Below are 53769 nucleotides of genomic sequence, written 5' to 3'. Positions count from 1 at the left end.
AAAAAACAGTTTCAGTAGCTCTGTGTGTTTGTGTGTGGATTTTTGGTGTTTAGCTGTGTCAGCCCCCCATGTAGTCCAGTCAATTAACTCCTTTGAAAGCCTTTAATTTCATAACTGAGCCTGTTGTGCTTGGCTATCCGTATTCAAGGCCTAGCTTGGGTCACAAGATTCCTTTCCGGCATGCAATTAAAGAGGTTGCCAGTGACAAACAGAGCCGAGAGCCTAAGCGTCGGTCCACTTAACATAATATTACATACTTCAGTTGCCATGACAGCCACAGTGTTTGTCTGTGAGTCCGAAATGCCAAACAGCTGCAGGTGTAAAGTGATGCATCGAACTATTATTTGAGTGTTGCTTTCAGCTGAAACCTGACAGACCGACAGAAACAGTGTAAAATAGGATTGTCATTAACAAATTATCTTATGTGTGACTGATGATCTCTCTGCTGAGTTTGCATTTGTGCTCAAGTGATGACATCTGGAGATCAGGAAGCAGAATCATGTTTGCAACTTTTTCAGCCACATGTGACATAATATCTTCAGTTACTTTTGCATAATACATACTTTTGTCCACAGTAACAGCATGACTTTTCCCTGGTTTCATGTTGCTGCCCTGACCACAAATCCACTGACCCAGAAATTTCCAACAGTTGGCCCAACATTTTACCAATCAGAACCAAGTTTCACACGGCTGTTTCAAATGTGATTTCTGACCTTGGCATAACTCTCACACTCAGGAGGAAAGACACCTGGCTAAGACTCGAATATAAAACCCTCAGCTTCCAAATGTGTGTCTTTGAGACAAAGCTTTCCTCCGTGGTAAGAGAAAACTTTTCAGCTGCTCCTTCAAGGGAGGGGAAAAAAGGCAATAATACCACCCAGCCCCTAAAAGTGCTCTGCTCTTTCTCACAGGAACACAAAACGTCTGGCAATCCTGTGAGTGACAAAAGGGGCGTTAAATTGAGTGAATGAGTAGATATTTCCATGTGTGTATTTTTCTCCTGCTCAGCTTTTGTTCTATGGAGCGCGTGGACAGAGGTACAGTCCAGATTAAACCAAGAGATACCCTGGGTACAAAGATACCATGATTATACTTATAGATTCACTTCATATACCATTTTCTTCCACTGGATCAACACATTGTCATTTCCTTGAATGACCTTGAGTGTAGCCTGTCTGCGTGCCAGGCTATTCTCAGTTCACTTTATTATTTTGTTGTGTAGGTCCTTGAAGTGACGGCAGCACTTTCTGAGTACAATTAAATATGTTCCCCTTTCATGCGCATCTTTAATTACAAGATTTGATAGTTCAAGCTCATGTGAGCACAGAGGCAGTGTGTGCATTTTGAGGACAACAGTTGTTGATTTGATGGCCCTGCAGTTTCGGATTGTGGGAAAACATGTTGGTAGGAGGGTTGATAGCACGCTCAGACTTGAGGATATGAAAGTTGAATCAAGGTCATTCTGCCAAGAGATATATCAGAACTCTCCAGTCGGGTGTGTGTGTGTGTGTGTGTGTGTGTGTGTGTGTGTGTGTGTGTGTGTGTGTGTGTGTGTGTGTGTGTGTGTGTGTGTGTGTGTGGAGATGCAAGACAGAGACACAGATATGAACATACTAGAGTCCTTTTAAGTGCAAGTGAGTACATGCATATATGCATAAGCCTGCATAAAAGCATGTGTGCATGTATGCATGACAGCCTGTGATGTTTTTAGCTGGACTGTGCATCATGTGTCCTGTGTTGTTTCCTCTGTGTGTGTGTTGAAAGCTCAGAGATGCATCTAAAAATACCATCGGCTCGAGAGGAAAGGAGCGAGGATGGGAAACCATTTAAGAAGTAGGGGAACACAGGGCTCCTTCCAAAAGGCAGCAACCTGGGAGGGAAGTGTGTAGACAGTACTCACACTGTAGCCTGGAGGGGAAGGATTCCCCCCTCATTCTTTCAAATATGTAGCTTTGCTTTTAATGGTAGCTTGGAAAGCTGAACAAGTTACTTTGATAAAGATGGGGGCTCCTCTTGTTTCTGTTTTGCGGTGTTATATTGAGTTACACACTGAATCAAACCCAAATGTGCCTCTATAGCTCTGTGTATGTTGAGGGTTACGCTAATCCAGGGTGGCACTGTACACTCATTAAGGTAATTTCCATCTATTTACTGAATTACAAACAGATTTCTGAGAGATGTTGTCAATACGTTGGGCAGACCTGAACACGAATAGAAGAGATGAGCAAGAGGAGGAGGAGAGGTGGGGGCGGGTATAGCAGGAGGGAATCCAGATGGGAAGGAGCAGCGTCGGCACCGCGTGAGAGAGAGAACGAGAGAGAGAGAGAGAGAGAGAGAAAAGACAGACTGTAGAGGAGAAGACACGAACCTAATCTCTACATGGAGATGAGAGATACTTCTATCAAACACTGAACAACCGGATTTCAGTCGGTGTCGCCATGTATTTCGGTGCGTAAACGACGCGATATGCTTTTAATCGTATAACTAAGAATGTTTTTTGCTGACCATAACGCAGCGGAGTCACTTGTTGCTATGTTGAAATGGATGTAAGCTTTGTGAAGTCAGTCACCTGCACAGCAGAAGAGAAAGAGGTAGCGGTAGTGCAGATAATCCAATGCATTTCTATTGTCTATATATTTGTTTTAGTTTTTAGCCTTTTTTCTGTGACAGTTTTCCTCATGAAATAGTGCACAGGGCGAATTCTTCAACGACAAGGGAGACACTTTATAATTATTATTGGATAAAAACTTACAAATGATAGAAAAGAAAGAATATACTATAATTCTCATATACATGCATATATATACACATATATAAATATGCTATGCACACACTGAACTAAAACCAACATTATTATTGCGTGCTTTATATTACATTGCTTGCAAGTTATGGGAGTCACAATTAGTGATAACCAGTCTCATTTTAATAATCATTACAGAAGTTACTCTTTCAGTGTGTGTGTGTGTGTGTGTGTGTGTGTGCGCGCGCGCGCGCGTGCGTGCGTGCTTGCTTGCGGGCGCGCACTTCACAGTCTCTCCACGGGTTTCTTGTAGCTTATCTCATTCTCATCTCATTCTTTCAAGTCATTTATTACAAATGCAAACACTCAGGTCAAACAGAACATGGCGCACTCACACACACACACACACACACACACACACACACACACACACACACACACACACACACACACACACACACACAGACACACACTTGGCTTATGCTTGTTAAAGGCAATCAGACTAACAGCAGAGCGGATGGGTGTGTTGTGATTTTTGATTATGATGCTGATGATTACATATGCGGGTTGGTCCTTAATCAAACTGTAATCAAGCTCACAGTATATGCAAACTAGAGAACAAGCCTCTGTAATCAGGACTCAACAATACTAACTAGGCGTTTATCAGACATACAGCTTAATAATAGCCTCATTAAACCCGAACTATGTGTGTTTGTGTGTGTTTGTGTGTGTGTTTGTGTGTGTGTTTGTGTATCAGGTGGCAAGTGTGTACATGTTCGTATGGGTTTGTGATAACATGTTTTGCATGCAAGTTTATAAATTGAATTTTAATATAATAAGGAGTTCTATGCTGTGGGCCATTGCGTGTGTGTGTGTGTGTGTGTGTGTGTGTGTGTGTGTGTGTGTGTGGCATCTGTGTAGAGTATTTCATTACCCTTCAGTGTCTCCCCTGTGTGTGTGCCTGTGTATGTAAAAGCCCATTTGGTCAGATACACTGTCTGAGGGTCCTATTTTAAGAGAGCTCATATTTAACAGCATGTCAAATATGACAAGCTTTTCATATTATTATATATAAGTAATCATCTTCATGTTCAAACTGATTTAGACGCTCATTATGAGTTCAACAGCTGAAATACTTCACACCAGTTAATCAGTTAATAAATAGATAAACATTAACACAACAATTTTAATATTCTATTCATTATTTTGGTTATTTTTGAAGGCAAAGGTGGTAAAAAAAATGCCATCAGCTTCTCTAATGTGAATGTTTTGTGACCTTTTTAGTCCTCTAACTTCGGTTTTGGACTGCTGGTCAGATAAAACAGACTTAATTGAGATTTCACATCATCACATGAGGCTCTAGAGTCTAGACAATATAATGTGCATTTTTTACGGTTTTATTGACAGCATTAATGAATAATCATCATTTGAATTAATATGAAACAAATCATTAGTTACACCCATAATGAGTTCTGCTTTGAAATTTTAGAAAGATGTTGGAAGGACCAATACATTTATACACAGCATAATTATACACATATATCAGTGGTGGAAGAAAAATAGTAAAATTACAGCAGGATTGTGAGCAAATAGTATTAAAGGTTAAAGTACAGATTGTGGATATTATATACATTATACTGTTATTGATACATTAATGTATAAGTAACATTTTAATGTCGCTGGTCAAAGTGGAGGTAATTGTAGCTACTTTGTATAATGTGGTATACAATCAGACTACATCATATTTTATGATGTCCATATGTATTGTACATAAAATCTCAGAGTAGATACATTACGATATTGATATATCAGTCAATAATCTTATATACAGACTATATGTAAACACACACTTTTTGCAATGATCCCTCACATGTGGTTCTCAAACTTGTGACAAAGATATGTAATGGAGACATATTTTATATCTTAATAAACTTTATTATATAAAATTACATCATTACACTGAAACAGTAAACTTCAATGGGATTTTCTTAAGTGTAAGTTACTATAAATAAAAACACATGAAACAAAAAAACATGCATGCATATATTAAACTTGAATTAAGAAAAAATATATACACAGTACAAGTTTTTATGTCATTGTCAGAGTAGATTTCAATCACTACAGATGAGTGAAACTCAAATAACTCAATTTATATAATTTTTTTTTCAGTGATTATTTGTTTAATATGTCTACTAGACAATACAATATGTTTTGCTGATTTGACCTCTTAGATTTTATCAGCATCAATGCTTATAAAAGAGCTCACATCATATCTATTGAGTCATTCCTCCATATGTTTATCTCTCTACCTGTCTCCTCCCTGCCGTGCTGTCTCCTAGGTAATGTGTGTCATAGTGTTCTGCCACCACTGGCTCGTCCTACGCTGGGCAGGACTCAGCCTTCCCCAGACCCGAAACCCCTCCTACCCTTCCACCTGCTGCCTGGATTCACTGACGTGAGTACTGTCAGTCATCGTAGTTGTCATAGTAACACGACATCACACCTACTGTACTCTCCTGCCTTTTTTATCACTAACCACAATCGTTCATGTGTAACACTTTTTTCTAATACACAGGTGTGTGCTTGTGCTGCCTACACCTTTCCAAATATATTGCCTCTGATACAGAGAGCTGTGACATTTCTACACAGCTTGGTGGAGTGGAGCTGATACCTTGATATTCCTCACGCAGGCCTTTTCTTAGAGCAGTCTGTCCCTGTTTGTGAGGGGTGAAGATGGAGAGAGCTAAAGCTGGGCGAGTCGAAGCCCTGAGGAGAGTTGATGTGTCAGGCAGGGCTGGCTGATGTCTTTGTGCTATATGTCTTAATATACTGGCTGTTATACTGAATAAATGTTTTGGGCTTGTATCTGTGTAGTACACAGAACGTAATGCACTAGACTTCAAAGCTGAGATGTAGCCTATTCATAGACAAAACTGTTGAACTCAGTGCTAGAAGTGTCTTCTTTTGCGTGTACATTTAGAGCCAAGAAAACATGATGATGTGTGTTTTTGTCCTGCACTTTTGCTAATACCAAACCCAGCACAACACCCAAACTTGAGATGAAGTAAGAGGCTGAGAGCCACTTATGAGCCCATCACTGTGTCTGGCCCACTCTGAAGCAAAATTGCCAATTTTTCTTTGTTCCTCCCTTCTCTTTACTTTTGTCTCATCCTTAAATCACAATGTGCTCCTAGATGTTTAGGGGAGAGATACAGAGAGGACAAATTGAAGGTTTATAAGAAAGAGAGGATTGTGTGTGTGTGTGTGTGTGTGTGTGTGTGTGTGTGTGTGTGTGTGTGTGTGTGTGTGTGTGTGTGTAGGCCTATGTGTCAGCAGTCTTTTTTTCTGTATGTGAGGTGTGTGTGTGTGTACACTCTTTATCTTTGTCAAAAAGTCATTCTGCCACCTGAGAAGAAATCAGACATCCGTCAAGGTCTCAGCCTCCTCCCTCTCCATTTCAACCCACTCTCCTCTCTCCACTGTTCTCATCCATCCCTTCTACTTTTTCACGTTGCTCTTGCTCCATCGCCCTCTTCACTTCAGCTCTCTCTTTGTCTGTGTTTTCCCCTTAATCTCCTTCTGTCATTCTCCCCCATCATTCACCTGCCCGTGCACTTCATCTTTCATTCACTCCATTACTTCTCCACTGACCCTTACCCTCCTTTACTGCTAACAATCAACATAAAAATATTACCAATTTTGATAAAATTGTTAGCACTTCCTCTTAGTGGTTGACCTTCCCGCTCAAGTCAGAAAAGCTGTCTTAGTCATAACGTAGCACAGGTTGAAAAAAAAAAAATCTCACACAATCTCACCTTCCTGTTTATAACTGCCCCCTCTCTCCTTTCTTTCACTTTATTTTATTTCTCCCATTGCAGGAATATTTTTTTAGAGCTGTCAGGCTTTTAACTCTTATTCTACTTGATGAAGTGGGAAGAAGAACAAAAGCTCCTACTGCCAAATATTTTGATTGTGTGTGTATTTAATACTTGACACTTGGTTGATTTTGAGATTGCTTCAAATGTAGTTCAAAGGAAACTTTATGGAATAGAATATAATGAACCACTATCTCAAGTACATATTGTCTGCAAACTGGAAGGTGCACCGTAGTGTAGAGGGACTCTTTTCCCTCCTCTGATTTGAACCTGTGGGTGTTAAGTAAGTGGGCTCACAGCTGAACTGGCTGCGTTTTCTCCTGGAGTGTGTGTGTTGTTTTATTTTATGTGCGTGGGTTTTTCTTTTTCGGTGTGTGTATAAGCCTGCATTCTCTTGTGAACGTAGATGGTACGTGTGTTGGCAAATGCCTCTGTAAAGTGCTGCCCGGAAATTTGTTTGGTGCCCACATGTTGGTTGTCGTGGTTACAGGCTTGCATGCATATGTGTGTGTGTGTGTGGATGTTTGTCGTAAGCCAGGGATCCAGCACTTCACACTGGGACTTCACCGGTTAGTTTGGCTCGTAGTTTGACAGTGTTTTTACGGGAACAAAAATGTGCTATTGTTTCCAAGCAAATACTCATTTAAATGACAAAGAACCAAAAAGCAGCAGCCCATTCATCATAACCCTACCTTCTTTTTGGGATGCTTGACGTCATGTGCTCACACATAGCTGTTGCACTGGTACACAGTGTAAATCCAGGAACATTCATCATTATAAATGCTGAGGCTCTTGACTGTGCTCCAGGTAAAAGTCTGCTTTACTTCACTTGGCCATATGTTTGAGCCATAACTCATTCCCTGGGGCTCAGTATGTCTGACACGCCACCACCCCTGTGTGAGGAGGTTTCTAGAGAAATATACTGATTATAATTGATTCTCTGAGGTGGATGTCATGTCGTTATTAATTTATAGCATCACCTACTGAATTCCCTGTTACAGTTTTTTATTACTTTTGATGTCAGAATAAGAAGAGAGGCCATGTTTCAGCAGGTGATGTTGTGTAAACTATGTATACTGTAGGAGCAAGAAAGTAACAGTAAGGGCAAACTGACTTTGCCACAGGTGCTCATCCATCCCAGTGAGTGGAGTGGGATTGAAGGGTAAAGAGAGTGAGTCCAGGGGGAGGCAGGAAGGTGACTTTGATCAGACGGCAAAGACGGGAGAGGCAGAGAGTTCAGAGGGGAGCAGATGGAGGGGTGAAGTGAGGAATGTGTGATGGAAGGTCAGATGGTGATACAGAAGCCTCAGGCTGAGGGAAGGAGGGAGGAAGGGAAGCTTTTATTCATATTAAAATGTTCTGTCTCATTCAGCTAAACATACTAGTATTCTCACATCCTCATAAATGTTTAACTTTAAAATGCCCATCCATATTTTTCCATGTCATGGAAATTGACTTGACATTTCTTAATTTTTTATTATATCATGATTTTCTAGTTTACACATGATACACAAAAGAGCTGTATTTATTTATATGTGTTTGCTTGAGTTTTACATGCACAAACAGCTGCAGGGAAACAGCAGAGATAAGATGCCAATGACTGCAGAGATGCATTCCAGTGCAGCTGCCTCGAGTGATGATCAAAGGAAATGAGTGAGAACACACGCGCACACAGGCACGCACACACGGATTCTGTTGCATTTTTGACATTTGAAGAGCAAGGAATTCATCTTTGGCACTAAAGAAACAAGCTTAATATCCAGGGCAGTGCTATATATGTTCCCAGGGCTTGCAGAACTAGTTGGCTGACCCACAACAAGACATAAATTTCTACGTCACCTCCAGACAGATTTCCATAAAGTCTCCCTAGTTGTGGCTGGTTATATGGCTCTCTACATTTCATCACAGGTAATAGGTTTGTTTTGCTCCACAAAGGCCGGTTGGGTTTTATTGCACTGAGTATATGTGCTCATTAAACCTTCCAGTAGGTATTGTCCAGAGGTGCAGAGTGCTGTGTGGTCAGTATAGTTATTGCACACGCACACATATGCAAAGACATGGGTACGTTTACTACCTATGTTTCCACTCATAAAGAAACGTAGCTCAGGGGAGGAGAGGTCCATAATTTTATCTTTAGTTAGTTGTTTATGTTGGGGGTAACACAAACAACACAACACATAGTTTGGAAATTACACTTGTTATCTCTGAATGATTAAGTGCATAATTGTCTTCATTTCTAACTGTTTGAATGGAAAGATCATCCTCAGGGTCGGTTTTCTTGGAACAGGACTGGGTGAGGAAATGTTCACCTCCTGTAGAAATGAAAGGTGGTGGCTGTAAAATGTTTGGAGGGTGTCCATAATGAAGAGCAAACAGAGGCTGTAGTGAACCTGGCTTCATGGTGATCACAATGGATTCAGATATGCAGGAAAAAAGTATCTGACAATTGTTAGGTGCTTTTCAAACCACTTATACTGCATAATCTACGTTTTAGCTGTCCATCAGCATCTATATTTGACTATATAGCTATGCTGCTTTTGATTTAAAAAGTACATCAGGATTTTCAATGAGTGAGAAGGTATTGAGTTTTTCTTACAGAAGAGTAGGAATCTCTAAGAAGTCTTACATCAATGCTTGTTTTCTTGACAAAGAATTGTAGTGAAAGCTGTTTCTTTTAAGCTATATTTAGTTAAAAAAACAAGAACTTAGAACACACTGATCATAATGATGGACAGAGAAGAAGTGGAATACGTTGCAGCAGTGGTTGGACTAGTTTTTATTAACATTTTAATACTTTTGTCTGATTAGCATAAATTGATTCACTGAAAGCTCAAGTCAAAGTTATTCTGACCACAGCTTCTGCATGATGAAGCAAAATTCAGGTCTTTCAAAGCCTGCAGGAGTTGAGTGATTCACAATCTAAAGATACATTTTGGGTGGAGTATTACTTCACACTGATTGGGGTTAGGTTTGGAGCACAGGGTATGTTTACATATTTGTGTGTCTTCAGCAAATGATAGTAGATGTTGCTGTGTGTATGTGAACATGTGTATGTGTCATATTTGATGCAGCAGCTGTGTGTACTATGTTCATGCATGACTGGGTGCCAGACTTAAGTACTCCCCTAACCTCACCTTTGACCTGAGACATTATAAATCTGTGTCTCCCTGAAAGGAACGTCTAGTGTTCAGTAACCTTGTCATTTACACCTCAGGTGATCACTTTCACTACCCACTCAGTCTTTCACAGGCCTAAACCAGTCATGACCTTTTACTGTTATGCTTCTCCTTTGTTGCAGATGGATCATGTCCATAAAGCTCTGATTGGCCCAGTCTTCAGGCTAACCTCACCGCTGAAGAGGAAGCCTAGTTCCTGCGGAGTTTGCCGACTGAGGTTCAACTCTGAGGTGGGTGGTGTCTTGTGGGAACTCTTACTCTGTATTGTTTTTCATTGAGGGCGTTTTAATTTCTCACACACACCCTCGCATGGCAGTTGAACAGCTGGGTAGACCTGCCCATGTATTTGTCTGTTTTACTGGTTCTAAATGATTAAGAGCTACCACATTTAATAATTTGATGAAATGTGCACACCTGTTTGACCTTTGGAGAGCATGCATTTTTTTCATTGTGGTTATCGTAAAACTATTCATAGGAAAGAACTAGAATTAATAGCCATGTATCATCATAACAAATGTATCAGAAAGTACATAGAAAACAAAGAATATTTAAAAACAGCATATAGAGAAAAATAAGCAATTAAAAAAAGTCTCGGTAATTAAATGCACTGCAGTAACACAGTGATTCTGATCATTTAGATATTTAGATTCAGAGGGGAAAGAAACTATTTTTTTATTTATTTATTTATTTTTTTTAACATAATGATTTTAGAAGTTTGACCTAATCTAAATGAAATGAAAAACCTAATCTAATTTTAATGAGATGTTAGGTATTTTGTAAGCCCATCTGATGTAAATGTAAAATAAGCAAAAGGTATTCAAATTTACTCCAATACTGAAAGATAACGCCTTTTACATCAAGACTATTGAACATTTTGATTTTGAAGATTTTTTACATTTATTCATTAGTGATAGCAAGCTCTAAAACTACAGTGTCAATCACATTCAATTAATGCATTGTGGCTTAAAATAATTTTGAAAAATGGGTTTACATAATTAAATAATTCTATTCAGTTAGTTTATATCTTGTTGTCTGCTGTTTTGCATATAGGCGCAGGCTTCTTCGCATTATAGTGGCACCAAACATGCAAAAAGGCTGAAATCTCTGGACGCTCCAGATTCTAAGATCAGGACCTCTGAACCGGTCACCAAGGAAACCACATCGCATATCCTCTCATCACCCTGCTCACAGCCCTCCAGCTCTGACACAACATCAGGAGGTGTGTGTCTCTGCAGGCACGCATGCTTCCCAGTGTATGTGTGTGTACATGTGCAGATATCCAATATATGACAGCAATAGATATAGCAATGTGCGGCTGAAACCTTCTTTTCCCAGTCACGACTTTAACTCTTTGATGTAATAAAGCTCCTGCTGCTTTGGCTTTCACAGTAAAGAGATTAAAGGTTGAGCATTATTCTCTGCTCCTTCTTTATGTCTACATTTACTGACCTCATTCAATGGCCTCCTGAAATCAAAAACATGTGGAAAATGCTTTGAATATGATCTGTGAGTAACCGTAGAGTGTGTGTGCATGCATATACAGTACATGTGTATAAGTGTGGTGGTGTGTCAACGCATTTGTCAACTGCTTTCCAACCTGTTAGCATATATATGTTTGTGCTGGTCCTGATTTGCTACCCCTGCATGTGTGTAGGTGTTAAGGAATGAAAATAATACATTTTGCTGCAAGCTAAAGGGCAAAGGGATTGGAGAATTGTACTTGACACAGTCGATATGTGTTTTTGTAAGGGAAAAAGAATGAGTGTTCATTTTCAGTTCTGAGTTAGTTTCAGGTAAGTGGATGAGGAGTGCTCTCTGAAGATTACTTCAGTAAACAGCCTCAACGTGCATCTAAGAGTGGGGAATCTGGGGAAGAATGGTAACAAACAGACGCCTACTTAGCAAGGCAGAGCTAATCATTGTTATCAGCAAAGTCTGAATCCTTAAATCAGCACACCCTCCTCTAGGGAAACTCTAGAAGTCAGTCTCATGGAAGATAATGGAGCCAAATCATCTCTATATAAAATTGTTCATGTAAGTGCTGGGAGGCAGATCCTTGATGAAATCATTGATTATTAGTGCGATTAAAGACGTTGCTAGAGCTCACAATCACCTGTAGCCTGGTGAGTTTTTGTCTCTGAGCAAGTATTGAAATTGACAGATTTTTAGAATTCAGGCATTTCATAGAAGTGGAAAACGTTTCAGTTTGTCTCTATGTTGTCGCACCCTGCATCCATCTCACTGTTATGCAGATACAGACTTGCTTTCTGTAATACTTTTACTCTTTCAGAGCACTCAGCCCCAATCCCTACCTCAGAGGCGGCACCATTGAGCAGCGGCCCCAATGAAACTGTGAAAATGCTGTCTGACCCCTCCCTGTCGCCCTGCTCGAGTGTGACAGAGAAGGAAACACAAGGAGACGGAGATGTGGAGGTGGTTCCAGAGGAGACGGAAGAACAGAAAGCTATACGCCTTCTCTACTGCTCCCTCTGCAAAGTGGCTGTCAACTCCGCCTCCCAGCTCCAAGCTCACAACAGTGGTAAGGAACGTGGAAGTTCTAAGGGTTTGTACTGTGTTCGATACTCTGTTTATATGATTTTATTTCTGCTCAGGCACTAAACACAAGACAATGCTGGAGGCAAGAAATGGTTATGGAGCCATCAAGTCCTTTCCGAGAACGGGAGTCAAGGCCAAGTTGGCTGCGCCGTCTGAGTTGTCAACTGGACTCCAGAACAAAACTTTCCACTGTGAGATCTGTGATGTGCATGTCAACTCTGAGACTCAACTCAAACAGGTTAGTTTCTGTAAATGTCTTGTCAAAAACAAAGCTCAGACAGATTAGTTGTAATACTTATTAACACAGTGACACATTTCACAGGCCACAGTTGTAACAGTCTATTACTGTTTTTGGGAGTTTAAAGTTTAAAGCCATGTTGGCCATCAGTAGTGATATGGGATGGGAACCTTCAAACTGGCCTGGAAACAGAATTATGTACATGTATGTATGTATGTATGTATGTATGTATGTATGTATGTATGTCTGCTCAGTGTGAAGATCTTGAACATTTTGCATGGACATCCCTGGGTTTGTGAGGTGAAATCTTTGTGTGTGTTTCATTTATATTTCATTTTTCGAAACAGGTTACAGTGTAATAATTGTTGAGCTCAGCAAAAATTGTTCCCTATGTATTAGGAAAGATGGTGTGTAGATGTTTGGTACACACCTAAATAACAAACACTCTCATGAGAGACTGCCTGTGCCTTATGCTTTAACCTCTACCTCTGTGTACAGAGTTATGTTAAGGTACCATTAGCTAGGTGAGATTTAAGTGAGATTGAAGATCATTTTTTTCATTTTATTACACATTATTTAATGGTTACACTTCAGTAAAACATCCTTAGTTTCCATTGTTTGACAGGGAACCTTGTTAATGGCAGACTCTATTTGTAGAGCTTGGAACAGAAAATCTTATGTTCTTTTCTTATAAATGCTTCTCTGTAATGGTCTTACAAGTTCAAGAGAGCTGGGCGCTTGTATGCATTAATCATAACAAAATAAATAACATAGCTATAGCTGCAGCAGCGTTGCCCAAGAAGGGTGAAAACTGGGGGGGTAACACTTGAAAAATCCTTATCACACGCCTCTTATGCATCGAAAACTATGAAAAGGTTAGCTGTCACACAGATTTGCCACTCTCACAGTCAAGCTGGTCAGAGGCATCAGGAGAGTCATCATCACTTTATCCATCATGCATTACAGACAGCACCATGCATACTTTATCCCAAATCACAGTGTGAACACCTCACACCTGTCGCTCCAGGTGAGTTAAAATCCCAGATCCCTCAAGATAATGAGCGCAAAGCTACAAAGCGTTGCCTGTTTTCATCTCTGTTCGTGATACGACTGCAAATTGTTGGTGCTTATAGCTGACTGCCTAAAAGTTAACTTTGGCCAGGTGCTCATGCATATTTAGCAGTTCAGTAGTGATTGTGTGCTGTGCTGGCTGTAGCCATCTGTTTGTGCTTGTCAGTCAAATCAAAAAGATTTTCAAACCCGCCCCTCATGAATATTTTGATTCTCCAAACCAGAGCCAACAAAATATCAACATTATGCATGAATAGTTAAAATAGGAACTGTGATTAGGCTCCTTTTAATTTCCTCTTCTCCGATTATTCAGATTTCCAAACAAATGCCACGTTGTGTCTTCATCTGCTCAGTCATTATGCTGCTGTCTGTCTGGGTTTACGTTTTGTGTGTGTTTATCCTTCTGTCTCTCTCCACCACTCCAGCACATCAGCAGTAGGAGACACAAGGACAGAGCAGCAGGTAAACCAGCCAAGCCTAAATTCAGCCCTTACACTCCCACCCAGCGTCACCAGAGTTTCCAGGCAGTGAGTACTTTGCTGTTGCTTGATTTACTTTCATCTGTCGTCATTGTGTTTGTGTACATGAGTTGATTCTCAAGAGCCTTCTCCAGGAAGCACCCTTCATTACCGAAAATGTAACAAATCATCAGACATAGGCTGAAGAATGCTAAATTCTGTATGTTTTACTTTTAGGACATTAGGAGATGGACTAAAAAGGCAGATTATGTTAGAAATGAGAGTAGAGTCTTTACTAATTTGTTTGGCAGTAGCTTGGAAAGTTTGTACTTCAGTGTGCTGAGTACCTACTAAGATATTATCTCCTGTCTTCTTCTCTGGTTTCCTACTTAAACTGCCCAACTTCCTTTTCAGAGAAAAAGAAAAAACCCCTTGATAGCAGTTTTTCTGTCTCTTTCGCAGATTCGTCTGGCTCTACAAAAGAGCCAAGACCTGACCAAACCTTTGGCCTCGTCTGTCCTACAGCGTCAGCTTTCTGTTGTCGCCGCTGCTGCCCTGGCAACGCTGCCCCCTTTCTCTCTACGGCCTGCCTCAAACTCAAGCCCCGCCCTGTTTCAGAGTCAGCCCCTCCCCCAGACCCTGCTGCATCCGGCTCCCGGGCCCATCTGTTCAACACACACGCCGGTTCTGTTTCCCCCCTACTGACCCAGTCTGTGTCTCAATCAGTAAAAGTAGAACTGAGGCCTGAACAAGATGTGATATAAGACAGTGCTGACTGTACTCCATATGCCAGCAGATACTTCGGGTGTCAGGGACCAGGACTGAAGACTATGGCCAAATCCATAAAGTATCAGTTGGATTGGAGTGGAGGAAGTCCAAAGCATCAAATGAGTAAAAGTATTTTCTGATATGTGAGAGTGTGTGTGTGCAGGTGCATGCTCAGATATAGCCATCACAGAGGTACAACTTTTTACAGCTCCATTCCATTAAGTTTTATAAATGGTAATAATCTGTATAACATTCAAGAAAGTCCCTCTGAAGAATGACTGTAGTTTGATTCAGAGAAAGATGCAGAATGTTGTGCTGTGCTTCCATGATGATTATAACTGTGTGTGTTTATGTGTGCAGATATGCATATAAGTATGAATGTCAACCAGAGCATGCTTGACTCAAGATGTTTATTATTTTCCAATAAACAATAGCTGTGGATACTCATATTTGATTCCAGAAAAGTATTGATTACATTTCTGAATATGACTGCATACTTACAGGCCATGGTCATTGGTGAAAATTACTCCAAACATAAATTTAATGATCCAAAATGTGCATTTTATTTGTAAAATGAGTGCAATATCATTTCAGCGTCATTTATCAGATTGTCAGCAGGATCTTTGTTCCAACAGATTTATTAAATAAAATGCATTTGCAGGAACAAATAGCAGCTTTTCAGCTCCATGCTTACGTGCTCCCAGATGCTGCCAGATATGTACAAAATTTCAAGACACAGTCAGGCATCGCCTCCTCCCAAACCCATAACTCTCTGTGTTCTGACTCTGGCCTAAACCCATTTCATCCTCCCCTGCTACTAGGCAGCACGAAAAAAATCTTTTACTTGGCCTGTATTCAGGTATTTAATAAATTATTATTGAAACAGACACATCCACAGATTTATTTGGCCTCAGAAGACTGATGAGTTTTGTCCAACTATTTATAACTTAAGAGTACAGATAAACCTTTGCCCCCACGTGTAGCCCCTCCAGCTTCATCCTGAGAGATAAATCAAAGCAAGAATGTTCTGTCTGACTTTATTGTCTTTTTGATGAGGTTTACTGCACTGCAGCCTCATGCAATGTGTAACTCACTTTTAGTAAGCTTATGTTTTAAGGGAAGTTATTTTAGAAGCCTATAGGTATGTAGTTAGTGTGTACTGCTGTGACAGTACAGTGCAGTCACTGATTCAAGATGCATCAGGGCAGTTTTATGCATCAGATATTTTACACCACAGGATTTAATATTTTCACAAAACAAACCCTTTTTATGAGGTTGGCAAATGAAACAACTGTAAACTATTTTAATTTCTAAATGTTGTGACACTGTTTCCCTCAGAGGTTGAAAATTGGCCAGAGGCTGTGTGATGACTTCTTTTCAACTTTCCACGACCTCTCAGATTATCTTCTTCATTTGATCTTTCATTAGCCATCTGACACTTAACTGGATTAATTAGTCAGATATTTTTGCTTGTGACTCCTGCAGCGTCTCCAAAGCAAATAGTTGTAGAGGCCAATTCAAAGAATTATCATCCAATCAATCCTGGCCTCCTGATTTCTCTTGTTGTCATGGCAGCAGTCATTATTATTACTATTATTAATTGTCTGGGGTGATGATGGTGAGGCGAACATCTGTGTGTTGGATGCTCAATTCAACTCATGCAGCCACTCCAAAGTAAATAATTCTACATGCCAACTCAGAGAAATATTATCCAATCACAGTCTTCTGATTTCCCCTGTTGTCAAAGCAGCGGGTTGGTTGTGAGTGTCTGTGTGTGTATCTATCCACAGTTAATCTTGCATACTACTGGACCCATCAGCCTAATATTTTTTAGCACATTTATTACTGTATGCTTAAGGACCTCTTGTGGTCACATTATAAAACCTATTTTATAATGTGTTGTATACCGCTATTGACTGCTGACTCTGGCAGGCGTAGGGGCCGCTAATGATCTACAACTGCATCAAAAGGCACATCCAGCAATCCGCTACGTTAAAATAAGTCTGTTGCAGGGCACATATTGACCTCTGTTGTGGTTTAAAAAAGTGGCAGCCAAAGAAAAGTGCAGTCTCATCTTGAACCAGAGCATCTGCAGAGTAATATGATGCCCGATATGTAATGATCCACTGAATTCACTGTTCTTGCAGTATCTACACGACACACCCAGTTGGTTAGGTTCAGGCATGAGCAGTGAGATGGTTATGGTTAGGATCAAGGGTGTGTATCGTGGTGACTACATCAGTGGCGTGTGTTGTGTAGCAAAGTGGGTTAGGCTTAGGGTGTCATGTAGGTCTGACATACTGCAGATGGACTCCTCTCTTTCAGTTAGCTTCTTTGCCATCTTGACTGTATGGGAGCTGAGAGGGACATTTGAGATTCACATCTTCTTTGTTTAGGAGTGGTTTTATTTTGTGTGGTTACAACAAAATGTTAAAAAAATAAATAGTTTTTATATTGAGAAATTTTGACAAATCTCCACATTTATGTTTACCTTATTAAGTAAGGTAAACATAACTATACAGTTAGGTGAACCCAGTAGGACTCTCAGTTACAATATCATTATACTATTCTATGCATCTTAAAGAAAACTGAGACTGCACATGCCCCCAGACATACCTGGCAGATATCTGCGCTATACTGAGTGCACTCGTCTATTTATTATTATTAATCGTCTGGGGTGATGATTGTGAACATCTGTGTGTGGGATGCTCAATTCTCCACAGGCTGTCAGAATTCAGACCTCCTCTGGCCCCATAACTCCCTGGCTCCTTCCCTCTCCAGCCTTCATTGCATTTTGTCTCCTACTATTTGTCATCTTTCTGTCTTTTAGTTATCTCACGATACATTCATGGCTACTCTCTGTTCATGCACACGTACATGCACACACAAACATATGTCAGCATTACAAAAGCCTGACATCTAGGGAATTTTTTATTTTCTACTACCTGGAGAGAGTACAAAGGTACAAAGCTAAGCTGTGCATGCCATGCAAGGGCAGTTTTGCTTGCTGTTCACGTAATAAGCTCTTGGCATGAGAATGCAGCATCTTGACTTCTACACATTGCTGTATTTCATTGATTTCAAATAATAAAACAAAGGTGGTCATGGGTAAGTACAATAACACTATAACCAACAGAAATTAGGGATGGAAAAAGGATTTTATGAAACCCAACTGGAAAAGTTTACAAAGTACTTTGCAAAGTCTGCATTCAAATAAGTGCTGTCAAATAAAAATAAAAACTAAGGGGAATCTTGAAGCTATAAACTGTATCATGTAGTCAACTGAAATATATTGGGTGGAGTACCATTACTACATCTCAGACAGGGGAAGTAATTAGTGGGGAATAGATTAAAGGAATTGTACAGTGAGCTTTAGAGTTGCTGGTAGACAGACTTTGTAGCCCTTAGACAGAATCAGGCTACCTGTTTCCATTCTGTATGCTAAACTAAGCTAACCAGTTGCACAGTTGTACAGATGTAATATTGATATTCCCATATGACTGTAAAAAATTGCAGTCTGCAGGACAAACAGCATTTGTTTAGTCCATGCCAGGCTTTCCGGTCCTGTGGAGACAATGCAGCGCTATGCCATGGAGCAACAGATCAGTAAATGGAGGGAAGGTGGGCTATGAGGTAAATGGCTCAGCAGGGTGTTCAAGAGCAGGCTGTAAGGCATAATGATCAAGCTGCATCCCACAGAGAGTCAATTGTGTGTCTGTGGCTCAGTGCTGCTGTTGTCTCGGTTCAAAAGGAAGTGATCGTAAAGGATTGCTCCTCAAATGCAGTCAGACATTGACTTTCCACACATCTTAAGGGGGAAAAAATACATCACTTAAGAGCCCTTCCACAATGTTGAAATATATTGTAGGGTGTTCCAGTTAGAGTAGTCACATTCAAAGACACACTGTATATTGAATTATAAGAGTGGAAATAAGTTCTATTTAGGGATAAACTGAGCTGACACTGGTTCTGTGTCTTAAGTATGACTCATTTTTAATTAAAGCATTAATCATCATATAACTCCTGTTTTAGAGTGCATTTGAAGCTCAGATCAATCACTGATTGTCAACATTATGAAGATTAAGATTCATAAAACAAACTTCTTATTTCCTAAGCTGGCCCTGTCTGAAAGTTTGCTTTGGGGTTGATTACACAATCTGTGTTATGATTTCATTATCATGAATTGTGAGTATGGCACTGTAAGCATATTTTCCATATTAAAAAAGTAGGACTGTGTATTTTTGGCCAAGTGGAGGCGAGTGCACAGATTAGAGCTAATACTTTTCATATGGAAGGAAAGCAGATGATCTTTTCATTGGCCAGTCAGACAGTCTAGAGAGGGATGAGTGAGCCAGAGATCTGACTGGACAGTTTGTAGTTTGTGAGTTCTTAATTATGATATCAGTGCATCACATTGGTAAACAGACTGGTGATAGCTATTGTGCTGAAAAAGGTGTTCACTTGTGTTGTTGTTCATGGTCATATTTTTCTTTGCATTTTATTGTTCATAAATGTCTTTAGCTGGCATAGCACTTACGCCGTTTTTTTATTTTAATCAGTCCTTCCTATTCTGGCCTTTTCCTATACCTGTGATAATAACTTTCTCTCCAGGCATCTGACAAGTGGATAGTTAGGGGTGGGATGAAATGACTGTGTGATAGATTTGTTCATTAAAGTGAGCTGAACTAAAATCTGTGGAGTCCCTCTGGCTGTCTATCCATCTGACTTTATGTTTCTCCCCCTCCCTCTCTGTTTCTTCTTAATACAAAAAACGCTCTCACGCACACACACACACACAATGCACCACTCACAATTTCCAATACAGTAAGGCAACAGCTGAAGCATTTACTTACTTTTAGCAAGAATAATGTACCTTTTAGGTAAGCAGTTGTGATCTTATTATTAAAACTGTGAGTCAGTATGGCCTATTTAGTTACAGCGCACTAATTCCTTTAATGCTCAGTCAGACCTCTAGCCTACACTAAAAGAGCAGACCTGCTACTAAAAAGACTTATGGTGTTGGCAGCGGTAATTTATGTTTCATTGTAATAAAGCTTAACAGCTACATATCCTTGCATAATGGAAATAACCAAACACTTTCTGTAAGATTTACCGGAGGGTCTTTCCCCAAAGTACATGCCTATTACAGAACTGAGGCACCCTGCTGAAGTCATTTGTTTTCAGTGCGTTACACTGACAACACCCATGTTTTACCAAGCGCCTTCTGTAGCCTCAATATGCCATTCAGTGGGCTGTCATGGACTCTTTTTTGGATGCTCACTGACAGAGGGTTCAAATGGATGTTACTTTAGCTGCAGTGCCATGCAGAAAAGGGATAAGTTTATTCAGTGTGCTGTGCCAAGTAAGACATACCCTGTTTGACTTTGATTAGGTAAACCATATGAGATCATGAGTAGGTATTCAGTGCAATCCAGTGTAAAATGTAAAACAGTGTAAATGTTCCATAAATATCGATATTTATGGAACATTTACAGAGAAAAACCTGAGCTGGGTTATAATGGCCACTTATGGTATGGAAACAGGATGACTTTAAGCAAGTTGTGTGTATGTTAGGCCCTATATAAAATAGCAAGAGAATAGGAGGCTGGACACTGGCTCTTGGGCATAATGTTAAAAGACTTAATAGCTTAAATTAAAATTTGCATTCATAAATAATTGACCGACTGTGTAATCTTGGTTTGAAAGAGTCACAAGAGTTTCTGAAAACCCACAAGGAATATAGCTCAAATACTGCCTGTCAGTGGACTTGTAGATTAACACACTTATCAGCTATATCCTCATGCAGCAGAGCACTTTACAGAGCACCACTCAAGCTCTTATCTCCATCAGTCAATTATAAATACTCAATTAGTCATTTTGGAAGCGCTGAATGAGCCTGCCCCTTGATGAACATGAATCTCATTTCCATTTTTAAAGACATTTTCTATACTTCCTCCCCCTTCTTTGTAGTGCATGCTCTCCACTTTACATTGTTTGTGTTCTGCAGACAAACGGACAGACAGAAAACTGAAACGCCAAGATTTGTAATTCGATATTTTGTGTTCTGTGTGGAAGTCTACTGTTTAGTCTCAGAGGACCTGAACATGCAGACGAATATTGAATACCAAATCAGTTACATCTTCTCTGCAATGAGATGCCTATTTCCTGCTTTACATTAGCGCCATCTAGCGAGCCGCCCTTTTACTTGGAGGAAGTGACGCAGTCAAATTTCTACCAATCAGCGGTCGCGGCTCAATATTCGAACGTCAACTCGCTGAGAGCAAGAGAGAGAGTCGGATGTTTCATGATAAAATGGTTAATTTAGCTGCTTAAAGCGGTTAAAAAATCATTTTGTTGAAGCGATATACAAACCAAATTGCCTGGATATATCCACATGCCGGTAGGTAACATGTTCTCGTTGCTTTCAAATATAACGGCAGCTACAGAAGCCTGTTAGATTAATGAACGTTACATGTGCTAACTAGTTTAGCATAGCACTTTAGCGTAGCCATTTGTGTTGGTAAACACTTACAGCATCGTTATTCGCTGAACCGTGAAACGATCTTAGATACTGAGCCATGGCGAAAGAACGGGCACAGAAGAAGTCTTTCCAGCGGAGTCTGGAGGACATCAAGGAGAGGATGATAGAGAAGAGGAACAAACGTCTGGCCAGTGCCTCGGCTCCTAGACGGTCCAGGATGATACACAAAAGCAGTGGTAAGGAAACCTCAGCTTTTCTTTAACGGCAACTATTAAGAATTTAATTTATATTGAGGATATTTTCCCCAATGATCATAACTTAAAATCAAAGTATAATGATAATGTAGACTTTAAGGTTCTTTCATTTTAAGGGACATATTTAATCCGTGAAATTGACAGATTTAGAAGTGCAGAAGATGTGATTTGGCCTCAAATAAATTACATCTCTGCTGTGTTTTTCTCCCAGGAACTAACTCAACGAACACTATCCTGAAGGGTGTCCAGCTGAACAACAAGGCGCTGGCTGTAGCTGTGCAAGCTGAAAAGGAAAAAGTGAGACAGGCTAATGTTGTGATCCTGCAACTGAAAAGGGAGCAACAGGCCCTGTTCTTACACCTGCTTCTGCTCAAGAGGAAGCTCAAAGAACAGGAAGCACTGGCAGTGAGTCCTCCAGAGGTAATATTAGGAGACCTGTGGTTTGTTCTTGACCTGGACTTTGTTCATCAGGATAATCCAGATAACTCAATAAGTCTAATCACTGAAACAGACTCTCAGATGTGTCAGAATCCAAGAACAATGAAAATGTTTCTCATATTGATTCCATACTTAATTGAAAGTGTATTTCCCCCTTTATAGACACGTCATAACTCCATTTGTTACTAAACCTCACTGACATGTACATGGTTTTGAAGTACTGTTTTCCATTATATATTATATTATTAAAAAACGTATCTGTGTCTTGATTTAGACTAAACCTACAAACATCCCTGCTGAGCCCCAACACCACATGGATTCTTCAAGGTGATTTAAAACAAACAAACAAACAAACGATTTACTTGATATTTGATGACATCCTTTATAACTTGTATGAAAAATAACACCTGTTGCCTCTGATCCTATAGGAGAAAGCCAAGGGGCCAGAAACTTGATGAGCCCAGTGCATGCGAAGTCTCTCCAATTTGTGCAGGTATACACACACACACACACTCTAATATCCCAGATGTCATTTGAAATATAGATAGATAGCTAGGAAAGGTATTCTTTGTATGATCCACAACCAGATTTAAATATAAGCAGTTCTTCTGACCATATAGTAATTCTTTAAGCAAGTTAAACACAAAATACTTTGGCACTTTCCTGATTATCACATGGCAGCTGTTGTATATCCGATCTTCACAGTATTCTATTAAAATATTGGACGCATCCAACAAAATTGAACTATTGTAACAATAATGTTGACTTTGTCTTTATCGTCACAGACCCTCAGCCCCCTAAAATGAATGGACAACGTGAATGTAACAAGCAGGTTACTTTGCCATCTACGGTGGGTGTGAGGCGCCGACATACTGATAGAAGGAGCACCAGGAGGTCTGAGCGTGTGCGAGACCAGAGATCATTGAGTGAAGAGGACCCCATTGTTGGCTTGGGGGCTTCAATAGCAAGTCCTATTTGCAGTGACAATAGAAACCAAAATCAAACACAGCAAAGAGCAGAACCAGAAACTGGGGATCCCATTGACAATGAACAGTTTCAGCACTCTACCCCTGAACCTGTCCCACCAAAGAAAAACAACCAGCAGCAGCCTAGCAAGAAACAAGCCCAGCAGCAATCCCGCACCAAAACAGAACCTGCTGCACGAAAACCTGAGAGAGGCCGCAAGCCAGACCGTGCCCCATTAAAGAAACCATGGGAGAACCCCAAACCAAGAGCCCGTTCCAAGAGTCGGGACCGGTCAGCCACACGGACCAAAACGGCAGGCTGTCCAACACAGGGAAACAAACTCAACACCTCACTGGGATTTAATGACACGTTCGACTTCGACTGTGAAGAGACTGTCCACATCACACCATTCAGGGCCAAGGCGGAAGACAATCAGCCAGCCACAACCATCAGCGAAGACCCCCCACAGGCCCAAAAAGAGGCTTCACCTTTGGTTTTCAACAAGAATGAACTCAGCTCGTCATCACCATCTTCTGAGTCAGAGGACAGCCTTTATGTCCCTCAGAAGGTCAGGAGGAGACAGACCTCCCCAGAAAACACAAAGATGATCACCACTCGCAGAGGTCGGCCCTCTAAAGTGGTCAGACGGAAAGAAAACATCCCTCCAAAACAGGAGATCTCTGGTGAGCATTTTGATTCGTCATTTTGAAGTCCAACTTCATGTTTAATTGTAATGGGATAAGACTAAGTGTATTTTTTTTTCTTTTTCTTTTTAAGTCTTTAGAGATGATGAGTCAAGCTCTGTGGTCATGAAGCCTGGAAAGGAAGAATTTAATCTCCGTGAGTCTGCTGACTTGAGCTTCTCTAACAGCCCTGACCCTGAAAGGTTGGGACAGGAAAATCACCACGGTGAGTAAATGCCATGAACATGTTGAGTTTGTGTCTCCTTGGTTACCAGAGACTATAAAGGCTTATGAAGAAAACACAATACTTTATCTGCATCTTGTCCATGAGTATTTAGACAGTTGTAATGGCAACACATCACTTTATTCAGAACTTTGTCCACTGTTTTTATTATTGTCCAAATTGCATGTCCATCCTTCCACTGTGGATTCATTTACTTGTTCTGACAGGATGGTCATTTTTCAGCAAATTGACTACTTGACTACACATTGCTGTTGAATATCTTTCAGTCTGCGTTGACCATTAGCATTTTAAACAAACTAAGCCCATTGCAAAACATGAAAACTCTTTGCACATTTCATCAGTAGTGCTGCTCAAGAAAGTTGCTGTGTTATCTTGTCCTGTGATGACCTGTAAAAAAAAATCTTTGAATGGATTGAACATGGTTGTGTGTGTTTGTGCTGGTTTTTCCAGAGCCTCACAGGGAGGAAACTGAGGAGGACTGTTTGCCGCCTGTCAGCCCTCTGGTTGAAGCTGAGATGATGAGAATAGACAACGTCCTATCCAATTTTGGAGATTCTTCCTGTGAAGCTCCATCTCTTTTACCCAACCAAACACCCCAGAGAGTTAAGACATGCAAGAAGCGTAAGTTTTTGTCTCATCCAGAAAAAAGGGTTGTCCACTTAAAATATCACAATATTACTGTTAAAATCTCATCCTCCTGGCATGAACCACCAACATCTTTAAGCTCTGATCGTGTTTCACTTGTATTGTCACTTCACCATGCGTTGACTTCTTTGCACTCTGTTAAAAGCTGTTCACTCAATCAGACACACATCTGTTTGTTTGTTTTTCTTTTAATTTGGAATGATTTCTTTTTTTCTTACTTTTGGATTACATCTATCTTCACGTTTCCATAGGTGGGCTTGGTATAAGGCCAGCAGGGCGGGGATTGAGTCTGTGTGATGTGAGCAATCTGTCCCCTGCAGCCTATCGTAAGTTCTCCTGTGGTGGGTCGCGCCCTTCTGATGCCCGATGCTCCACCCCTGTTCCTGCTCGTAAACGGCGATCCACTATGGTGGTGGACTACAAGGAGCCCTCGTTACACGCGTAAGTTTACAAGTGGATGTTGCTGTTACTGTGAATTCTTTAAGAGACTTTTTATTATGTAAATGGTTGACACTTGTATTCTCATCTTGACAGGAAACTTCGGCGGGGAGACAAATTTACAGACTTGCAGTTCCTCCGTTCTCCTATTTTCAAACAGAAGCCTGGTAGGCAGTCTGTCCAGAATTCAAGGAAATCTATCAACGACCAGCAGTCATTTGAGAAATACAATGAGTCATTTGTTGGATGTCGCTGAAACCACTTTGTCCTCACTGAGCTCTGTGTGTTGACTTGCATTGTCAGTTTTAATGTGATTTTGGTAATGTGATGACAAGTGATCACTCTGTTTTTCACTCTGTGTTGAATTTCTTTATATGATGAAGAACGACTGCGATCAGTTGTAGATTTTGTTCCCTTCTTATTTTACCAATCTTTATTATTTTTCCTCTTTCCGATCTCTTTCATCTCTTCATTTCTCCTCTTTATCGTAAGGTAAATGTAGTAATGGCTTATTTCTGATTCAGCCCACATTTTCCTTTTTTGTAAATCATCATCATACTTTTAGGCTGTATGGTTTTATTATGAGATTCTAAATATGGATACATTTATTTATGTCATCTAATGGATTCCCATTTATATCTTCTGTAATCTTACTTTGTGTTGTATGATGTGACAATAAACTTTATTGCTTCATTTACTCTATTGCTTCATACAAGTATGTATATATTAATGGCTACATCAGAAGCAGAATTAAATAGCTGTTATGTCAGTTGTGCAAATGAAGTCTGTGTTTGGTGCAGATGAGGAAAATCACATTAATACTGAAGAAAACTACAGACATTAACTTAGCCTCACTTCTGTTTTATTCAGTCTATAAAATAGGCTAATACTATGTCATTAAAACCAATTATACAAAGCATGAAAGGATTTTTCCAGACATTACAAAATGTATTTTTTTCCCTAAAGTTTGAAAAGTACAAACACCTTTTTACAAAACAGCAAAACTACATAGTATTGCACAATCTTTTCATTTATCTCCAAAGTATAAAGTTTGGAATCTCCATCTGCAGGACAAAATTAAGAAAGAATAAATTAAGACTTTGTCTTAAGCATATTTTCTTTTAAATTACAGCACATAAATAAGAATAAACTCTAGATAATTAAATTAGTCCTTAGTCAACAGCAGTAATTTATATGTAAAACAAATTCAGGGGAAAAGAAGATGCTCTTATAGATGTTAACTAATACTTGGAAAAATAAAAGTGCATTTTGATAGTCAAACTGTCCTACGTGGCTTATTGAGAAAAAAAACAATTACTTTTTTAGTTATGAAACAGAAAATATATGTTATATACACATTTAAAATATACAGTGGGTATAAGTGCTTTAAAATTAAAATCTGTACAAATTTAAAGTATGTATTCCTCTTTTGGCAGGATGAACTCATCACAGACAAACTTTGACCTCATCAGCGCTGTGCACGTTCAGCACAGAACAGAGTTAAACAGACAGGAAAACCTGACCTCTCAGTCACATTCCTCACAGGTAACACTTGTGTAATGACACCACACACTGTATATGTGGTTACTGCTCATGACATCTCTACCTGAGTCAACTGAGAGGAAGATGCAGAGGATGTAAGTATGAAAAGGAAGAGATGGAGAGACATAAGTAAGGTGTGGTGAATCTCTGCTTTTTTGCACACCACTGTAACAGAAGTGTTCTGCCTTGTTTAATATCCGTTACTATTACACCTCTTACTGTCCTTTCTTTCCATGGGACCCTGGGATATGTGATGAAATACGAAGACACCGTGCTTCTTATGTTTCGTATCAGCAACAGTCTTGCAGGTCTTCAAAGAGGCCTTCCCTCGTGGCCTAACTTTCAGTGTAAATATCAGTCTCAGCTACTGAATCAGGATCTGGCCCGGCATGCATCAAACATTAAAGAGCGTTGATCTGAGACGCCTGATATGTTTCTGAAACCTTACTGCTCCAGAATCAGTAGTCCTATTCTTACCTTGCCCATGCTGGCATTTGCATTACCCACAATCTAGCCATAACAGTTTACAGTCTGAGGGCCATCTCATCGTTTATTAAGGTAAGGAGCAACTTCTTCTTCTTCTTCTGTCTTCTTCTATTTCTCGATGAGGCCTGCCTCTTTGATCTTGGTGTAGAAAAATTTCTCCAGTAAATTGGCGCACTTGTAGTACTCGCTCTCTGGGGGGTTGTATTCACGACAGTTGGTGAAGATGCGCTGCATGTCAGCCATGAACAACTTCCGCGTCGTGTAGTACCTGCTCTTCAGACGTTCACTCATTGTCTTAAGGTCTGTGTGGGAGAAAAAGCATCCTTACATGAATTATATAGTTGATACTGCTTTTAAAGTATGATACACTGTCAAAAGTTATATATGTATCATTTTACAACTAAACACTACACTGCAATATGTTTCTGAAAACATTTGAGGCATAAAATAGGCGATGGAGTAACAGAATCTTGATTCATATTTGATGCACTGCCTAGTTTGATTTCTCGAACTGGCTGCGTTGAGCTAGCCGGACCTCTTTTGCATAAAGTTGAGGTCGAGTCATGAGCACAGAAAGTCAGATTCAGTGGTAGTCCTTCAACTCGCTGAATCTCCTACTATCCATTGAGAATGAATGGGATCTGTCAACTTGACATCAGTCCCCTAACCCTACAGATCCAGTGTGCCTGCACTATCGGACAAAATGTGTCTGCACTGCTGAGGTGTCTCTGCTTTAACCTTGTCTAAAACATTTTAATGCTCACTTAGTAACTTTTCCAAGTAAATTTGACCAGATAACAGATTAATCAAATAACTGTGGTTCTGTGCATACATACCCATGGGGAAGCGAATGACTTGGTAGTACCCAGGTGCCTCGGTTTTTTTCACAGGCTCCATAAAAGGCCAGGCATTCTGGTGGCTCTAAGACATAAAAAAACATATTAATAAGAATCCCATGTGTGTTAGAGGGAGTGTTTGTGTATACAGAATGTCTGTCTCTCACCTTTACGTGTTGGAGAATGGTCTTAAGAGTGCTGTATAGTTGATCTGGGTCCTTCAGTTCCTTCCTAGCAAAGCAGAGATGACAGAGAACATAGTGTTAAGATTGTGATGTGAACAGTAATGACAAACTGGGGTATTCAGATGAAGAGGACAGTGTTCTAATTGTCTGAGGTGCTGTTTTTAGTTTGACATGTTCAGGTCAAATATATGTTACCCCCCCCCCCCCCTCCTCGTTGGACATCGTGTTTCTTTTATTAAATCGGGGAACACAAATTACGTCACTGAGTGAAGGCACTCACTTCTCCAAGTTCATATCTTTTACAGTAAGTTCAAACTTACCCTTTGCCTATGGGCTTCCAGCCAGTTTCACCTATTGATATAAAAAAACTCAACTTAATTTCTAAAAATGAACAAAATTGTATCAATATGAGATACTGGTGGACAGAGACATACAGTTTTGTATAGACAGGGGCATTATGAGAAACCTACGTATGCCAGGAATGCTCTCAATGGGAATCTGCCGTACTCCTTCCTTAAAACAGGAAAGCCCCGGATAGACTTTTCTGATCTGAGCCTGCTTTCTCTCTATCAGCTTCTTGATGATCTGTGGTGGACAGATGATAATGGATTAAAAGAGAGGGAGTGGTGGGACAGAAAGCATTTAAACATTTAAAGATCAAATTTAAATCCAAACACACACACACATACACACATACACACACACACACCTCCTTCTGTTTCTTGATGATAACAGAGAACTCTGTATAGGGGATGCTGGGGTTGAGTTCACAGCCCATCAGTGTAGCTCCCTCGTAGTCCTTGATGTAGCCCACATATTTAGCCTTGGGAACTTTGATGTCCTTGGAGAAACCCTGAAAGAGAGGAGGGGGTGCTCGGTTTTCTTGCTGGTGTACATGAAAAGGCAGTGAAAACACTACAAAATTCCTGTCTCTAACTCTGTCTTTTGGTTTATTTTCATTGTCTGTATTTGCTGCATACAGGGTGGTGCCATACAGACATTTGTAGAAATATGTGTGAGTGTTGTAAAACATAAGAGATAAAAATAGCACAGTTGAAAGCAATTCCAACAACAAGCTGATTTACAATTGGAACAAGTGAAATCATCTTAGCTTCAAGCAGCTTGTTTCAATAATGATCTTTTAGTTTGGTGGGTCATATAAACTTTATTGTGTTTCCACAGCCAAGAATGAAATAGAGGGAGAATTGCATCATGTGACCAAAGTAACCATTTGACAGACAAAACATATTACCTGTTTTTTGAAGTAGCCAATGGCATACTCGTCAGCATAAGTGAGGAAGTTGAGGATTTCGTGCTTAATGTGATATTCCTTCAGGTGGTTCATCAAGTGCGTTCCATAACCCTACAACCACACCGGCAAAAAAAAAAGGCCAAGGTTAAAACTGACCAATAACATATACAGTAACTTGAACTTATAAAGACACACCAAGCTGAGAGGCAAGGGGCGCTCTCACCTTGACCTGTTCATTGGAGGTGACAGCACAGAAGACGATTTCTGTAAAGCCCTGTGAGGGAAACATTCGGAAGCAGATCCCTCCGATCACACGGCCATCCTTGATCAGCGACAGTGTCTTGTGCTTCCTGTGAAAAACATTAAAACAGATGATCAGAATGTGCTTCCACTACAGCTCCAACTCTAGATGTGATAGAGGATGATAAAGTCTGGGTACACTTACGGATCAAAGACCAGCCGTGTGATATATTCCTTGGGCATGCGGGGCAGCTGATGGGAGAACACATTCTGGAGGCCTACGAGCCACATCAAGATCCTCTTATTTGGCTTCTGGTTTAGGGAGTTACCGATGACGTGGAATTCAATTACACCCCTGCGTTCCTCTAGACGTGCAGCTTCATCACGTGCTGAGTGGGCTGACAGCAGACTAGTCTGTGCAGAAAGGAATTAATTAGTCCTCATGAAAATATACATGATCCTCATTATTGATGATTAATAGATTACTACACATTATTGTCTCTATAAACTTTGTGATTTTGACAAACATACTCTGTACTTGTAAAATTATCATTCAAAAAGGTTTTCTATACCCAACTCTTAAATGTAAGCCACTTAGACAGGTTTCATATTATTCCTTACATGGTTTCTGCCTAACTGGTTACCTCAGGAATGGCGGCAGGGTCAGTGATGGTTGCCATGACTTCATTGATGAGCTCCATGGGGATGTCACCCACCACCCTGGGTCTCTTGTTTTCCTCGTGGGAGAGGGGTTCTGAGGGTTTACGCTTCTCACCAACTACAAGAAAAAATGGACACAGAGGAAAACCTTTATCATTTTCTTTTATACTTTCTTACCATTACTATTGCAATCTATTTTATGTTATTGTTTTACAGCAATATTCTTTAATTGTTAATTCTAACTGAAGTTACCAAGCATTTACGGTCAATACTGGCGATGGATTTGTCTCAATTGTCATTTCTGCATGATGGCAAAAGTAGTTCTTGGTTGTGTTTCACTTCTGTTTCCCGACAGCTTTAAAGTCAGTATTCAACCACTCATTAGCATGGCTAAAATGTGAAACACACAGCCCACTTCACCCATGTTCTCACTGTTTAATGTCAGACGTTAACAATGGCAGGGTAATGACCGGTTTGACTGTAATACCTGGGTTTGGCTCGAGTACAGAAGCTGTTTTCCTGGCAGGACTGATGCTGCCACAGCTGGATGGATCCACTGAGACAGGACTTGTGCTGTAATACAAGGGCCTGGCCACAGGTGGCGCACTGATAACTACAGAGCAAAAGAAAGTAAAATTGAATATAAGAACATTTTCATTCTTGAGTAACATTTACAACAAAAAAGAAACCGTTAAATAACTAAAGAGGAAGGTTGAAGGGTGTGTTTGTAAGGGTGTATGATTCTGGTGAGTCAGTGAGGGTGTGTGTTACCTGTGTGAATAGGAATCTGCCCTCCTGATGCTCCTGCCAAGAAGTCTTGGCTCCAGATCGGAGAACTATGGCTGTACACCTCCTCCTCCAGCATAGACAAGAACCTGAGCCAAAAAAACCACAACAATTTAACTACATTATAAAAGGTTGTAAGTCATGCATACACGGCTGCTGTGTGATTTGATGTTGAGGAGACACAGCATGTACAAACATGCACATGCTGTGTATGAGAGGTTGACTCTACAAGTGGCTAATTGTTTGTTACTCTGAATATATACTTTGTTTTGTTGTGTACTTCTCTGTTTACAATCTCAGAGCATCTGTATCTTTGTTCCTCTTACTTGGGAAAGTGTGTGAGAATGAGAGTTCGTTTCTCAGGTGGCAGCTTGTCCTTCTCCTGTCTGGCCTGCTCCAGCAATTGTTTCCTCATCACAGTGAAAACTGAACGCAGCAGTGTCCGGCCGAAGATCTGGGTGGTCTCGTACCGGGGTAGACTGTCACAGAACTGAGGTACATTGCAGTAGCACAGCCATCTATAGTGAACACACGACAGACAAAACTTTAACAAACAATTGCATACAATCTTCATCTATCACAGGTTTACAGGCCATCTGCTAGTGTGGCTACCTGGTGTAATTGGCTTTGTATCCAGCTGCGTCATCATTGGGCACCCGCTGGCGCCTCTGGGAGGGCGTCTCCAGCTGCCAGTAGTTGATCTGGTTGAGAAACATCTTGGCCAACTCCATAATGGTTTGACGTTCTTTTGATGGCAGGTGGCTGAATTTGTACTGGACAAAATTGTTAACCCCCTATTTGGGAAACATAGGGAAATAAACAATAAGTACAAACAGGAATGTGGACACAGTGAAACACTGCTGAAAGTATTGCTTTTGTATTGCAGCCCAGATGTGACTACCTGTTCAATGCTGGGTTTTTCGAACGGAGGACTCTCCTGTGCTTCTAACATTGGTTTACCCATCTGTAGAATTGATTTCCTCAGCAGCTAAGAAATGAACAGGAGTATGTAGGCTTTATTTGTCGTCACACAGCATAAAAAATATTTTATAGTATGCAAATTACAGCCTTATTACAATTCAGGTGTAGAAACAAACATTTTGATAATCGATTAATATCCTTGTGTATTAGACAATATGTTGATAATAAAAGTAAAAGCTTACTTTGAAGAGGGAAAAGTAGACCTGTTTAGTGTCAGCATCCTCCTCTTTGTGAACACATGTGTAGAGATACTCCACATCCAGGACAATGCCTAAAAGTCTATTCATTTCCTCCTCAGAAACATTTTCTAGATGGGTCACATGATCACCTGGGACAGAGAGAGAGCGAGAGAGAGAAATGTGTGACAGTGACACATAAGGTAATTCCCTGCTATGATCACAATGTGAGAGATTTTCAACCATTATTACAGCACACAGACATGTTGACATACCCAAAGTATGAGAGCAGCTGCGACAGGGCTCCTGCAGGTTGACTGTGTTGGACTGCTGGTCAGTTCGTGGAGGTGTAGGAGGGGGGTTCTGACTCTTCCAGCCATTACATTTACAGGCTCCTTCAGCCTACAAAAAGCACAGTCTAAGTGAATACAAGCAGGAAAAAAGACATTGCTAAATATGTAACATTCATAGAAAACTGTCACAGTTAGCAATAAGCTGACACAGATTTGATATTTTAAAGAGAAACAAGATGACATTATTTTCTGAAAAGGAAATGTATTACTGTTATCTAACTTTGACAGTTTACTTGCCAAAGTATGAAACATGTTATTAATTGTGCAATAGCAATATAATAGCTTATTATAAATAGGCCATAGCAGCAAACATATTTCTTAGAACATCACAAGCCACTCATGTTAACTCAGATTAATAAAAACTTTGGTCAGTGTCAGGGGGTGGGGTGAGGACATGGGTGAGGAGGCCTGTCACCATCAGCTGGGGCTACTGCATTGAGCATGCGCATTAAAACAACAACAATCTCCGCCCCGCCAGCAGCTGTCACCCTGTCAAAACAAAGACCCCGTCCCTGTCTGCGGGTGATACGCTGCATAAACTCAATAAACCCTTTCTATTTAGCGCCGTCCTTTGACAGACGGCAGGGGGACACCGTGAAATTTCCCGTGGAAAGCGTACAGCACCGCGCACAAACACATACTCAAACACAGTGTGGGCTGCAGCCTTTCTGCACACAGCCAGCTATTCCCAAGAAGCAGCGCCAAGCCAATGTTTACGTTCACCAACCCCCCACCTAGGCAGAAACATTGCAAAATTCAGGGGACAGCTTGCAGCCGAAGGGCCCTGTTACAGATGCAAGTGATAATAACAATTTAATAAACTGCATTTGTAACATCCCTTTTTCAATAATTGGTTCATGTATGCAAAATGAAAAAAATGAAGTGCGGCAATGGCTTCCTTTGCTGCGCTTGCATTTTGTAAACTATTGCAACCGAGCCCAGCAAATACCATTTATTATGGATATTCAAACCGTTGTTTAATAAAAACTCGGCTTTCATGAAATATCGCATACTTTGCAGGATGAATACACTCCGAGTTTTTCCAGTTTCTTCGGCCGAGGTGAGGAGCGGAGTTGCGCCTTCTTCACGGCGATTCGTGCGGATCCTCCAGCGGCGCCGGAGCCCTCCGTCCCCCCGGCTCCAGGAGCGGCTGGAACCAAGCCCGCAGCTCCGATGGCCGGCGAACCTTGCTGAATCCCAGCGCTGTCGGCCATGATTCGCACTGAACCCCGAGCGGACCCCCGGCCCGGGAAATATTCGCTCTGGCGTCCGCTCTATTCCACAAGCGGAGGATCAGACATGGCGCTCATCATTATTTTCAATTTCTCACTGTAGGCCCATTTTCCTCCGCTAGGGGACTCAAATGGGATAGGCCAATTCCACTACAATTCAGAGAGGAGAGGTCAAAAAAATGCAACCATTTGTAGCAGAATTTCAAGGTCAATGTAACTGAAGGATACTGGTTCACTATGCGGAGCCATTTCTGAGCACATTGTGACTAGTGAATCACGGTTGAGTCATGCACATAAAGGAATTATTGAGACTAACAAAAACATTGTTTTACAGACACTATTCTAATTATTGTAACATTTAAAATACAGACATACTATATTTTTGGTAAGAAAAAAATGTTGAAACCCCTAGGAGGACATGGCATCTCACTAAATTTAGACAATTATTGCTCTCCAGATCTTTGACCCATACAGTACATTTGTCAGGTTAAAGGTCAGACAATTCTTTATCAGTGTCAAGATGAGGGAAGAGAGGCAGTAAAGCCTTAACTCCTATAAAACCAAACACGAATAAAGTTGAAAGTAAACATAATTGCTCTCTGTGAGAACTCCTTAACAAAATGCAATCAAAAGTCCATACATGCACATGCGTTCACACACACACACACACACACACACACACACAAACAGTCTGATTACAATAATAAATGATAAAATGTATTTCGATATTTATTTGGTCATTACATAACAGTACTGTAAAATGCTTGCATTTAAATGTTTTCAGCTGCAATTAAGTGTTCACCGCAAAAAAACCCAAAAAACATACAATTTACATCCCTATTATGTGTTAATTCATTTATTGTTGAATCACCATCGTGCCAGCTGATAGTTGTTACACTGTTCCTACAATATCATCACAATGTTACTGAGATGTTATGGAGAGGCAGACAATTGGTTAATCAGACTGCTCTGCATTCTCTCTGTGTCCTCTGGAGCTTTTACGACCAATGTCTCTGGAAGTTCAGGTCTACTTACAGGAAGCAGCCCTGGACAAAAAAAAGCATCATCATCTGATGCCACTAAAAAAAAAATAATTAGTGAGATGCAACAAAGGTGTTAAAAAATAAAAACCAAAATGTTTGGATATTATTTTTTTCCTGTTGAGAAAAAGGTACAAGACAGACCACTAAATAAATGCAATTTCATTTCTTTTGTTAATAACACTACATACATTTATAAAGACCACCACTGATTATAATTTAACCATTTGTGTGAAAAAAAGGAACAGCAACAAAACTCCAAACCCAGATTGTAGCTTTTTATCTGCTAACTGTACAGTTTTTTTTCTGATTATCTAGACAACGCTCTAGCAAGCATTAGTCCTGTCACTGGTAAATTGAAAAAAGGTAGACTACACTGCAACACCCTATTTACAGTATATTATTTATATATTTATATTTATATATATATATATTTATATCACACTGGCTGTAATTATGACAAGATATATTCATGAGCATCATTAGTGCAAGGCATGAGTAAGACAGATCTGTAAAAAGAGTTATTGACCAGATGTACTGTGTGTGTGTGTGTGTGTGTGTGTGTGTATGTGTGCGTGCACAACATAAGTGAGGAAGAAAGGTGTAACAGACTGTGTGTGTGTGCTTATGTTCTATGACAGAGGGAAGAAGTTGTGTGTGTGTGTGTGTGTGTGTGTATGTATGTGTGTGTGTGAGTGAGTGAGTTCATATGCAAACGTGTTCAAACATACACACATAAATGGGCACGTGTGAGTGAGCCTATGGATGTAATCTGTCACCAGCCAGCCAGCCCAGGCCTAGTTTGTACACACTGACACACAACGGTGTCTAAAGCACTTCCTAATCAAGAGAAGATGACTACTAATTATGATTTAAAAGGTGATTATGAAGCAACCTTACATATTGCAACTCCCCACTTTCTACCATCACTTTTGTTTTTAACCCAGTGCAAACCCAGCGGCAGTCCAGCAACGCTAACACAATGGAAAAGGTAATTTGCATAAAATAAATCATCCAAAGGCAGCGACCGAAGTATAACCACAAAGCGACAGTCAACACAAGATTTCTGAAAGGACACTGCATTAGGAGATGGGGAGGCGGTGGCATTGGTGGGTATACCTCAGGGACTCCTGCGCATTGTTGTGGGCAGAAAACTAGGTGGAGTAGAGGACTTTTGCTGTGCTGCATTGGTCCTTGCAGACACTTAAGTCACAGAGTAAATACTGTGAAACATTGCACAATGCCACTGGGGGCAGCTAGAAGCAGGCATGGACCTGGGATGAAGCCTTAGGGTGGTTGAACAGAGTGAACACTAGTGCTACTTTAGTGGGGGAAAACATGGGTAGCAGTTGGTAGGCAGAGGGAAATAATCTAAAAGGACTACAGTCCACGACAAATGTTTTTAAACTTTCAGATAAAAAGGTCCCAGTGACAAGAGGGGTGGAGCTTAAGGTTCCTCTCTTTGTCTTGCTCCACGCTCCGCCCCCGCCTTTCAGATTTACAAGAATATGCTCTTCTTCTCTAACAGATGTTTTTTGTGCTACTTCTGATAAAAAGGTTAAACACAGTTTTCTTTTTTCTATTTTAGGCCTTGTAAATATACAGGTATGTGCATCCATAATTTTGACAAAATTATAGCAAACAAAATGATCAAAAACAAAAGCAGAAGACTAGTATTAGAAATGCAGTAGTTAAGTCTTAAGCTATCCCACAAAAGGGAAGTGACCACTTCCTGTAAATGAAACTCATATCAACACGTTGGAAGGAAGATGATGAAAGGCTGGGTGCGCTATTGTCTGTAGTATCTGCTATCATAAATCTATCAATAGTCATTGATAGATGTAACAAGCTAGATGACAAGAGAGTAAGAAAGACTGGTTGGGAGGCTTCACCAGGTAGCAGCAGAACCATGATGGAGGAAAAGAGGCAGAGCCATGTGGAGAGATCAGTATAATGGCAATGACTTTGCTACTGCAAAAAAGAAGGGGGTGGGCACAGGCCATCTTATCTTGTTTTAAAGATAAGAGAATTGGAGGAAAAGAGTACAACACATTGCATTAGTAACTGCAGTGGCATTTGGGACATCAGCCGCATTAGTTACTGCTATACAGGTTGGTTGGGAGGAAGGCGTTCTTCATGTTAGTTACTGCAGCACGGAGCCTTGGATGGCTGGGCAGCTTCTGTCAGATCCACTCCTCGGTTCCGCCCGCTGTTAGCACCTGCGGCCTGAGGCTCACTCTTCGGCAATCTCTTTGCTGAGGGGCAAAAATAAACCAAATTGAAGAACAATAACAGAAATGTTGACTGTTCATTTGCAAAGCACCTGTATTACTAATAATAATAATATCATTTTCTTAAACAAACCCTAAACATACAGTTAATCAGAATAAATACTATGTACAAGTTTCAGTAGGATTAATCAATTTGGCTCTGATTATCACTCTGTTTAAAGTTCACAGGGAATATCTGTACATAAAGTGCCAAGAGGTACCTACCAATAGCCATAAATATCTCATTCACATTCATAGATGTCTTGGCTGACGTTTCCATGAAAAGTAAGCTATTGTCATCTGCATAGGACTGGGCATCCTGTGAACACAATGTAAACACCATGGGTTTGAATGCACACACGCATACACACACACACTCAGGCACTGGACAGACAATTAGATAGCATTAAGACTGAATGTCTTGACAGTAGAGTTAATTGGATCCCATTACTTAGTCTGTAATTTGGATGTAATCATATAAAACAAAACCACGGATATCTAATAGATTTTCTTCTGGGACCAAACTTTTGACTAGTTCTGTTCTACCAATTAAAAAAATAAGACTAACTGACACAGTTTGTTTGTTTGGTCTGACCTGGAAGTCAACAGCTCTCTTGTTGGCTAAGTCAGCCTTGTTGCCTGACAGAGCAATGACTATGTTAGGGCTAGCTTGTCTTTGAAGCTCCTTCACCCAGTTCTTTGCCCGTGCAAAGGACTCCTGCAAATGGAAGAAACAGTGCAATTTGTCAGTACCTTCATGCTATCAGTAACTTGTACAGAGTATCATCTGTACAACTTAAAGTCAATGTTGTGAAAATTGCATGAACAACTTCATCAGGGATAGATGAACGTGCCTCGTTTGTGATGTCATAGACCACGATGGCGGCCTGCGCTCCTCTGTAATACATGGGTGCCAAACTGTGGTAACGCTCCTGACCTGCAGTGTCCCAGATTTCAAACTTCACTGTTGTGTCATCCAGACACACTGTCTGGGTGAGAAAGGCCGCTGGAGGGATAGAATAAAGAGAGGGTTGCGTCATCCTAAAACAATCAAAATCTACACCAAAACAATACTCAAAACATCTTCACATTCATGTTTTTTTAAATTATGCAATAGTAATGAGGCATCTGAAAGAGGGAAGAAAGTATGCCTGTCCTGAATTAGTTATGGCTCTAATAGTGACGTATCTCTTATGGTGCTTTTCCACTACACATTTCAAGCACGACTCCACTAGGGATAGTACCTGGTACCTGGTACTGTTTTAGTACCTGCTCTGCTGAGGTTCCAAGCGAGCCGAGCCGATACTAAATGTGACATCATCAGACTGGCGGCCACTGATTGGTCAGAAGAGTCATGAGCCGTCCCACACAAGAATCAAACCCGGCATTTTTAAATACCGGCGACAGCGTTACAGTCATTCGTTTCTCTTCTCTTGCTTTGTGTGTGACAGAAAGCCACAAACAGTAGCAAGTACACAACTGCCTCATTGTTTGTGTTTTTGTCGTGTATAAAACAAAGTCACGGCAGTTTCGCGGAGCAAGGTTTTGATTTCTGCTATCCCATTTTCTTATGTTATTTCTTTTTTATTTGCTTTTGTTTTTTATATATTTGTTCATGTTTATTCTTTCTTTCTTTTAAAATTTCAAAAATAACCCTTTTTCAGGGTCATCTCATATTGTTGATTGCACACTATTTGACTGATATAAGTGTAATATCATAGGGTTTCAAGAGAATCCATTTGAAGACATTTAATCTTTATTACCTGCTTTATGTACTATTGTCTGTGTCATAGTGTTTATTTCTTCCTATTTTTTTACCCTGACCTGTGACACATACAGCTGTGCTAATTCTCATGTGTACTGAATCTTATACTTAATTCAATTAGCTGAGTATTTACTTGTTTGACCCTGAAGAAGACTGCTATGCAGTTGATACGCAGTTTCTCTGTGTATTTATGTAGCCATTGCAGCAAAGGCTTTTCGATTTTTGTGCCTTGACTTTTGTAGAAATTCATTCCCTTTATATTAAAGATTGCTTGAACAAAGGCATGGGTTAATTCAGACACAAATACAGTATATTCCTGCAATCACAACACCCATTGGAACTGCAACAAACTGGAAGCTTGTGGGATATAGCCTGGTTTGTTGATATGATCCTCACCTCCTATTGTGCTCTCCTGGAATTCATGGAACTGGCCCTTGACGAAACGGAGCACTAAGCTGGACTTCCCCACAGCTGACTCTCCCAACAGCACCAGCTTAAACTGACAGATCTTGTTGCCTGCATTGGGTCCATTGGGTCTCGTAGCTCCTCCCCGATTGGCCATGACCTAGTCAGATCCCCCGGTGGCCTGAGTGTAAATCCTCACAATTAGGACTTCTGCTGCAAGAAGTAGGAGAAGAGATTGTCAGTTTAACTGAGTCATAAACAAAGCAATGAACACGTATTAAACTCTGAGGAGCGTCACTGCTCAGAACAAATATAAATATAGATCTTCTAATAATTTCCACAAACACTGACGAAATTAATGCGATACCAAAATACTGATGACAATAGTTTCTACAGCTACATTTTGTTTCAGAGCTTTCAATTCCAGTAAGATTTTCTTCTTCTATTTTGAGTCAATAAGGGACTCTACAGAGCTCAAAATAGAACAAAATATTTGGTTTCCGTGATGACACACTTATGAGAGACATAGTGTATTACTATGTGCAAGGAGTGGAAGTAACAGTGATATGACAACAATAATTTTGTGTGGGCTTTTAGTGGGGGTTTTGAGTAATATCTATCTATTTAGAATGAATTAGATATATAGGACTTCATCTACCATTTATAACAATGCACAAAAATAAAGAGTCTCTTCACCTGTTGTGTAACGTTTGCAGACTAAGCAAAATACATGCCTACACTCTCCTCATTAACTGGTTTGTCCTAATTAACAGGGCCCTGCGGAGCTTTCTTGTTAACAAACAAAAGTCATGTTTACACTGAGTGTGACTCACTAAAACGTATATTGTGTGCATTTCCTTCCTCACAAAACATTTGCAACGTGCATTTTTAAAGACTTTTACATCATGCATCGTTTAATTTTAAATAATTATGTACGACATGATGCAAACAGATACATTTACCTTCCTGATGTAGTTTAACGACACTAAAAGTGCAGCAGAATAAGTAACTAATATACACATGCAATCAAGAAACTAAATCAGGCCAATTATCTAAATTAGCATTACATTAGTTGATTCTAAGTCATTGTTCATGTACTGTGTTTATTGTCAGAATAGGTAATGTAATGAATATATTGTTAATGTAACCCTAATACGCAACTGTACTGTAGTTTTATTGGCTTGTCAGGTTGCAGCTAATATGACTGACAACCTAGTGCACTCAAATGGAGCTTTTCCACTACACAGTTCCAGCACGACTCGACTCAGCTCGGTTTTTTTGCGTTTCCACAAGGGATAGTATCTGGTACCTGGTAATATTTTAGTACCTGCTCTGCTGAGGTTCCAAGCGAGCCGAGCCGATACTAAATGCGACGTCAACAGACTGCTGGCCACTGTTGAGTAGATACTTTCTTGTAATGGAAAAGGTCGTTCCTGGAACCGTACCGAGTCGAGCCGAGTAGTGCTAGAACTGTATAGTGGAAAAGTGTCTAAAATAGAGTCCGCACACTGAAAGTGATGCAGTTCACACACCTGCAGTTCACATTTTCAAATGAAAAACATTTGTGTAGGTCTTGTAGTATTGTTTTTCTCGCTGTTGTTCAATTAAACAACCAGTTTTGAGACAAACTCTGATGACAACTCAGTGGTCTTTTAAGTAGCTGGAACATAATTTCAATCATTTCTCACCACCAAAAAAGGAGACAATGAGTGTATGATAAACTTCAACTTGAAAATAAATAAATTAATGACATTCAATTCTATGTACTGAATAAGCTGTTATTACAAATTAAAATAAACTTTTAAATGTAAATTAATTTTTATATTTATTTGCGAGATTATTTTTGAAGTCCAATATACAACTGAATAAATTCATCTTCTGTTATAGCACTGTGGCTACAAACACATGGAGGAATATCTTGGCCATAGCACCTTCATGAATTTATGAATGACATTGTTAAAGAAAGCAGACCACCACCATCACCGCATACAGTAACAAAAAGCAAAGGAGGCCCTGAAATGAACCACAAGTTAAGAGTTTTACCCGCCCACATTACTCAAGCGTATTACAACTGTGAGAACCTTTGTATGGATACATAGCATGCATTCATGCATTACTTAGTAACTTATTTAGGATAGAACGGCTAACTAAATTGTATACAACAAATGGCTGTTGTCAGGAGACAATCACAGTCTACGTAAGATTTTGCAGGGAGAATCTGTCTTGAGATTTCTCCATTCTTATCCTTTACCACAAAAATCACTATAATGACTTTCATGGTACAATCCCTATCAACTCCCTTATTCAGGACGCAGATACTACACTTAACGACAAAAATTCATGACATTTGATCATGTACTCACATATGCTCTCTAATGCAATTACATACAACGGCTCTGCAAAAAGAAAACATATTATTTACAGTTTTAATTATATTATCTCTAGACGCCTATTGAAGGCCTCTGTGGTGAAATTTGTGACATTGTATTGTATTGTAGGTCATGCATAGCGTCATCCAATACTGACACCACACATTTTTTGTTGCCAGATTTGTACTTGATAATGGCATTAAAATGTACAGTTGCTCATTATAGTATGTTTCACTGCTACACTAATGAGGAGATACTTATATTTATATTCAAAACAAGGCAGCAAAGACGGATCAAATCACCTGTGTTGTCAAGTCAAGTGTTTACTTCATGGCAGCAAGTTATGTAAGTCATGACTACATGAAAATATAACTTCTTGATTACTTATTAGGAGAATAATTGCATGTAACTTTAGTTTGTCTCACTAAAGTCTGTAAAAGACAACTGGAATAACTTGAAGTAATGTAATGGGGGGAAGGGGGGCTGAAAACACCCTCAATCATTCACATCTGTGGAAACCCTTGTGTCGCACTAACAAAGCATCTGGACAGCGAAGTAGAAAGCTTACGAAGAAGATTCATATGAAAGCAGGAAGAAAACAAGTAGGCTGCGCGGACAAAACAGTCACTGCGTTTCTTCACACTCCTGACAGGGACTGTCAACAAACTGCGCTGCAATATGCTCACGAAATATTTGGATCCGGCTGTCATTAGTTGACTGTAAACACGCTTGCTCTTGTCAGCTGTGGTCGTTCTGCTTTGGGTTTTATGGTGGGAGGCCATCTTCCAAATTGTTTTTTGTTGTCTAGCTAGTTAGCTGACTCTCAGTTAGCCAACATTACCTAGCTGTATAAGTGGCCAGTAGCCTCCCCACCAGCATTAACACAGCATATCAAAGCGGCATGGTAAACTACACATGCACCATAAGGCAGCAACAACAGCAAGCTAATGGTTACACTCTTAAATGACATAATTGAACTACTTTGTTGTGACTGGTGTTGATAATCAGGGAGTCGCCTCAATCTCCACATCAACAACTATACCGTTAGCATGCTAGCTCCGTTAGCCTTCCACCCACTGACCTGAATCCACCCATTTTAGCTGCTAGCTATCACAAAGTCAGCTGTCATATCGCTTGCTATACCGGACACTCCTTTGCTGCTTGCTAATTGCACCACATTGGCACCAAAGAGGTCAGACGGTTTGATTAATACGTGACAAAGGCCTGCATTCCCTTTGCTATGAACCATCACCGACATTAGCTAGCGTTGGTCCCCGATGACAAACCACAACTAGTCGATTCATGTCAAGTACGCTGACGTTACCTGAGAGCCCGACGACGTTTTGAACTTTAAAAACCACCGCTGTAGTCTCTTACGCACGGAAGCCGGGACACTATGGTGAGATGGTGTTGGGGATAAACAAGAAAAATTATTTCAACGATCCCGTCACGTCTCCTCCTTTCTTTCTTCTCGCAACTTCCCCTTAAAACCAAAACACAAACAATCTCTTCCGCCCCCCGTGCCACGTCACGCTGCACGTCTGCGCCCCATAGTCTCCCCGCTTCAGGAGCCAAAACTAAACAAGGACCCGTGTGACAGGTTTATACTCCCGTGGATCAGAAATGCTTTTAGTCTAGCAAAAATAACAACAGAGGTACGTGTAGTTTATTTTACAGTGATGTCGTCTCTGTTCTCTATGTTGTTACTTACTGGAACATAACAGAAAAAAAATACATAGTCTAATACAAAAAAGCAATACATGCAGAATTTATTTTATATCAAGAAAAGAAAACAATAAGAGAAATGTGCAGAAGGTGCTAATAAAACCCACAAGGGACTTGTTGGATGGCCCTCCTATGGTGAGACATAGCCTAGCTATAACATTAAAACTACAGACAAAAGCTAAATAAAAACTTTAACTACATTTTTAAAGTGTAACAGAAAATGTGACAATTTACTGACACATAGAATTATAGTAAAAGCGGTTATGATGTTGAATTACTTAATTGACCCAAAAAGAAGAGTTTGGTAATTTCTTAAATGCCTTTAGATTGGTGAGATTTCTAATATAATATAGGCTAATATAATAACAAGAAGGACCTCTGAATCAGTTTAAAAATTACGAAAAAGTTGTCCTGGCAAAGGTTAGGTGGAGTTAATTAGCTGACCCTATTATAGTTATTGGTTTGGAAGTTGAGGTGAAATCATTTTTGAAAACAGGGAGTAGGTTGTAGACCTGAATTAGAAAATATTGGGAATTGGCTCTTTAAGTATATTTATCAATTCAATAAAATAAGAGAAGTCTCTTTTAAAATCATACACAGATTTTACCAAGCAAATCAAAACCATGACATTTGAAAATGGATCATGTAAATTGTAAATTCCCTTATTTATTAAGATTAAGATATTTATTAGGAAAGAAACCAAGCAACACATGAAAACTATTTTCAATGATTAAATAATGTCTTCTTTCATTTTTATCTTGTTTAATTTATTGTGATTGACTGATGCCACTTGAATGTTCAATTTTATATAATAAACTTAAAAAAAAAAAAAAAAACATCCTACAACTACTGATATTATGATTCTTTATTCCTGTAACTAATTTGAGGGAAAAGACAACTTGAGAACATACCCTCAATAACCCTGTTTGATGATTTATCTCTGTGTATATCTTTGTATTTAGGTTCTGGGTGTGAACTATTGCACTGATGTCAGTAATGTAGATAACTATCAACTGAGCAAAGAAACAAAACTAAAGAATTTGGGAGACAGTTCACATTCAAAGATCAGTATTTGTGCATAGATAAGCCATGTTTTGTTGCTGTTATTAATAACCATGTGCAATGACTAAAGTAATGGTTCCCGACCTTTTGGGCCTATGATCAATTAAGATCAAGTCTAGCTTTGACCCCTGATTCAGTTTACAGCCTTCAATGTGGACATGAGATGTGAGAATTTCAATCAGTTAGGCATTTTTCTGCTCTCTCTTAGATTCTTTATTTTTGGAACATTTATTTAAAGAATCAGGAGGGTTGAGATTGAGAAAGGGTTTTCCTGTATGTGGATGCACGTGTTTCTTCAGTGGCCTAAAACAGAGACCCCTAAACAGACACAAATTAGACCATGTACCCCCATTTGATGAGATTTTGTTCCAGCGACTCCATCTGGTAAAAATTTTTATTTTAGATGTTTTTTACTGAAAGTATATGAAACACAGGACTAAAAAAGTGGCACATTCTGTCACTTATGGATGGAATTATAGTGTAAATAAAGTATTCTCCATTTTGCTAAGGACCCCCTGGAATGCCCTCAAGGACCCCTGGACCCCTACTTAAAGAACCACTGGCCTAAGATCCTACATGCAAGTTATCACATGCATTAAATATTGCAAATAGTAAAAGTGAATGGAGTGCACACACAAAAAAAAACACTTTAACAGCAATGTATTCCATGTCTGAGAAGGGCTTTTCTGTACGTTGAATACTGCTATGATGGGATAGCGCTGTTACAACAACGAGCCAGCAGGGGGTGGTATGACAAGTTTAACAGGCGAAGAAGAAGAAAGCTCCATAGAGCCATCACAAGAAGGGTTCAGGGTTTTAATGAAATATTTAAAGGACACAGGTATAGGAAACAAGCTAAATGATATAGGTTTTGATTTATTTATTTTTGTACTTTTAGTTATTATTATTATTATTGTTTTTTTATAGTTCCGGTCATCTCATGTTCCATACTCCAGTCCAGTAGGTGGCGGTAAATACACCCAAAAGTTGGTTGCCAACCGCCAATAAAAACCAATAGAAAAAGAAGAAGAAGCTTCATCCGGCGAAATCCTGTATAAGCACGTTTTAGTGTTGTGGAGTGTATATCTTTTATCTGTTGATAGTGATGTGGCCATATTTTAAAATTTTAACATTGGTATGTGTCGTGTAGCTTCTTAAAGATTAATTGAACAGACACAGCAGCGGTATCCAGTCATGGAGGACGGGACAGTAGACACACCGGAGGAGCTGTTGGCTAAGCAGCATCGCAAGGAGAAGAAAGACCTGCAAGGTAGCAAACCTAAACTGTTTCCCTTTATTATTTGCTCTTAAATTCAACCCTTGCTGTCAGGTACAGGTTTAAAGCAAGTGAGTTGTTTTATTTCCTGAAATTGAGCTCATTGTAGGCACAGGAAACAGGCCATGTAGTAGAAAATGTCATTTCACAACAAGACAAGCTGAAAAATAAAAGTAGGACCTGTAATTATTATAGGAAAGTTATAATTCATAGGTATTCACCAGTCAGTGTGAGCAGATTGTTTTTCACTAGTTGTTCACAATGATTGTAGTTTTGTGGTGAAACCTAAAGCTCTAATGGTTGGACGTTCAGGTAGCTTTTTCAAGATTCAAGAGGTTTTATTGTCACATGCACAGCAACACAGCAGGTGACAACAAACAATTGGACCCCCCCCCCCCCCGTTTTCCATTTTTTGTTTTTTACCAATAAACAAAATATATGGCACCAGTACCCTCTTTTATACAGTCTATGTCTGTGAGTGAATTTTGTCATCCTGTCCATCCAAATGATTTCTTACTTTAACTTTTTTCATCATCACTCTGCATTATGTACAACGACTGTGTTGTATTAAATGGTTGTAAACTTTATCAAAATAGTGTTTGGTCCGACAGTCTACTCTTGCGCTATGTTTCCAGCTAAAATCCAGAGCATGAAAAATGCTGTCCCAAAAAATGACAAGAAAAGGAGGAAACAGTTGACAGAAGAGATTGCCAAACTAGAGACAGACCTCAGCCAAAAACATGAGGAGGAATTAAAGCAGCTCAAAGCTACAACTGACACAAAGGTAAATGCTTGCATTCAGATGGTTGTTAAATGTTGCTGGCATGTGTTAGAAACTTCTTGAGGCTTTAAAAGAATACAACATAACCACAGCTCTTCCCACTCAGATTGACAAGGTGGAAGAAGCGATAAATGGAGTGGAGACCATGAAGGTGGATGATGGAAACCAAGAAGAGGTCAAACAACCGCGTATGACCAAAGCCCAGAAAAGAAGGGTGATCTACCGGCTCCTTTACAAATAGCAGTTTTAGGTCTAGTTTGTTTGTTTATCATTTATTTACATTGTCAACGGACAAACGAAGTCCGTCATTCAAGCATCCTTATTTACTAGAATCCTCATACAAACAAACACAACATTCATAATATACAAATGTCAGTACCTTAGATAGTCATTGCCTATGTCTTTCATTTATAATTGATTGTTTAATTCTCCATCAGTGTTTGCTGTCCTTTTGAATTTGCTTCAGACATGGATCCACTACTAATGAAATGCATTTTATTTAAATGATCCTCTCCAGGACAAGAAGGCAGCCCAGGAGAAGGACAGAGAGAACAGGATAGCAGAGGCTGAGGTGGAGAACCTGCAGGGTGTGAGGCACCAGGAAGGATTAAAGTTAGCTCAAAAACTCTCCCAGCAACAGCTTCAGATAAAGGAAATTTCCTCTGATGGCCACTGCATGTACCGTGCCATTGAAGACCAGCTTGCACAGAGATCAAAGGTACACGTTGTAATAGGAACACTGTAGATGGAGAGATATCTAGTCCATTCTTCAGTTTTGAATTGCTAATTAGGAATGTGATATGCAGCTACAGTTGCTGTAGTTATGGAAAATGGCACTATGCTTCTTTGACAAACTGTAATCACTGAATTGATACACTGATACACAATACTTTGGTTAAAATGTTGACAAACTGCATACATGAGAACATATGCTATCCTTTTCTGTTTTATTCTAGCCGGGATTAATCATGAGTATGAAAGAACTGCGGTGTGGCACTGCTGAGTACATGAGAAGTCATGCTGATGACTTCCTGCCTTTCCTCACCAACTCCAACACTGGTGACATGTACACAACAGGTAAGTGCTCACTGTAGATAACTTTGTTTTGCTTTTCAGAAACAATCTGCCTTAGCAATGCATTTATAAAAGGCTGAGTGAGCTAACTGGTATTATCATGTGATAGAACAATTTAAATAAACAAATATTAATGTTTATTCAAATGTCTCTGTGTATGTTTGCTTCCAGATGAGTTTGATAAATACTGCAGTGATGTGGAGCTAACAGCAGCTTGGGGTGGGCAACTGGAAGTGAGTCCACTCTAATATTGGTGTCATACATACCCATGGTTATATTTTATTGTACTTGAAAATAATAATATATTTTTTTCCTTTTACAGCTGCAAGCTTTGACCAAGGTCCTTCACTTACCTATAGAAGTGATCCAGGCTGATTCCCCAACTATTAAAATTGGGGAAGAAAATCATGGTGAAGCCATCACCCTTGTGTAAGAACATATTTGCGTGTTTTTGTTTGTTTGGGTCTCATGTTTGGGTTTGTTTGGATTAGCAAAATTGTTAAAATATATAAAATAAGTTGATTATTAAAAAATATATAAAGATATGTCTAGTTTAATATATCATTTATTTTTAGATAGTATGGTTGGATTTACTGCTGTGGCAAACATGCCGAGGCATTTATTACAGTGTTTGCCTATTGCAAGTTGGAATGTAATCTATAATTATGTAAAGTAAGCCTTCGTGAGAGGCTCAACAAAAGACTTCTTTCATACAGGGTGTTCTTGCTCTCACCAGTTTAGATAAGAGTCTGCTTGAGTTAGTGATATTGTAGCCATGTGAATTGAACTGAATGGAATTGAATTGTCTTTATTTGCATTGCATTGAGGTCAATACAACGAAATTTTAAACGGCTCCATCCTCTGTCATCACTCACACACACATCCCATACTTAAATAATCAGAACAACAAACATACAAAATCTCACACGAGAGCTCTCAGCTGCTGTGTCTGTGTGCGCCGCCATCTTGCCAGTGAAAAAAGGAATTGTGTACATGTGACTGCATTTAAATATGAAACTCTTGATAGCACCTTAGCTATCACACAGCATGCAAAGGCAGCAGTACATATAAATGTATGACTTATATTTGCATAAACTGTTAACATTTTATATTTAAAATTTTCTAAAGAACTCTACATTTCTAGATGTGTATTTCATATTTGTGACTCACAGAATATATTTTCCTCATTGTTTGCAGCTATATGCGTCATGCTTATGGACTTGGAGAGCACTACAATTCTGTAGAGCGACTTAAGGACCCGGCCAATGCGGAGGACAGCTGAGAGACAGCTCAGTCTGGATGTGATGTAAACCAATGCAGAGAGTGTCCAGACCTCTCACACCAGGGCCCTTGAATACAAATGTATTTGGGGTGGTGGCCCCTTTCATGGAAAAGTTTGTTGAACTAAATTAACAGAGAATGTTGCTGTTTTCAGATTGGGTTATTAAAACACTGAATGGTACATATCTGTTAAGTAATCAAAACATACCAGTAAGGAGCGTGAAATCTAATAGAATTGATCTGTTCTGTAGTGTATCATTGTGGTTAAAAAAAAAAAAAAACCCCAACACAGTTGGGAAATTGAATAGTTTATAATTTTACATTGGCTCCTCTTTGAGAAGCACTGGTGTAACATACAGACAGTACTCATTTTTAACCAAATCCACTTTGGCTGGAGAGTATGATGGCGTATTAGGGCCATATGTAAAAAAATAAAATAAAATACTGACCTGGAGGATGGGGGGAGTATTTTTGAGAAAAAAACTCTTCTGAAATGAAATTCGTAAATTTGCAAGAAAAAAATTCACACATTTGGAAAAAAAAACTCAGAAAAAAGGTGTTTTATTCTGCCAAGCAATCACCTCACTCAGAACAGGACATGACATACACCTCAGTTCTACTCCTTCAAATTTATGTGAATTGTTTTTCTCTGAAACAGAACCAGTTTCTTGCAATGCCTTTTTAAAGTCCCAATGCTTAGGATGATGTGGTGATTCTGGGCTAAGATAACAAACACATGGTTAGAGTCAATTTATGTTTATTCCGGTTGAGCATGAAGATGTGATTTTAATTTGAAGGAGTAGAACCGAAGTGAGTGTATGTGGATGTACTGCAAATGACGTGTGATCAGAAAAGTGAAGAGTAATTAATGTGTGGCCGTCCTATTCAAGCAGCAGCTTCTGTGTTTTAATTTTATAACCTATTTAAGTAATACGCTCTGTTACACAAGTATCTTCTTACTGTTGAACCCAACTGAAAAGTACAATTAGATCAATGCACAAACGACTTCTCTCTAGTGTTATAAAGAGAGGTGATTGTTTGACAGAATAAAATACCTTTTTTCCAAGTTCACTCCCAAATTTGTGAGCTTTTTCTCGCAAATATGTGAGTTGTTTTTTTGACAAATTTGTGACCCTTTTGTGAGTTTTTTTTCTTGGAATATTACCCTCACCCCTCCCCCACGTCAGTATTTATTTATTTTACTTATATGGCCCTAATACGCCGTCTTGGGAGAGGATTTAAGAACTCTTGATCATGCATGTCACTCAACCAAATGTCAGAGTGGTTGTTGAACTTTTGCAGTGTGCTTGGAATGAACTGAATTGTGGAACTTGTAAATCATATTGATGTTACATAAAATACTAAAAGAGTGTAGGTGTGTGTCACAGTTTTATTTTGTATATTTCAAAGAAGAAAATAATGTTAGTTGTAGTTAAAGTGATGTTCTGTTTAACAAGGGAATGAGAAACTTAATGCCTCTGCAAGTGCTTGAAAATAATTACAGTACAAATAGACAGAAAAACACCTACACACACTTCCACTGTCACATTCCCAGTTCATCTACATGGACATGACGTTTCCACCGCAGATGCCCTTCCTCCTGTTTAGTTCAACGTCACAGAGCCATACAGTAAAATAGTTTAAACCTTTTACTATCTATGTATACATTAACAAACTATCCAAAGTGCACGTGAAGACATGCTATACACATCTGCCACCACTAGAGTTCGCCACCGAGCAGAATTAAACAGCATCTTGTCACCATGGGAACGAGTCAGGAAAGGAAAATAAATGGCTGAGTCAGTGATACGAGCTCTATATGCCAAATCAACTTCTTTAAATTTGAGCTCTAAAAAAATAAAAAACGTCCCTAAGTGTGTTTCCAGGTTAACAAACCTGTCAGTCCTCTTGTTGAAGAACAACTCCATCACCGCCCTACCTGTCGAGCTGATCTCTCTGCAACACGTGAGTCTTTTTCGTCTGCTCGCTGGAAAATTGCCAAGATAACACTTAAAATGTTTTACACAACTCGTAGATTTGTTATTAAATACCTTTCCTTTTGCAATACCTACAAGCTGACTGAGTTGAATTTGGGGAATAATGCCTTGAAGGAGGTTCCCGCAGTTTTGGGCCATCTGGAGTCATTGAGAAAACTGTATCTGTTCAGCAACCAAATTACAGTGGTGCCACATGAGGTGATGGGTAGGTTTCTCGCTGCTCCGCATGATTTGCACCTCGGAAGATTTGTGAAAAAAGCTAAAATTAACTTCTTGATTGTCGTGCTTTACAGGTTTGCCAAATCTTGAGGTGCTCAATCTGAACCACAACCAGATTCAAAGACTCCCAGCAGAAATTAGAAGGTAAATTTATGGCACCAGGATGTCTTAAATGTGTAATATTTCTGCATGGAAAGCAAAATCAACTTGCTTATTGATAATAATTTTCATCTCTGTCTCAGGGTTAAATGTTGGTCACAAAATATCCTCCTATGATAAAAACAAATGAAAACCTTTTTCTCTTTAGCTTGAGTAAACTTCAACACCTCAGTATGCTGGACAATAAACTAGAGGAGGTGCCTGTTGAGGTCTGTCATCTCATTAAGTTGTCTGAGATAAACTTGACTTCCAACAAGTTGTCTCGGCTACCTCAAGAGTTGTACCACTGTAAAGAGCTGACCAAGTTATATGTAGCCAGAAACAAGCTGATCAACCTACCAGAGGTGGGTATTCATTTTCAACTTTTCAGGAAGTGAATTTTGTCCCAAACACATTTCCGTGTACCTAATAGAAAACTTTCTACACAATGTGCTGTTTTCTTTGCCATTCTTGTTTCTTGATTTTTCTCTATTCATACTGAGTAATGCAATTTGAATCCTCTATGCTGATGGAAATCACGTGGTTGGTCACTTCAAGTGACCCCACTGCCTTTTCCTCAGTCCTACTGAATACATGGAATCACAGTAGTGTTCATACTTAAATGAGGTGCCTTTTAAAACTACTAAGTGACATCTGTATGCTGTTGTACCTATGTTCCTTCTTCAGCCCTTCATTTTAATTGTGCAATTGATTGTCTACATAACCAAACACTTGCCTGACATTTCACCCAGGGAATCAGGGCACTGGCAAAACTTCAAGTTCTGGATGTGGCTGGGAATAAGCTGTCCATGTTCCCTATTGAGGTAAATTATATATACAGTATTATCCATCTGAGATTATGGAATGACATTCTCATGTTCTATGTTTGATAACACTGTCTAGTTTCACCTGCTGCCACTGAAGGAGCTCTACTTTGAAGGCAACAGGTTTGTGCGATGTGTGCCAATGCCGTCAGTGCAGGATGTGCAGGTGCTTACGTTAAAGGTAACTAACTAATTATAACTGATTTATCTTCCATTATATAATATACAACACAGCTTTTATGTTGTTCCCCAAAATATAATAGCATCATATTTGCAACTCAAGGCCCTCATAGTCTGTCTTCCTTGTGTCCCCATAGGAGCTGGTTGCCAGATTTGTGTTGAAGGAGGACAGAAGCAAGTCCTCTCTGGTCCACGGGATGCTTCCCTACTACCCATGCCTGACAGCCCTGTTGGCTAACGGTGGCTGTTGTGCACTCTGTTTGGGGCCCTACCTCACCACCTGGCTGGAGTGTGTGCACTTCGTCAGTCTGAAGAAGGTTGGTGTATTACGCAAAAATTGTGATTAAAATAATATGATAGCGGTAAAGCATGACTACTATTGTACCACTACATGTGTAGCACCTCATGTAGTCTGACATGCACGTGTTCATGCTTACAAATGTTTATTTCAGGACATGAAAATGAGGAATTCGTTCACCATCCCAGTGCGCGCCCTTCTCTGCTCATATAAGTGCTTTAATACGGATGGGCACTCGTACTATGGTGTTGCTTCAAGAAAAATACAAGATAACTAAAAAAAAGTACATTCCATGATTTCAGTCACTGTCCCCTCTTTTCATTTCGGGCAAAACAGTGAACACAGGCCTAAACAGACCTACTGACTTCATCAAGATCATGTATGTTCTGCAGTATGTAGAATTTGGGTTAAACACTTAATATTCACAACTATATTGATAGGCTGCAATGATTTCCAGTAACTCAAATATTTCATAGAGTTCATGTGCCTCTATTGTCACTAGGTGGCAGCAAATGAACAATAAAAGTTTTACTCATACTGTTTTACTCATACCTATCAACTGTACCATTTCAGTGCTCAACACAGTTTTCAACTCATAGCATGTTATCAGTTATTAATGTTGTCAACTACAGCTTTCATTAAGTTTTCAAAAAATTGTAAAATAAAACACTGCAACAGCCAGATACCATGTCTGTACTGTAAAATATGTGGTTTACACAAACTTTATTTGCACGAAAGCTTTTTATGTTCACATTGGTTGGTCATTGCAGGTCTGTAATCTATAACCGGCAAACCTGTAGATACTTTCACTATGTTTGTTCAATTAAAAGTGTTACAAAGCCTCAACTATTTCATTTAAATTTTACTTTTGAATATAGACCCAGTGGCAAAAAAAAAAAAAACTTTTTAAAATTATAGCTCTCACACATATTTGGGGGGTGCAAGTCTATTTAAGATCCTATTCCCTTGTCAGTGCTGATCAAGCCACACTGAGACTCGATAGCTGGCCTATCTTTATCTCCATCTCCAGCTAGTGGCATCAGTTCCAACCTGCCAGACAAGAGAGAGATGGAGAGAGAGAGGGAGATAGAACTTCATTTCTAGCAAATTAATTTCCCATCCACGCCTCCAGAGCTTGCTAGGTCGTTCGCAAGCTTCTGCGGCCGCTGCTGCGTGTGTCTACTGAGTCAGAGCCTCATGCATAATGCATCAGGTTTAATTGCAAACCCAGAAACTAATGACTTTGGACTGGTTAACAGCAGGGGAGCCATACATCTCGAGCAAACTGAATGAAAAATCAGCTCA

At 39.7% G+C, this 53769-nt stretch overlaps 6 protein-coding genes across 8 annotated transcripts; 4 read left to right on the top strand and 2 right to left on the bottom strand.

Annotated features, from left to right (window-relative positions):
* Window positions 1-2438: 2438 nt before the first annotated feature.
* Window positions 2439-14819, top strand: LOC128374413 (zinc finger protein 385D-like). Its single transcript, XM_053334673.1, has 9 exons — window positions 2439-2448; window positions 5080-5195; window positions 7665-7667; window positions 9914-10021; window positions 10842-11010; window positions 12082-12330; window positions 12404-12585; window positions 14082-14183; window positions 14577-14819. The coding sequence occupies exons 1-9, from the start codon at window positions 2439-2441 to the stop codon at window positions 14817-14819; spliced, it is 1182 nt and encodes a 393-aa protein (XP_053190648.1).
* Window positions 14820-21230: 6411 nt separating this feature from the next.
* Window positions 21231-25499, top strand: sgo1 (shugoshin 1). The gene is made up of 10 exons (XM_053334669.1): window positions 21231-21282; window positions 21451-21599; window positions 21829-22037; window positions 22330-22382; window positions 22484-22548; window positions 22841-23704; window positions 23799-23930; window positions 24399-24569; window positions 24845-25034; window positions 25128-25499. The coding sequence occupies exons 2-10, from the start codon at window positions 21461-21463 to the stop codon at window positions 25285-25287; spliced, it is 1983 nt and encodes a 660-aa protein (XP_053190644.1). The 5' UTR covers window positions 21231-21282; window positions 21451-21460; the 3' UTR covers window positions 25288-25499.
* A 387-nt stretch (window positions 25500-25886) lies between these two features.
* Window positions 25887-33873, bottom strand: kat2b (K(lysine) acetyltransferase 2B). Its single transcript, XM_053334668.1, has 18 exons — window positions 33542-33873; window positions 32451-32577; window positions 32182-32327; window positions 31920-32006; window positions 31631-31812; window positions 31345-31536; window positions 31004-31107; window positions 30720-30845; window positions 30217-30350; window positions 29778-29986; window positions 29556-29682; window positions 29333-29443; window positions 28790-28933; window positions 28551-28665; window positions 28401-28431; window positions 28063-28126; window positions 27896-27980; window positions 25887-27361 (listed from the first exon to the last, which is right to left on the bottom strand). Exons 1-18 carry the CDS (start codon window positions 33740-33742, stop codon window positions 27168-27170), a joined length of 2379 nt encoding a protein of 792 aa, XP_053190643.1. The 5' UTR covers window positions 33743-33873; the 3' UTR covers window positions 25887-27167.
* Window positions 33874-34461: 588 nt separating this feature from the next.
* rab5aa (RAB5A, member RAS oncogene family, a) lies at window positions 34462-43115 on the bottom strand. 2 transcript variants are annotated; one of them, XM_053334677.1, is made up of 6 exons: window positions 42934-43115; window positions 39232-39453; window positions 37925-38076; window positions 37666-37788; window positions 37296-37389; window positions 34462-37055 (listed from the first exon to the last, which is right to left on the bottom strand). In XM_053334677.1, the coding sequence occupies exons 2-6, from the start codon at window positions 39395-39397 to the stop codon at window positions 36940-36942; spliced, it is 651 nt and encodes a 216-aa protein (XP_053190652.1). In that variant the 5' UTR covers window positions 39398-39453; window positions 42934-43115; the 3' UTR covers window positions 34462-36939. The 2 variants fall into 2 exon arrangements, with proteins under 2 accessions (XP_053190652.1, XP_053190653.1); XM_053334678.1 differs by having other exon boundaries at window positions 39232-39450.
* A 2335-nt stretch (window positions 43116-45450) lies between these two features.
* otud6b (OTU deubiquitinase 6B) lies at window positions 45451-49250 on the top strand. 2 transcript variants are annotated; one of them, XM_053334674.1, is made up of 8 exons: window positions 45451-45666; window positions 46308-46456; window positions 46560-46667; window positions 46971-47171; window positions 47410-47530; window positions 47699-47760; window positions 47850-47956; window positions 48725-49250. In XM_053334674.1, the coding sequence occupies exons 1-8, from the start codon at window positions 45591-45593 to the stop codon at window positions 48807-48809; spliced, it is 909 nt and encodes a 302-aa protein (XP_053190649.1). In that variant the 5' UTR covers window positions 45451-45590; the 3' UTR covers window positions 48810-49250. The 2 variants fall into 2 exon arrangements, with proteins under 2 accessions (XP_053190649.1, XP_053190650.1); XM_053334675.1 differs by lacking the exon at window positions 46308-46456 and having other exon boundaries at window positions 45657-45666.
* Window positions 49251-50599: 1349 nt separating this feature from the next.
* On the top strand, window positions 50600-52741 carry lrrc69 (leucine rich repeat containing 69). The gene is made up of 8 exons (XM_053334641.1): window positions 50600-50773; window positions 50884-51010; window positions 51099-51168; window positions 51332-51527; window positions 51915-51986; window positions 52066-52167; window positions 52304-52489; window positions 52619-52741. The coding sequence occupies exons 1-8, from the start codon at window positions 50600-50602 to the stop codon at window positions 52739-52741; spliced, it is 1050 nt and encodes a 349-aa protein (XP_053190616.1).
* Window positions 52742-53769: the final 1028 nt, after the last annotated feature.

Source organism: Scomber japonicus, chromosome 15 (genome assembly GCF_027409825.1).
Source record: "Scomber japonicus isolate fScoJap1 chromosome 15, fScoJap1.pri, whole genome shotgun sequence".
NCBI classification, from domain to species: Eukaryota; Metazoa; Chordata; class Actinopteri; order Scombriformes; family Scombridae; genus Scomber; species Scomber japonicus.
The sequence above is the reverse complement of the archived record's forward strand: the minus strand, read 5'-3'. Positions and strand labels throughout refer to the sequence as shown.

Coding starts and splice junctions, on each gene's coding strand:
- LOC128374413 (XM_053334673.1), top strand. Junction 12,331..12,403: donor GCTCCAAGCTCACAACAGTG/GTAAGGAACGTG, acceptor ATTTCTGCTCAG/GCACTAAACACAAGACAATG. Junction 14,184..14,576: donor GTCACCAGAGTTTCCAGGCA/GTGAGTACTTTG, acceptor TCTCTTTCGCAG/ATTCGTCTGGCTCTACAAAA.
- sgo1 (XM_053334669.1), top strand. CDS start 21,461: ATGGCGAAAGAACGGGCACAGAAGAAGTCTTTCCAGCGGAGTCTGGAG. Junction 22,038..22,329: donor TGGCAGTGAGTCCTCCAGAG/GTAATATTAGGA, acceptor GTCTTGATTTAG/ACTAAACCTACAAACATCCC. Junction 24,570..24,844: donor AGTTAAGACATGCAAGAAGC/GTAAGTTTTTGT, acceptor ACGTTTCCATAG/GTGGGCTTGGTATAAGGCCA.
- kat2b (XM_053334668.1), bottom strand. CDS start 33,742: ATGGCCGACAGCGCTGGGATTCAGCAAGGTTCGCCGGCCATCGGAGCT. Junction 32,328..32,450: donor CAGCTGCTCTCATACTTTGG/GTATGTCAACAT, acceptor TCTCTGTCCCAG/GTGATCATGTGACCCATCTA. Junction 31,108..31,344: donor ATTCTCACACACTTTCCCAA/GTAAGAGGAACA, acceptor TTTTTGGCTCAG/GTTCTTGTCTATGCTGGAGG.
- rab5aa (XM_053334677.1), bottom strand. CDS start 39,397: ATGGCCAATCGGGGAGGAGCTACGAGACCCAATGGACCCAATGCAGGC. Junction 38,077..39,231: donor CCAGGAGAGCACAATAGGAG/GTGAGGATCATA, acceptor CTATCCCTCCAG/CGGCCTTTCTCACCCAGACA. Junction 37,056..37,295: donor TGAGATATTTATGGCTATTG/GTAGGTACCTCT, acceptor TTTGCCCCTCAG/CAAAGAGATTGCCGAAGAGT.
- otud6b (XM_053334674.1), top strand. CDS start 45,591: ATGGAGGACGGGACAGTAGACACACCGGAGGAGCTGTTGGCTAAGCAG. Junction 45,667..46,307: donor GGAGAAGAAAGACCTGCAAG/GTAGCAAACCTA, acceptor CTATGTTTCCAG/CTAAAATCCAGAGCATGAAA. Junction 47,957..48,724: donor GGTGAAGCCATCACCCTTGT/GTAAGAACATAT, acceptor CATTGTTTGCAG/CTATATGCGTCATGCTTATG.
- lrrc69 (XM_053334641.1), top strand. CDS start 50,600: ATGGCTGAGTCAGTGATACGAGCTCTATATGCCAAATCAACTTCTTTA. Junction 50,774..50,883: donor AGCTGATCTCTCTGCAACAC/GTGAGTCTTTTT, acceptor AATACCTACAAG/CTGACTGAGTTGAATTTGGG. Junction 52,168..52,303: donor TGCAGGTGCTTACGTTAAAG/GTAACTAACTAA, acceptor GTGTCCCCATAG/GAGCTGGTTGCCAGATTTGT.